Source organism: Primulina tabacum, chromosome 15 (genome assembly GCF_025594145.1).
Source record: "Primulina tabacum isolate GXHZ01 chromosome 15, ASM2559414v2, whole genome shotgun sequence".
NCBI classification, from domain to species: Eukaryota; Viridiplantae; Streptophyta; class Magnoliopsida; order Lamiales; family Gesneriaceae; genus Primulina; species Primulina tabacum.
The window spans coordinates 14029349-14095923 of NC_134564.1; the positions used below are offsets into that span (position 1 = coordinate 14029349).

Here is a 66575-nt window from a genome sequence, read left to right on the forward strand (position 1 = left end):
CCCACCTGTCTGCTTCACAACATGGAATAATAAGCTGGTAAAACGTTGTTGTCCATTGGGTTTAAGGGTTCGGTTTTGTTCATGGGTGGCTCGGCTGGGCTTTGGTTGGGACTAGGGGCTAGCCAGGGCAGTGGGGAGTCAGGGGTAGAGTCCTAGCCACGCTAGGACTCGAGTCAAGAGGGCTGGGCAGGAGTCCTAGCAAGCTAGGACTCCCACCCGAGAAGCACAAGGATTAGCGCAGGGTAGCAGCTGGTGCAGGGAGGAGATGGCTCGACCTGGGGGCTTTGGGCTGGGCTAGGTCGAGTCATTAGGGTCCTAAGTAGGTGCTTGAGGGGCTGGTTCAAGGGGTGGCTCGATGGTTGTGGCCCTAGCAGCAAAAACGTGGAGTCCTATCTAAGTGGGAGTCTCGGCCAAGGCTTGCATCTGCTGGTGTGGCTTTGGTTCGAGCTTGTGGTCGGTTCCTAGGGGTGCTAAGGGTCCAGTAGGGTCCTTAGGAGGTCTGGGTCGATCTTTCCTCAACTTTTACATTTCAGAACATGTTGAAATTTAAAGATACTTACATCCTCTTTTAGCCCTTGAAGAGAGGAGCTCAAAATCGAAATCGGATTAAAGTTTGGATGTATGAATCTTTCAAAATCACAATTTAAGAGCATAAGAAAAGTGAAGCTTTTTCTCTGGAGTCGTTCGGTTCTTGCTGATGAATTGAGGAAGAATGAAGCAAATCAATATATATATTGCATGGCTAAGAACACATGGCTCATCCTTTGGAGTACACGTCACGCGCATATGCGCGAGACCTACTGGTCTCGGCAATGCAAATCTTAACACCTCGCGCATATGCGCGCTTCATCTCGCGCATATGCGCCAAAGCTTCTGGAGGTGTCACGCATATGCGTGCCTTATCTCGCGCATGTGCGCCAATGTCTCTGGACGTGTTGCGCATATGCGCGCCTTATCTCGCGCATGTGCGCCGATGCTTCTGGAATTGTCGCGCATTTCTTCGCGCATGTGCGCCATCTGTTCTGTCCTATTTTGAATATTTCCTCATCTCATCTCACTTAATCCTTCCCGTTGCATGTCATGCATACTCATATCTTCCGAGTATCACATCAATGAAGACTAATAATCTCAAGCCTTACATTTCTCCCCCTCTAAGAAATGATTTCGTCCTCGAAATCGTAGGCAATCTATCGAATCATACATAAAAAGTAATATAATCAAAACTGAAGAATTACTTACGTCATGTAAATAGCTCGGGATGTTTCTTTCTCATATCTGCTTCTGTCTCCCAAGTCGCTTCTTCGATGCCATGACGACTCCACTGGACTTTCAATAACGGGATAGTCTTCGTTCTGAGCTGTTTTTCTTTTCGATCAAGAATCTGTATCGGTTGTTCAACATAACTCAACGTCTGATTCAGCTCAGCTTCGTCAGGCCGAATGACATGAGAATCATCAGGCATATATTTTCGCAACATTGATACATGAAAAACGTCATGTATCCCGGATAGAAAAGGAGGAAGAGTCAATCGATATGCTCGATCGCCAATTTTTTCAAGAATCTCATATGGACCGATGTATCTAGGAGACAACTTCCCGCGTTTGCCAAATCTGACAACACCTCGGAAAGGTGAAATCTTCAAGAATACTCTGTCTCCCTGTTCAAATACTAACGGTCTACGTCTGATATTGGCATACAAGGCCTATCTATCCTGTGCCGTCTTCATTCTTTTCTGGATTATCTTCACTTTCTCAGTCATATCACGGATCATATCAGGCCCAAGTTCTGGTACCTCAGATATATCATCCTAATATAGAGGAGATCTGCACTTCTTGCCATATAATGCTTCAAACGGTGCCATCTCTATGCTCGTTTGATAGCTGTTGTTGTACGAAAATTCACACAACGGTAGTGAATCTTGCCAACTAGTGCCAAAGTCTAGCACTACAGCTCTCAACATGTCCTCTAAAGTCTGGATAGTTCGCTCTGACTGTCTATCTGTCTGGGGATGATAAGCAGTACTCAGGTGCAATGTCGTACCTAAAGCCTGCTGCAAACTGTGTCAAAAGTGTGAAGTGAATCGTGGATCACGATCTGATACGATAGACTTCGGCACACCATGCAATCTGACTACCTCTTTGATATAAATCGCAGCCATCTGATCATGTCGATATGTCATTCTGTATGGAATAAAACACGCTGATTTGGTCAATCTGTCAACAATGACCCAAATCGCATCACAACCCCGGGATGATCGAGGTAACTTCGTCACGAAATCCATGGAAATGTGATCTCATTTCCATTCAGGAATAGACAAACTCTGAATTAAACCTCCGAGCTTCTTTCTTTCGGCCTTCACCTGTTGGCAATTTTAAGCATTTAGACACAAATTCGGCAATATCTGATTTCATCTGTTTCCACCAAAACTGTGTTTTCACGTCGTTGTACATTTTTCTGCCACCAGGGTGAATGCTGAACCGACTACAGTGCGCTTCTGACATAATCTGTTGTTTCAAGTCTGAAACATCTGGCACTACAAGACGGTTATTCACATACAGAACAAAATAATGTATCTGATATTCAGACTGATGTCCTGATCTGACCATCTGAATCGACTTCTGCACATTCTGGTCCATTCTCTGCGCTTCTTTGATTCTCATAATCAAGTCTGGCTCAACTTGAATCGAAGCAAGTCTCAGCGGTCTACTATCTGTGTCAAATGCTAAACCTGAAAAACAGCAATCCTCAACTAAATTCGAAACACCTATCGCCGATAAGGATAGGGCACATACCTTTCGACTCAAGGCATCTGCTGCTGCATTTGACTTCCCTGGGTAATATTTGATTTCGCAATCAAAATCTTTCAATAAATCGAGCCATCTACGCTGCCTCATATTCAATTCTGATTGAGAAAACAGATACTTCAGGCTTTTATGGTCAGAGTAAATCTCAAACTTCTCGCCATAGAGCTAATGACGCCAGATCTTCAATGCAAATACGATAGCCGCCAATTCAAGATCATGAATTGGGTATCGGGTCTCATGTGGCTTCAACTGTCTAGAGGCATATGCGATTACATGACCCCGCTGCATAAGAACACATCCTAGCCCTCTTTGGGATGCATCACAATATACAACAAAATCGCCAGTACCTGAAGGAATCATCAAAACAGGTGCACTGGTCAGCCTCTTCTTCAACTCTAGGAAGCTAGACTCGCAATCCTCAGACCACACAAATGATGCATTCTTCTGTGTCAACTGGGTAATCGGCTTCGCAATACTGGAGAAATATTTGATGAATCGTCTATAGTACCCTGCTAGACCCATGAAACTGCGTATCTCAGGCACCAAAGTCGGTCTCGGCCAACTGATCACAGCTTCAACTTTACTCGGATCCACAGAAATACCATCTCCAGATATGATATGACCCAAGAAGACAACCTGTCTCAACCAGAATTCACACTTGGACAGTTTGGCATACAATCTCTCTTTTCTCAATGTCTGGTTCGAAATGCTGTCTTTGGTATATCAATATCTCGTACTCGCAGCTGGTGATATCCAGATCTCAAATCGATCTTGGAATAAACGGAGGATCCCTGCAACTGATCAAATAAATCATCAATGCGAGGCAATGGGTACTTGTTCTTTACCGTCGCCTTGTTCAGTTGCCGGTAGTCAATACATAATCGCATAGAACCGTCTTTCTTCCATACAAATAGCACTGGTGCGCCCCAAGGAGACACACTCGGTCTAATGTATCCCTTGGTTAGAAGATCTTCTAATTGTGCTTTTAATTCTTTCAACTCTATCGGCGCCATCCTATACGGGGCTCGAGATATAGGAAAAGTGCCTGGCATAAGATCTATACTGAAATCAACCTCTTGTACTAGAGGTAACCCTGGAATCTCCTCTGGGAATACATCCGCAAATTCGCAAACCTCTGGCAAATCTGCCAACGTCAAGCTCGGCTTCAGTAAATCTACTGAATAAATATGGAACCCTTCTGCTCCTTGTTGCAACAATCTCCTCATAGTCAAAGCAGATACTAAGGGAATCCGAGATCTGGAACCCTTCCCATAGAATTTCCACTCCTCTACCATTTCAGGTCTGAATTTGACGATCTTGTGGGAACAGTCTACGGTGGCTCTGTACTTGGTTAGCATATCAATCCCAACAATACAATCAAAATCAGCCAACCCAAGAACAATGCAATCTAAGTCAATCTCATGACCCTCGAATTGTAATGTACAATTTCTAATTGTAGTCACAGATACAAGACCACTTGGAGAAGAAATAGATACTACAGTCGACAATGACTCAACAGGTAATGAATGCAATAATGCAAAACGTTCAGAGATGAATGTATGCGATGCACCTGTGTCTATCAACACATAGCCAGGATAACCGCAAAGAAAACAGTTACCTGCAATCACATCGTCTGGTGCATCTTGGGCTTGCTCCTCTGTCAGTGCGAACACTCGAGCCTGCTGTCTGGGAGGTTGGCTCACTGTCTGGCTACCTCTGGCTCGGGACTGGGACGGTGCAGGTGGCGGCTGGAAGGAATGAACAGATGATGCTTGCCGCTCCGGCTGAGATACTGAACCAGATGCCCCAATACCCCAATACTCTGAGCTTGCTGTGCACCTCTCTGTGGACAGACTCTGGCAAAGTGTCCCTGCTGTCTACAAATATTGCATCGGCCCATGACTCCCTGACACTGTTCAGTGGCATGCCTGCCCCCACAAGAACTGCAATAAACACCAATATACTCTGCACTCTGGCCAGGACCTCTATGTCTTGACCCACTGGAGCTCGACGAACTGCTCCCTGACTTTTTAAACCGTCTGCCTTTAGCTTTCAACGAATCTTTCTTGCCACTACTACTGCTTCCACTATCAAATCGAGGAGGAGGTGGTGGAAATTGTGCGGCGGGCTGTGGCTGTCTCTGACTCTGAGCACTATAGGAAGCTCCTCGCTGCCTAATCAAGCCAGCCTCTGCTCCTTTCGCTCTGTTCAGTGCATCAGAAAAGGTGTTGGGTCGTCCAGTGTTCACCAAAGTAAAAATATCAGAGTTTAAACCATTGATGAACTGGTCCGCGACCGCTTCGTCATTTCCTACCACGTGTGGCGCAAATCGAAGCAAGGAAGAAAACTTGGCAACATACTATTCTATGTTCCACTGCCCCTGTCTCAAGTTTGCAAATTCGGCCCCTTTGTCTTTCGATAGGAGACTGGAAAGAAACGTTGATAAAATTTATCCTTGAATACCTTCCAATTAATATCAATACCTCTATGCTCCAATGCTCGTTTCGTGGTAAGCCACCAACTCTTGGCCACTTCTTGTAACTGATGCCCAATCAACTTCACTCTTCGTTCATCTGTATAGGCAAGAGATTCAAACAACATCTCTATATCGTCTAGCCAGCTCTCACAATCCACTGCATTCTCCGTGCCCTTTAAGGTAGGTGGATGGAATGATTGAAATCTCTTCAACAAAGTCTCCATCGGTGTCGCAGTAACGTCCATCTGAGTACCTGACGTACTACCCTGTTCCGGCACTTGACCTGCAGCTGGTTTTGGTATTCTTCTAGGCGGCATATCTGATTATCAAACAGATTAGTACATAGTCTATACAATCTGTCTCAGTCCTCCTCTGATCATATACCTCTGATCCAGAATCGGTTCTGATTCAGTCTTGACAATTATATGCTGTAAATCAACTCAGATACAATACAACATATAATAGGGAAAGCATTAAATCATGCTAGCACATCAAAAGCAAGGAAGAAGACTCGATCTACCTCGCTCATTCTATTCTGTCTCAGTCTACAAAAACTACTGCTCTGATACCACCTGTTGTGGGGACCCGGGCTCTAACTCAGTTCTTTACGGGATTAATCGGATCGTTGTTAGAAAACATGGGTCAAATTTTTTGCTTTTTAACATTAATTCAAATGTCTATAAACAAGCACAAGATCTGTATTTACTTTATTACACAAACATAATATACATGTCTTGTTTTATCCATATTCTACAAACCAGTAATTAAATACATTACATACACATGCATAAACTACTAGTGATCTTCTGCGCCCGTAGTCACCACGCTATCTCGATCTCATCTCTGTCGTGACCCAGATCCTACCCCACCTGTTGTTGTGCACACATACAGACATAACAACAGCCGGAAACTCCGGTGAGAATATATCCCAGTATAAAACATGTATGCATGCGAATACATAATCATAAATCATGCGTGAAAGTAATAACAATGGGCTCCGTAGTCTATGAAACCAATCTATATCAACATGCAATTCAAATCAAACCATGTCTTGACTCGACTCGTGTGGGGACCCGGACGCTAATCATCTTCTTAATCATCTTTGGGATTTAATTATCAACTAAGATAAACAGGGTCTAAAAATTTTTCTTTTTAAAACATAAGTGCGGAACGTAGTGAAATAAAACATATATGTATCTCAGTATAAAAGTACAAGTCCTGTACTACATACATTTATTCAACTAAGGTTTAACAGCTAATATCAAGTGTCCAACCCTATCTCTAATCCAAGTCCGGAATCACCACTCTAATCTCTATCTCTCATCATCCTCTTGACCCTGATCCTGTCCCACCTGTTGTCATGCACACATACAAAACAAGACAACAGCCGGATAACTCCGGTGAGAATAAATCCCAGTATAAATAATGTATACATGCAGTTAACTGAATTAACATAAAAGCATGAATTATATCTTATCACATGTAGCATAATCAAACACATGTATCAATACCAGTCTGTAAATAAAACATGAATCGTAATCTACGAAACATAAATCAATACGGATCTGTAAATCAAGTTCTAGTCTCGATATCTAAGACTCGACTCATCTCTCATTCTAATCTAGGGATCCCGATCTAATTTAGACTTTGGTATGCTGTATCGAATGTCTACAATAGACGTCGATCTACATCTAAGCTCATCGATACACCGTAAGTCTAGAGTCTACGCGGTTCTGACAAAGACTCGGCGGTTCTGACAAAGACTCGGCGGTTCTGCCCTAGCTAGGCTGATCTGCCCTAGACTCAACTCTGGCTCTGCTATAATTCAATAGACTAAACATATCAATCTGATAATCTGCAAATATCAATGCAATAAAATAAAGTATGTGATTTTGGGAAACTCAAGTCAAACCTAACTCGAGTTGTGCAATCCCGAATCCACATTTATTTATACCTTTATGTTCACGATCTGATGAAGACGAAGTCTCGTATTCCAATCTGTCCATACCCAGTCTGGCAATGACAATCGCATAAATACAAGATCAGTACATAAATCAATTCAAGGCTTGTTCTGATCAATACTCAAATCAATACATACTCTGATCCATATCTGAACAAGGCACAATCTAATTCATATCAACGATATCACGATGCAATCGAAATCATTACTGAATCTCACCAATCTAAATCAACGGATGTTTCGACGACATAATGATACAGTCTCGATAACCCCGTCAATCTCAACATCACAGAGATACTACCATAATTCATAATCAGTACCAATACAATTCCTAATCTCTATATCGGTACACTTAAGATCAGTAATAACTCAACTCTGATATCAAATCTCAATCAATTCAACTCTGAAAATCATAACAATTGTATAACCAGTCTATTCTTTAATCTAACTTCAATTTTACAATGCCTACTGTAGCAGAAACATCTTATCTAATTCATATTCAATTCTGACAATATCATAATTTCAAATCATGTCTAAATGTAACAAAACTTACGTTCAGTTGTAGCCTGTGTTGATAGGAACTCAATACCAAAGTCAGATTCAAAATCAGATAGACGGATTTCTCCCAAAAGGCGTAAGGATTTTTCACTCTTTCTCTGAAGCTTTCTATACGATTCTTTCCTTCGTTTCCTTGAAGAAATCGTGCATATATATATATATATATATACAACCACGTACATGCAATAAGCCAAGTGGCTCGGTGTGCCTACTGCACGTCTCGCGCTCGGGCGGTCATGAATTTTCGCTCGGGCGCTTGCTCGGCGCTCGGGCGGTTAATCTTTACCGCTCGGGCGCGGAAGTTTCTGTCGAGATACTCGGTTGAACATCTCCTGGCGCTCGGGCGGTAATATTCTACCGCTCGGGCGCCAAACATTCTGTCCAACTCATGGTTCATTGGCGCTCGGGCGGTTCTTTTCCACCGCTCGGGCGCGAGATGTTCGGTCCAGCATCTTGGCCAACATCTTGAGATGTTCGGTTCAACATTTTGGCGCCAGATGTTCGGTCCAACATCTTGGCTTATACTGTAACGATGCCCTGCTTCTTCATTTGAGTTCGTATAACCTCAATCATGTCAATTAATCAACGTCTGATTACAGTAATTACATCTCGGGCCTTACAACTCGACTCTACTCTAGGGATCCCAGTGTGAATAAGACGTCACTGTCTGTTACCTACCCTTCCAATCAGGGTAACTGTACGTCTTATTCCTAGACTTCGGCCCTGTCTGTATCGAATGTCTACAATCGGAGTGAATCTGATCCGAAGCGTCGATACCACCGAACATCTAGTTTGGCAAGTCTGCCAATGACTCTCCTATCTCAAAGGCTTGAATATAAATCTATAAACAAGACATCATCATATCTAGAGATTTGAATATAAATCTATAAACAAATCAAATTCATATCAAAAGATAAACAACAATTCTAGTAAGTGATTTGGTTGGGAAACTCAAATTGAATCTCATTTGAGTTGTGTCTTCCCCAAACAAAACATGAATTATACCTTTCGTCACACAATTTATGTCGTAGTCGAAGTCTCGAAGACGAATCTGCCAATATCAAATCTGAAATGGAAATGTTGATACATATTCTATCAATCTCTAATCTCAATCAACACATATCCAATTCAATACTTGACCTCGGTACCATTTGACGGCATAAAGACGTAATTTCTCAATACCGGTCAATCAGACTCTCACATATATCAACAATTCATAAGTCTCAACTCATAATCATCATCATAAGCATATGCTAGTACTCAAAATCTGCATAACTTAACTCTAAACATGCTGGAAAATAGTTACAATAGCATACAACGTCCGTTCTTCGATCCGGTTGCGTTTCTACGATGTCAATAATCTCAAGAACATATAATTTCAATCGTATCGATCTTTCCTCAACTTTTACATTTCAGAACATGTTGAAATTTAAAGATACTTACATCCTCTTTTAGCCTTTGAAGAGAGGAGCTCAAAACCGAAATCAGATTAAAGTTTGGATGTATGAATCTTTCAAAATCACAATTTAATAGCATAAGAAAAGTGAAGATTTTTCTCTGGAGTCGTTCGGTTCTTGCTGATGAATTGAGGAAGAATGAAGCAAATCAATATATATATTGCATGGCTAAGAACACATGGCTCATCCTTTGGAGTACACGTCTCGCGCATATGCGCGACATCATCCGCGCATATGCGCGAGACCTACTGGTCTCGGCAATGCAAATCTTAACACCTCGCGCATATGCGCACTTCATCTCGCGCATATGCGCCAAAGCTTCTGGAGGTGTCACGCATATGCGCGCCTTATCTCGCGCATGTGCGCCAATGTCTCTGGACGTGTCGCGCATATGCGCGCCTTATCTCGCGCATGTGCGCCGATGCTTCTGGAATTGTCGCGCATTTCTTCGCGCATGTGCGCCATCTGTTCTGTCTTATTTTGAATATTTCCTCATCTCATCTCACTTAATCCTTCCCGTTGCATGTCATGCATACTCATATCTTCCGAGTATCACATCAATGAAGACTACAAATCTCAAGCCTTACACACTTCGACTCCGAGACCGCCACAACCCTGATATGAATCCTCGTACGAATGAAAGGCAATCACAAATAAGAAATCGCACCCTCAATTCAATAACAAACAAGGAACGATTATTTTGTCCTGATCTTTTAAAACAAGTAACGATTTTGTGATATTCACCTCTAAGCGATTATAACTAAGCAACAAATATCAACGATAAAATAATTGAATTTCAAACGAACCTTCAAAGAACTTTTTTTGACAATCCGTGCGCAGAACAATCGACAAACGCCACAAAGATGAAAATCTTTGATAAGTTTGATTTGGTTTTCTTCTTGTGAAGAACAAAGCTAAAAGCATTGAAAATTGAGAGAACTCAATGTATTTGATATCAATCTTCAATTCCCTCGTTTTTGGTCATTACAATGCATTATATAATTAATAAAACCCATAAAAAATAGTGTAGAAAGCATTAAAGAAGATAACTAGCAACTTTGACACGGAAGTTGACAATAGACCGCGGGTGCGCTGCATACTGGACCGCGGGTGCGGTGTGGCTTCGGCTAAGTTCGAATAAAAGGACCGCAGGTGCGGTCATTGTAGAAGCGCGGGTGCGCTTGCCGTCCGCGGCTGCGATCCTTGCTTGACCGCGGGTGCGGTATAGCTTCGGCAATATACTCTAAATTTGATTATCATGGACCACGAGTGCAGTCCCTGAACTGGCGCGGGTGCGCTTCACCTTCAGCAAATTGCACTTGAATAACATTCAAAAAACCTCCAATATTATTCCCATGATTCCCAACCTCCTCTAATTTAGACATCCAACTTGTAGGACTTCCTTGATAGCTCATCATGAGTCCTTGAAGTGCATCTTTAAACTTCTTGCTTCGTCCCCTCGTTATAGGTCCTTCGGGTAACTCCAACGACTCCCATGCTTTCTTTGGTGCTTGATCAACCACATTTGCATCATTCTCCCCTTCTTGAAAAGGATTTGTCCTCAAATCTTGATCATCTCCTACATCAAACAACGAAAGATCACTAACATTAAAAGTAGAGCTGACATTATACTCACCTGGTAGGTCTAATTTGTAGGCATTGTCGTTGATCTTTTCAAGCACTTAAAATGGTCCGTCACCCCTAGGTAAGAGTTTTGAACGTCGCTTTTCTGGAAATCTTTCCTTCCTTAAGTGCAACCACACCCAATCTCCCTTTTCAAAAACCATCTTTTTCCTTCCCTTGTTGGCTTGCTTCGTGTATTGTAAATTCTTCTTCTCGATGTTATCCTTGACCTTCTCATGCAAACTTCTAACGAATTCAGCTTTCTTCTTTCCATCCATGTTCAACCTTTCACTCACAGGTTAAAGACATCAAATCCAACGGAGTCAAAGGATTAAAACCATATACAATTTCAAATGGCGAATAATTTGTAGTAGAATGCACGCAACGATTATAAGCAAACTCAACAAAGGGTAAACAATCCTCCCAATTCTTTAAGTTCTTCTTGAGTATAGCACGCAAAAGTGTTCCTAGAGTTCTATTAAAAACTTCAGTTTGTCCATCCGTTTGAGGATGACATGTAGTAGAAAACAACAATTTTGTGCCAAGTTTAGTCCATAACGTTTTCCAAAAATAACTCAAGAATTTAACACCACGGTCCGAAACAATAGTCCTAGGCATGCCATGCAACCTAACGACTTCTCTAAAGAATAGATCCGCAATGTGAAATGGATCATCAGTTTTGTGACAAGCAATAAAATGTGCCATCTTAGAAAATCTATCCACAACAACAAATATAGAATCTCTCCCCTTCTTTGTCCTAGGCAACCCCAAAACAAAGTCCATAGAAATATCAACCTAAGGTTCACTAGGGACGGGAAGTGGTGTATACAATCCATGTGGTTGTGTTCTAGACTTAGCTTGTCTACAAGTAATGCACTTTTCACAAACACGCTCAACAACACATTTCATATGTGGCCAATAAAAATGCTCATGCAAACAACTCAAAGTTTTAGCCACACCAAAGTGCCCCATCAAACCACCACCATGTGCCTCCCTCACAAGTAACTCACGAATTGATGACTTAGAAATGCACAATCTATCTTCTCTAAATAAAAACCCATTATGCAAATAAAATTTGTCATGTGGACCATGCATACATGTTTCAAATATCTCCTTAAAATCCTCATCCAACAAATACAACTCTTTCATATGTTCAAATCCCAAGATTTTCGACTCCAAGGTAGAGATTAATACGTACCTCCGTGATAGTGCATCAGCCACTACATTATCCTTACCTTGTTTGTATTTGATTATGTAGGGAAATGTACCTATGAATGCCACCCACTTAGCATGCCGTTTGTTCAGTTTCTGTTGTCCCTTAAGGTACTTTAGAGACTCATGATCGGTATGGATCACAAACTCCTTAGGCCTCAAGTAGTGTTGCCACATCTCCAAAGTCCTCACAAGCGCGTACAACTCCTTGTCATACGTTGGATAGTTCAGCGCTGCTCCATTGAGTTTCTCACTAAAATACGCCACTGGTCGTCCTCCTTGCATCAAAACACCACCAATACCTACACCTGAAGCATCACATTCAATTTCAAAAGTATTAGAAAAATCAGGCAAAACAAGTAAAGGCGCATTAATTAACTTTTGTTTAATAATATTAAAAGACTTCTCTTGCTCTTCGCCCCAATGGAATGGAACGTTCTTCTTAATCACCGCCGTCATCGGTGCCGCCAGTGTGCTAAAATCTTTTACAAACCTCCTATAGAAGCTTGCAAGACCATGGAAAGCTTCGAACTTGACCAACAGAAGCAGGCGTTGGCCAATCTCGAATAGCACTTACCTTGTCCTCATCTACTTGTATCCCCTGCGAACTTACCACAAAACCAAGGAAGACAAGTTTGCTTGTACAAAAATCATATTTCTTTAAATTAGCATATAAATTTTCAGCCCTTAGTGTGATTAGCACAATTCTCAAGTGATTAACATGCTCATCCAAGTCTTTGCTATATACTAGGATATCATCAAAGTAAACAACAACAAATTTTCCTATGTACGCACGCAAGACATGGTTCATTAACCTCATAAAGGTGCTAGAAGCGTTAGTTAAGCCAAAAGGCATGACCATCCACTCATATAACCCGTACTTGGTTTTAAAAGCCGTTTTCCACTCATCACCTTCTCTCATCCTAATTTGGTGATAACCACTTTTCAAGTCAATCTTGCTAAAAATACAAGCACCATGCAATTCATCTAACATATCATCTAGTCTAGGTATGGGATGCCTATACTTAATGGTTATGTTATTGATTGCCCTACAATCTACACACATACGCCATGAGTCATCTTTCTTAGGAACTAATAAAACAGGTACAGCACAAGGAGACATGGACTCACGCACGAAACCCCTATCTAATAATTCACTTACCTGCCGTTGAAGCTCCTTGGTCTCCTCCGGATTGCTTCTATACGCTGGACGATTTGGTAATGCACTTCCAGGCACAAAATCAATTTGGTGCTCAATCCCCCTCAATGGTGGTATTCCTTGAGGTAGCTCCTCCGGAAATATATCATCAAACTCCTGCAAAAGGGAAACAACAATGCTCGGAAGATTTCCGGCTATATCACTTGTGTTAAAGAGAATCTCTTTGTAAAGAATCAACACAAGTGTATCATGTGTGTGCAACAATTGTTTCATGTCACTCTTTTGGACCATATATATTTTTTTTTTGTCTCTTTCCTCTCATTTTCTTTTTCCTCATTTTTCTTTTGCATGGCTATCTCAATTTTTTTATCACTTTTGTTTTTAGCCATTTCATTTTTCTTTTCAAAGGCCATCTCACTTTTTAATTCACTCTTTCTTTCGGCCTCATCTCTCTTCTTTTTTTTCAATTGGTCCTCCAACACTTGTTTTGGGGACAAAGGAAGTAAAACAATGGGTTCTTTCTTGAGTACAAAAGAATATTTATTTCTAAACCCATCATGTGTCACTTGCCTATCATATTGCCATGGTCTTCCTAACAAAATATGACAAGCATGCATTGGTACCACATCACACAATACCTCATCAACATACTTCCCAATCGAAAACGCAACCAAAAATTGTTTGTTCACCTTCACTTCAGCACAGTCGTTCAACCACTGTAGCCTATATGGTTGAGGATGTTTCAAAGTAGGCAAGCTCAATTTTTCAACCATCTCAAGACTAGCAACATTGGTACATCTTCCTCCATCTATAATAACGTTGCAAACTTTGCCACTGACAAAACATCTAGCATGGAACAATTTTTCCCGCTGATTCGTCTCCTCTTCTTTGACTTGGGCACTCATGATACACCTAGTCACTAATGCCTCACCCACAACTGCTTCATATCCCTCATCAGGATCCTCTAATGCAGGCATCTCATCTTCATCTTCTCCATCATCTCCCTCACTATGAGATTCATACTCCCCATAATTATTCAACACCATCACCCTTTTATTGGGACATTGGCTAGCAATATGTCCAACTCCTTGACACCTAAAACATTTAATATCTCTAGAACGATTAATAGGAGTTTCAGGTTTACCTTGCATTCCCTGCTTAGGCGCCTCCTGTTTAATGTCAACTTTGGGCTTGACCACTACCTTGCTTTCTTCACGTTTAACAACGTTGGAACGCCAAGGTGTTGATGTATTCCCAGTTTGTGTGGTACGACCAACTCCTCTCCTCTTGAGTTGTTGCTCCACTTTTATCGCCATTTGCACCATTTCATCTAGATCCAAGTAATGTCTAAGCTCTACTTGGTCTTGAATTTCCCTGTTCAAACCACACAGAAAACGAGCCATAGTAGCCTCACTATCTTCATCTATGTTTCCTCTAATCATGACTACTTCCAATTATTTATAGTAGTCCTCAACACTCTTCACACCTTGTCTCAAAGTTTGTAACTTCTTAAACATTTCTCTATAGTAGTGATTTGGTACAAACCTCTTCCTCATTACGCTTTTCATCTCCGCCCAAGTTTCTATAGGCCTCTCATTGCATCTTCTCTTAGTGGTCACTAATTGATCCCACCAAATAAGTGCATAATCAACAAATTCAACCACGGCCAACCTAACCTTCTTTTGTTCGGAATAATGGTGACAATCAAACACAAATTCAACTCGCTTTTCCCATTCTAAATAAGCCTCTGGATCCGACTTACCATGGAACGACGGAATTTTCATCTTAATGCTGCCTATGTTATTATCTTCCTTATTCCCATCATCGTACCTACCACGTAAGGCTTCTCTTCTTCCGCTACCAAATCCTCTACCTCTTCCTCTTCTACCCCAATTCTCGTTTTGGCTCTCCTCTTCTCCTTCCAAATCATAATCATTCTCTTCTTCATCCACTCTACCCAAACCTTTAGGCTTAGATTTATTTTCACTCGTATTAACTTCAAGCCTATCCAACCTCTCATATAAAGGATCCAACTAGGCCCTCAACATTCTACTAAAATGCCCAAATAACGCCTCCATTTGAACCTTAGATAACCCTTGGTTCGAACTCTCTCCTAATTCCCTCTCCATTTTAATTTCAAATTTTGTACCTGCAATAAAATGTTAGTAGAAATAAAAGATTTTCCTCACCCAAATTCTCACGATCACTCCAAAGAAATAACACTCGCACTCAAATGTTTTTTCACTAGAATTTGATAGTTCTCTCAAAGGTGTGCTCAATCCTTATATATATTATTTTTTTTATCAAACTAAAAAGATTCAACTTGTGAACACTTGCAACTGTTTCACATGGATTGCACAAAAACAAGAACAACAGAATAACACAGAACAAATTTTTCGGGAATTCTGGATTATCAAAAGACGATAGAAATAACGCAGATTTTAAAATAGAACAAAGGATAACACAAAACTTGAAACAGAACAAATTTTTGTTTTTGTTTTTGGTAGATATGACAATAGAAACAAAAGGATACCACAGATCTGAAAACAAAATGAAATTTGAGACAGATCTGAAAAATAACAACAACGATACTTACTTAAATTCAATGAGCCAAAGCTCTGATACCAAATGATACGAATCCTCGTACGAATGAAAGGCAAGCACGAATATAGAAATCGCACCCTCAATTCAATAACAAACAAGGAACGATTATTTTGTCCCGATCTTTTGAAACAAGTAACGATTTTGTGATATTCACCTCTAAGCGATTATAACTTAGCAACAAATATCAACGATAAAACAATTGAATTTCAAACGAACCTTAAAAGAACTTGTTTTGACAACCCGTGCGAAGAACAATCGACAAACGCCACAAAGATGAAATCTTTGATAAGTTTGATTTGGTTTTCTTCTTGTGAAGAACAAAGCTAAAAGCTTTGAAAATTGAGAGAACTCAATGTATTTGATATCAATCTTCAATTCCCTCGTTTTTGGTCATTACAATGCATTATATAATTAATAAAACCCATAAAAAATAGTGTAGAAAGCATTAAAGAAGATAACTAGCAACTTTGACACGGAAGTTGACAATAGACCGCGGGTGCGCTGCATACTGGACCGCGGGTGCGGTGTGGCTTCGGCTAAGTTCGAATAAAAGGACCGCGGGTGCGGTCATTGTAGGAGCGCGGGTGCGCTTGCCGTCCGCGGGTGCGATCCTTGCTTGACCGCGGGTGCGGTATAGCTTCGGCAATATACTCTAAATTTGATTATCATGGACCGCGAGTGCAGTCCCTGAACTGGCGCGGGTGCGCTCCACCTTCGGCAAATTGCACTTGAATAACATTCCAAAAACCTCCAATATTATTCTCATGATTCCCAACCTCCTCTAATTTAGACATCCAACTTGTAGGACTTCCTTGATAGCTCATCATGAGTCCTTGAAGTGCATCTTTAAACTTCTTGCTTCGTCCCCTCGTTATAGGTCCTTCGGGCAACTCCAACGACTCCCATGCTTTATTTGGTGCTTGATCAACCACATTTGCATCAAACCCTCATTTCAACCCCCCTCCCAGATTCGAGAGTGGTGGTAGCAGCAGCGGAAGGAAAGACCAGTTGAAAGCAAAGGGCAAACAATTTAAGAAATCATGGAGCAGTTCATCGAGCTCCAATGGGTCTTGACTGAGAGGTCCTGGCCAGAGTACAGAGTATACAGGGGCATATTGCAGTTCCTGTGGAGGCCGACATGCCACCGAGTAGTGTCAGGGTGTTATGGGTCGCTGCAACATCTGCAAACACCAGGGACACTTTGCCAGAGTTTGTCCCCAGAGAGGTGTACAGCAGGCTCAGAGTGTAGGAGCAGCTGGTTCAGTAGCTCAGCCTGAGAGGCAAGCTTCATCTGTTCATTCCTTTCAGCCCACTCCTACACAGAAACAGCCCAGAGCCAGAGGTAGCCAGCCTGTGAGCCAACCTCCCAGACAGCAGGCTCGAGTATTTGCACTGACTGAAGAACATGCCCAATGTGGGGACCCGGGCTCTAACTCAATTCTTTTCGGGATTAATCGGATCTTTGTTCAAAAATACGGGTCAAAATTTTTCTTTTAATCGTGGCAAGTCTCAATGGTCTACTATCTGTGTCAAATGCTAAACCAGACAAACAACAATCTTCAACTAAATTCGAAACACCTATCGTCGATAAGGATAGGGCACATACCTTTCGACTCAAGGCATCTGCTGCTGCATTTGACTTCCCTGGATAGTACTTGATATCACAATCAAAATCTTTCAGTAGATCAAGCCATCTACGCTGCCTCATGTTCAACTCTGACTGAGAAAACAGATACTTTAGGCTTTTATGGTCAGAGTAAATCTCAAATTTCTCACCATAAAGATAATGACGCCAAATCTTCAATGCAAACACAATAGCCGCTAATTCCAGATCATGAATGGGGTATCGAATCTCGTGTGGCTTCAGCTATCTAGAGGCATATGCGATCACATGACCACGCTGCATAAGAACACATCCCAGCCCTCTGTGAGATGCATCACAATATACAACGAAATCACCAGTACCCGAAAGAATCATTAAGACAGGTGCACTGGTCAGCCTCTTCTTCAACTCTAGGAAGCTAGACTCACAATCCGCAGACCACACAAATGGTGCATTCTTCTGTGTCAACTAGGTAATCGGCTTCGCAATACTGGAGAAATCTTTGATGAATCGTCTATAGTACCCTGCTAGACCCATTAAACTGCGTATCTCTGGCACAGAAGTCGGTCTCGGCCAACTGATCACAGCTTCAACTTTACTCGGATCTACAGAAATACCGTCTCCAGATATGATATGAAATAAGTCGTCGATACGAGGCAAAGGATATTTGTTCTTTATCGTTGCCTTGTTCAGCTGCCTGTAATCTATACACAATCTCATAGAACCGTCTTTCTTTCGCACAAATAACACTGGTGCACCCCAAGGAGATACACTGGGTCTGATATATCCCTTGGCTAGAAGATCTTCTAGTTGTGCTTTCAATTCCTTCAATTCTATAGGCGCCATCCTATACGGAGCTCGAGATATAGGAGCGGTACCTGGAAGAAGATCAATACTAAAATCTACCTCTCGGGCTGGAGGTAACCCTGGAATCTCGTCAGGAAATACATCTGCAAACTCCCGTACTACTGGCAAATCTGCCAATGTCGGGCTCGGTTTCAGTAAGTCTACTGAATAAATAAGGAACCCTTTCTGCTCCTTGCTGCAACAATCTACTCATAGTCAGAGCAGATACTAAGGGAATCCGATATCTGGAACCCTTACCATAGAATTTCCACTCCTCTGTCATTTCAGGTCTGAATCTGACAATCTTGTGAAAATAGTCTACGGTGGCTCTGTACTTAGTCAACATGTCAATCCCGACAATACAATCAAAATAAGATAAACCAAGTACAACACATTCTAAATCGATCTCATGCCCTTCAAACTGTAGTACGCAATGTCTAACTGAAGTCACAGATATCAGGCCACTTCCCAACGGAGAATAAATGGACAGTACAGTAGACAATGACTCGACAGGCAATGCATGTGTCAATGCAAAACGTTCTGATATGAATGTATGTGATGCACCTGTATCTATCAATACATATGCAGGATAACCGCAAAGAAAACAGTTACCTGCAATCACATCGTCTGGTGCATCTTGGGCTTGCTCCTCGGTCAGTGCAAACACCCGAGCTTGTTGTCTGGGAGGTTGGCTCACTGTCTGGCCACCTCTGGCTCTAGGTTGGGACTGTGTAGGCGTGGGCTGGAAGGAATGGACAGACGAAGCTTGCCTCTCAGGCTGAGTCACTGATGCTGATGACCCTGCACTCTGAAATCTCTGGGCACCTCTCTGGGGACAAACTCTGGCAAAGTGTCCCTGTTGCCTGCATATATTACATCTGCCCATCACTCCCTGACACTGCTCTGTGGCATGTCGGCCTCCACAAGTAGTACAATACACACCTGTCACATCTGTACTCTGGCCAGGACCTCTCTGTCGTGACCCACTGGAGCTCGATGAACTGCCCCCTGCTCTCTTGAACTGCTTACCCTTAGCCTTCAAAGAATCTTTCTTCCCACTACTACTAATTCCACTATCAAATCGAGGAGGAGGTGGTGGAAACTGTGTGGCGAACGGTGGCGGTCTCTGACCCTGAACACTATAGGAAGCTCCTCGCTGCCTAATCAAGCCAGCCTCTGCTCCCTTCGCTCGATTCAGCGCCTAAGAAAAAGTGTTGGGTCGCCCCGTGTTCACTAAGGTGAAAATATCCGGATTCAAACCATTTATGAACTGATCGGCAACTGCCTCATCATTCCCTGCTACGTGAGGTGCAAATCGAAGCAAGGACGAGAATTTGGCAACATATTCCTCTATGTTCCATTGCCCCTGTCTCAAGTTGGCAAATTCGGCCCCTTTGTCTTTTCGATACGACACTGGAAAGAAACGTTGATAAAATTCATCTTTAAAGACTTTCCAAGTAATATCAATACCTCGATGTTCTAAGGCTCGTTTCGCCGTTAGCCACCAACTCTTGGCCACTTCTTGCAATTGATGCCCAACCAGCTTCACTCTACGTTCATCTGTATAGGCAAGTGATTCAAATAACATCTCTATATCATCCAACCAGCTTTCGCACTCCACTGCATTTTCTGTGCCCTTCAAGGTAGGTGGATGGAATGATTGAAATCTCTTCAACAAAGTCTCCATCGGTGTCGCAGTCACGTCCATCTGAGTACCTGACGTACTACCCTGTTCCGGCACTTGACCTGCAGCTGGTTGTGGTATTCTTCTAAGCAGCATATCTGATTATCAAACAGATTAGGATACAATCTATACAATCTGTCTCAGCCCTCCTCTGATCATATACCTCTGATCCAGAATCGGTTCTGATTCAGTCTTTACAAGTATATGCTGTAAATCAACTCAGATACAATACAACATATAATAGGAAAAGCAATAAATCATGCTAGCACATCAAAAGCAAGGAAGGAGACTCGATCTACCCCGCTCATTCTATTCTATCTCAGTCTACAGAACCTACTGCTCTGATACCACCTGTTGTGGGGACCCGGGCTCTAACTCAATTCTTTTCGGGATTAATCGGATCCTTGTTCAAAAATACGGGTCAAAATTTTTCTTTTAACATTAAATCAAAAGTTTATAACTTAAGCAAAAGATAGTTCTATATTTATTTCATTACAATAAACATAATATACATGTCTTGTTTTATCCATATTCTACAAACCAGTATTTAAGTACAGTACATGTCAAAAGTACAACTACTAGTTCATCTGCTACGCCCGTGATCACCACGCTATGTCCATCTTACAACATCACTAGTGATCTTCTGCGCCCGTAGTCACCACACTATCTGAATCTCTCATCTCTGTCGTGACCCTGATCCTGCCCCACCTGTTGTTATGCACACATACAGACATAACAACAGCCGGAAACTCCGGTGAGAACAAATCCCAGTATAAAACATGTATACATGCTGATACATAATCATAAATCATGAATCAAAGCAATAATAATGGGCTCCATAGTCTATGAAACCAATCTATATAAACATGCAATTCAAATCAAATCATGTCTTGACTCGACTCGACTCTACTCTAGGGATCCCGGTGTGAATAAGACGTCACTGTCTGTCACCTACCCTCCCAATCGGGGTAACTGTACGTCTTATTCCTAGACTTCGATCATGTCTGTATGGAATGTCTACAATCGGAGGATGTCTGCTCCTATGCGTCGATACACCGAACGTCTAGAAGTTTGGCAAATCTGCCAATGACTCTCCTATCTCAAATGCATGAATATATATCTATAAATGCATAATCATATCAAAAGATTTGAATATAATCTATAAACAAATCATAATCATATCAAAAGACAAGCAACTAATCTAGTATGTGATTTTGTTGGGAAACTCAAATTGAATCTTATTTGAGTTGTGTCTTCCCCAAACAAAACATGAATTATACCTTTCGTCGCACAATGTCTGTCGATGTCGATGTCTCGATGACGACTCTGTCAATATCAAATCTGAAATGGAAATGTTGATACGTATTCTATCAATCTCTAATCTCAATTAACACATATCCAATTCAATACTTGACCTCGGTACCATTTGACGGCATAATCCTGCGATAATCCTTAGATAGCTCTTGATACCATGAACACAAATCTATGCTTGTATTGAAGTTTGGATGAGTATATTTTGCATAACTCAAGTCTAAATGAAAGAAGCCTTTCACTTCTTTTGGAATAGCTCTCGATTCTCTCCTGCAAGTCTGAAGAAAGAATGACTCAGCCCAATTGTATATATATATATGCCATGTGTCAACATAAGAATTAAGAGTGGCTTTCTCGCATGCAGCACCGCGGGAGCGCTCCATCTAGACCGCAGGTGCGCTCAAGCTTCGGCACTACTTTCATTTTTCAAAATTTAACGACCGCGGGTGCGGTGTCTTGAGTACCGCGGGTGCGGTGTTGCTTTGTACCAAATTTCCTACCCTACTGGACCTTAACCGCGGGTGCACTCCTTCTAGACCGCGGGTGCGGTGACCCTACTGTAAAATTGGCCAACTTTCTGTCCATGCACCGCGGGTGCGGTATCAAAAGGGGCGCGGGTGCGGTCTCTTTCTTCAAGCAACACTTCATCTTTTCATTTTATCCACATACAATCTAGGGCATTACACCCAAGATGCACCAGATGATGTGATTGCAGGTAACTGTTTTCTGTGCGGTTATCCTGCCTATGTATTGATAGACACGGGTGCATCTCATACTTTCATATCTGAGCGTTTTGCATTGTTGCATTCATTGCCTGTCGAGTCATTATCTACTGTAGTGTCTATTTCTTCTCCGTTGGGAAGTTGTCTTATATCTGTGACTTCAGTTAGACATTGTATACTACAGTTTGAGGGTCACGGGTTGTATTGTGCTTGGGTTAGCTGATTTTGATTGTATTGTTGGGATTGATATGTTAACCAAGTACCGAGCCACTGTAGACTATTTCCAGAAGATTGTCAGGTTCAGACCAGAGATGGCTGATGAGTGGAAATTCTACGGTAAAGGTTCCAGATCTCGGATTTCCTTAGTATCTGTTTTGACGATGACTACATTATTACAGAAAGGAGCAGAGGGGTTCCTTATATATTCAGTAGATCTACTGAAACCGAGTTCGTCATTGGCAGATCTGCCAGTGGTACGTGAGTTTGCGGATGTATTCCCAGACGAGATTCCAAGTTTACCTCCAGCCCGAGAGGTTGATTTCAGTATTGATCTTATACCAGGTACAGTCCCTATATCTCGAGCTCCCTATAGAATGGCGCCTATTGAATTGAAAGAATTGAAAGAACAGCTTGAAGATTGATTGGCCAAGGGTTACATCAGACCGAGTGTATCTCCTTGGGGTGCTCCGGTATTATTTGTTCGAAAGAAAGACGGTTTGATGAGATTGTGTATTGATTACCGACAACTGAGTAAGGCAACAGTGAAGAACAAATATCCATTGCCTCGTATCGACAACTTATTTGATCAATTGCAGGGATTCTCTGTATATTCCAAGATCGATCTGAGATTTGGATATCACTAGCTGAGAGTACGAGATGTGGATATACCGAAGACAGCGTTCCGAACCAGGTATGGACATTACGAATTTATTGTCATGCCTTTTGGTTTAAAGAATGCTCCAGCGGTGTTTATGAGTTTGATTAACCGTATCTTTCAGAAGTATCTAAATGAGTTTGTTATTGTTTTTATTGATGATATTTTGGTATATTACAAAAGTGAGATTGATCATGCCGAGCATTTAAGAATTGTATTGCAGACATTGAGAACAGAGAAATTGTATGCTAAACTATGAAAGTGTGAGTTTTGGTTGAGACATGTTGTCTTTTTGGGTCATATCATATCTGGAGACGGTATTTCTTTGGATCCAAGTAAAGTTGAAGCTGTGATCAGTTGGCCTAGACCGACTTCTGTACCAGAGATACGCAGTTTCATGGGTCTAGCAGGATACTACCGACGATTTATCAGAGATTTCTCCAGTATCGCGAAACCGATTACCTAGTTGACACAGAAGAATGCGCAATTTGTGTGGTCTGAAGCTTGTGAGTCTAGCTTCTTGGAGTTGAAGAAACGACTAACTAGTGCTCCAGTGTTGACGATACCTTCAGGTACTGGTGATTTTGTCGTATATTGTGATGCATCTCACAGGGGGCTAGGATGTGTTCTTATGCAGCGAGGACATGTGATTGCATATGCCTCGAGACAGCTGAAGCCACACGAGATTCGTTATCCAATTCATGATCTTGAATTGGCGGCCATCGTATTTGCTCTGAAGATATGGCGACACTACCTCTATGGCGAGAAATTTGAAATCTACTCTGATCACAAGTGGCCTGAAGTATCTGTTTTCTCATTCAGAGTTAAACATGAGACATCGTAGATGGCTCGATTTGTTAAAGAACTTTGATTGCGAGATCAAATACTATCCAGGGAAGTCGAATGCAGCAGCGGATGATGCCTTGAGTCGAAAGGTATGTTCTTTATCCTTATCGACCGATAGGTGAAACGACCTCGATTTTTTTTCCTAATCTTAAATCATAAATTCTAAACTACTAAATAAAATAATTTAACATAATCACGAATCCTAATAATTTATCAATTTAAATCTCAAGTGCATAAAATAAAATCCTAAATCATCGGCTAACCAAAAATTACTAAATCGACATTTGAAAAGATCGGCTAACAATAAAAATAAAGCATAAAAATATCTCTAATAAAAATCATTAGAAAAATCTTTAAATCGTTAAATCTATCTAGCTAGTGCGGAAACATAAAGGCCCTCGGGTGTGTACTGCTGCATTCGATCCACTCAATCGTCAGCACCTCCCATAAAACATCAAATCCTGCATCATACAAACCTAGTGATTCTAAAGACTCAACACGTTCTAAACATGGATAACAAATAATACATATACACCCACAAGCATTTAAAAACCATATTTTTATTTAAAATAATCTTTTAGACCTAAATAAACCATTAAAAATCATTTGAGCATAAAAAAATCATAAATAGTAAAATTCATTTTAAAATAACTTAAGCATAAATAAATCATTTTAAAAATCATTTAAAAATAGCTTTAATCATCATCATCATAAATCATATATCATAAAAATCATTTTTATCATAAGCTTTCAATCATATATCATTTTAGGTGAAGTTTGATCCTTGAAAGTGACTAGCTTTTATCCTTTGGTCGACTGCAGTCTTAGCTCCACATGGTCCATGGGGGTGTGCACTAGGCTCCACCGTGAAAATACGATCGTTGGGGTTCCCTCGGGGGCCTTTTCCCATAGACGGGTTCCCTCGGGGGCCTTTTCCCAAACATGGGTTCCCTCTGGGGCCTTTTTCCCGTAAATAAGTTCCCTCTGGGGCCTTTTCCCCTCACGTTATCCCCACAAAATCATATATCATAAATCATATCTTTTGTCACAATCAATTCGCATCCCTCAAAATATTTTTCCTTTTCTTTAAAAATTATAAAATACGACAGCTTTCCAAAAATAGCATTTTAAATAGTATAAATTGCACAGCTTTAACATAAATCATAAAAATACATATTATCATCAAAATCATCATTTTTAAATCATATAATATCATTTAACATTCGTTATGATCCTTCGGGACGCTGCCAAGCGTTAATGAATTTTCCTAAGTGTAAAAAGACTTTTGCCCCTGGACGTAAAAATTCTCAAATTTATCCTTTTCTCACTTTTAATGACATGGAATTATTCTAAATAATTATTTAAGCTTACATGAATTTTCTCATAATTTTATTTGGCTTAAATCGATGACTTTTAATTTAATCTTTAAATAAGACTTATTAACGCGTTTTAATCCCGAATTAAACCAAACCTTAATATAAAATTCTCAAATTGAAAACTTAGGCTTTTAAAATTATTTAAGCTTAAACCTAATTTTTAATAATTTTATAAAGCCTAAAACTAGGCGTTTCAATTAATTCGTTAATTAACGTTTTGTGCGTCGATTAAATCCCGGAAAATTCCGAAACTCATTATTTTGATCCCAAATTTAAAACATAACATTTGTAGTATTTATTCTACCCTTAGGAACCATGAACCGCACCCGTTGACCCATGGTTCTATTTTTTGTTCTAAAATTCAAAATATTGACACCTAATCGAAACCACCGAACCATCTCCCGATTTACTCGAGCCACGCCTGAGCCACCTTGAGCCAAACCCTAGCCAACCCACCTAGGCACCTTCCTGACCAAGCCCAGCCCCTAGAACCAGCCCCTAAGTCGCTCAAAACCTCCTGGACAGTAGACCCAATTCCTGCGCTCAAGGAGAATCATGCTCAAGAATTCGTAGCCAAACCTGGACCCTTCCAGCCGAGTCACCACCGAGCCCACACGACCCTAACCTTCCCTAGACCACGCCCAGACCAAGCCCAGACCAACCCAAGCCCTGCACCCAAGAGGCGAAGCACAAAATCAGAAGACATCAGCTGCGCGCGTTTTTTTTGCTGCCTACGCTTCCTCGCGTTTTGATCAACCAGCATCGAGCCCACCACTCCAGCCCCTAGCCCGACCCCTGCCCATCATCCTAGGACCCTGATGAACCACCTAACCCAGCCCCAAGCCGAGCAACCCTCTGTAACTCTCGGCCACACCAGATATCACCTTCGAGAAGTGTTCTATCAACCGAGGACTCTTCTCCTCCCTGATGCGCGAGTCCTAGCCCACTAGGACTCTACCAGGCCCTCGCCCCTGACCCTCCTCGAGCCCTAGCTAGCCCTGACCGAGCCCCCTTGCACCCATGCAAACTATTGAACCTTTGAACTTTGAATAACCCATGCAATCCTACGGTTTTCTTTTTTTTTTTTCTGAATTTACACTTTGGTTCCAGCCTTATTATCTGAATTATTTTTTCATGTTTTGTCCATAATTCAATCATATTTTATCATGTTTTGGCAGCGTACTCGTTGGATTCAAAAACGTTTTTAAAATAAGATTGAAATCATCGAAACTTTGAAAATACGTAACGTACTGTAAAACAATCGAAGACCAATGTTTTTCATGCATAGTCGATTAACACACACATATTATGATTTGTATGATGTTTAAAAAAAGTTTAGAAAACGTGTCTTTGCATTTATAACGCTCGAATATACGATCTTCGGCGAGGATGCGACGTTGGACGACCGGACGACGAAGAACACAAGCTTTTTCTTTCCTCCTATTTTTCGAAAATATTGTGAGTGTGTGCAAGGTGTTCTCGGCTGATGGAGGCTGAATTATGAGGTCTAGAAGACCTAAAACACTTATTTATAATTAAATTAGCATGTTAAATGGGCTTTGGTTTGGGCTTGCAAGCTAAAGGGTAATTGAGCCTTCTTAATTTATTAAATTGGGCCCAATAACACTTAATTAATTAAAATATAAAAGTTTATAAATTTGGTTTCAATAAAATAATATTTTTGATCTTTTAAAACTCCTTGTTTGCCCAAAACCGGCTTCCCGAGAAAAAATCGAGCTCGAGTCGTAAAATAATTCGAACTCCAACATTTTTTAAAAAATTAAATCATTTTTAAATCATATTAGGAAGCCTTGCCATCAATTAATTAAAAATACATATTCTTGTCTTGGTCGTCTCCGGTCTCCTTTTCCCTGCCTATTATCGAATATTCGGGTAAAATCCTTATTTTCATGAAATCATGTCATATAATCATTTAATCATGCAATTTTACATTTAATCATATAGTAAACATCATGCTAGCATTTAAAAGCAATTAAATAAAACAATTAAGCAATTAAAATTTTTTGCATGCATGTGGTTTACGTGGACTGATTTTTCGGACGTTACAATAGGTGTTTCGAATTTGATTGAAGATTGCTGTTTGTCTGGACTAGCATTTGATATAGATCGTAGACCATTGCGACTTGCTACGATTCAAGTGGAACCAGATTTGATTGTTCGCATTAAAAAAGCACAGAATGTGACACCTCTGACCCATTTTATAAAATAACAGCGGAATTTAAAATTTTCTTGAATGAGGAAGGATAAAAAGTTCTTGACATAAAATCTTTACAAACAAATGTATACACATGATCAAGGAAATGATACAACAAAAAGCAAAATATCATTCTTGTGATCATGTCCAAAATGCCATCAAAATATCTTCTTCCTTCCATATTGGGTATGCATATGACTCCGGCCCACAATCAACGTCCCGGCCCGTCGCTCTTATCTGCATCACATGAAATAACTGAAATGAGTATAAAACTCAGCAAGTGGAACTCTTACATAGCAATGTACATAGCATACTCTGTAAAACATGGCTTTAAAAACATTAAACACCATCAACTCTGAATCATGAATAACATAGCAATAATTGTTATAAGATGGTATTTCTCTTTTCTCTGTTGGATTGATATCTATATAGTATCTCTATCTCTGTACCTATATCCCATCGATATAAATCGATAACTCTGAGGGATATAAGCCTATGGTCGTTGATCAACTAATTGCATGCAATCTATGACTATGTATCTATCAATCCATAAATCATTTTAAACTCTCTTTGGGGCATTTAATCAAACACTTTGTAAACTCTTTTCTCTTGTATTCCCTTTTTCACAATTGAGACATTCAATTGTCTCAAATATACAATCAAGTAATTCAATACATAATATGGATCAAATGGAAGGGAATAACATGTTAAAACTATTGAAACACAATACATATACTATCATGTGAGCACAAGAATGAGATTCCACTTACAACCCTTGGAGCAATTGATTCTAATCTCTTGGTACAAAACCTACAACAATAAACCATGAATAACACCATCAACAACTCAATAATCCAACAACAATACCATAAAGCCATAAAACCAACACCGTCAACAACCCATATCATCTCCAACACCAAAAACTAAGAATAAACTAGACCAAAAGCTTACCTTAGCTTCCTTGAACCCAAAACTATCTTGCTCTCAACACAAATAACTAACAAGAAGCTTGGATTAAAGAAAAGAAAGGAGAGAAATTGGAACCCTAGTCTCCCAAGAGAAGAAGAAACGAAAAGTGAGAAGGAAGAATGAGAAAAATGAGACTAACTCTTGCATTTAAACACTTAAAATCCGAAATCACGTTTTTGTACTGTGCCCGGCGCTCGGGCGGTCGAAAATTACCGCTCGGGCGCCAATGATTCTGCCCGAAACCCAAATTTCCAGAATTAGTGGCGCTCGGGCGGCCAAATATTACCGCTCGGGCGCCACTCTGCGCACTGCCACGTTAAAGATTGCTTCAGAAACGCCTCTTCCCTTTCGAATTAGAAAAAGTTGTAAACTACAAAGTTGTAGCCCTATGTCTTTCCTTGAATATCTCCAAATTTCAGATCATTTGAAGGTATGAGTAAAAAATTATGATAAATCTCCTAACATGTGTCACTGGAGGAACGACGAAACGCACAACACACTTCGGGGCTCTTTTGGCTTATCTTCCACAATGATTTGAACAAAACTCAAAATAAGAAAGTTACACCTCTATGTCTTATCTAATCACTCCAATTGGCCTCATACCAATTGGCTCAACATACGAATTATCATGAATTTAATCGTAATACCGCTACAATAGCACTGCACATCATCTATAACCAACCATACTATAAATCCTAAATCGAAACTCTTAACATCGTTATGAAAACTTAAACCGTACCGTACACCAGGCTTGGCTATTACAATCTCCCCTCCTTAAAGGAATTTCGTCCCCGAAATTAACGTCACTGCGCAAACAACTCGGGATACTTCTCTTTCATCTCATCCTCTGGTTCCCACGTGGCTTCTTCAATCAAATGATTCCTCCAAAGAACTTTAACAATGCCGATCTCTTTGTTTCTCAACACTTTAACTTTGTGATCCAGAATCTGGACTGGAATCTCTTGGTACGTCAAATTCGGCGTCAAATCCAATGGCTCGTGACGAAGAACATGGGAAGGATTCGCAATATACTTCCTGAGCATCGAAACATGAAAAACATTATGAATTCTATCAAGATCTGGCGGTAGGGCTAACCTGTAAGCTCGATCACCAACTCTGTCCAAGATCTCAAATGGGCCAATAAACCTCGGACTCAACTTTCCCTTCTTGCCAAACCGCATCACACCCTTGAGAGGTGCTATCTTCAGGAACACATGGTCGCCAACCTCAAACTGCAACGGTCTACGACGCACATCAGCATAACTCTTCTGTCTCGACTGCGCTGTCTTCATTCTCTCTCGAATAACAGCGACAACATCAGCTGTCTGTTGGACCAAATCTGGACCCAACATCTTCCTCTCACCAATCTCATCCCAATACAAGGGAGATCTACACTTCCTGCCATAAAGTGCTTCATACGGTGCCATGCCAATCGTCGCTTGGTAGCTATTATTGTATGTGAACTCAACCAGAGGCAATTTGGAATCCCAGCTACCAGGATAATCAATAGTACAAGCTCTGAGCATATCCTCTAAAATCTGAATAACTCTCTCTGATTGACCGTCGCTCTGGGGGTGATATGCTGTACTAAATGCTGACCGTGAACCCATAGCTCTGTGCAAACTCTTCCAAAACTCTGAAGTAAATCTAGGGTCACGGTTAGACACGATCGACACAGGAACACCATGAAGTCTAACAATCTCTGCTATGTACTCTTCGGCATACTAGTTCAAAGAATACGTCGTCTTGACTGGAAGAAAATGCGCTGACTTGGTCAACCGATCAACAATAACCCAAATAGAGTTAAAACCTTTCTGCGTTCTGGGAAGACCAGTCACGAAGTCCATCGTAATATGCTCCCATTTCCATTGAGGAATCGGCAAAGATAGCAATGTCCCAGCAGGTCTCTGGTGCTCGATCTTCACATGCTGACAAGTTAGGCACTGAGAAATAAACATGGCAATATCTTTCTTCATACCTGGCCACCAATAGAGTCTACAAAGATCCTGATACATCTTGGTACCACCTGGATGTATCGAATATGGCGCGGTATGAGCCTCTGTCAAGACGTCTCTACGAATATCATCACCAGTAGGAACACAAATACGGCCTCTAAAAGTCACTAAACCATCTCCATTCAACCCAAACTCTGAATTACCTCTCTCCTCTGCTCTGGCTCTCAACTCTGTCAACTGTAAATCATTGACCTGCTCTCTACGGATCTTGTCCGTCAATGTAGCCCGAATAACCAACGCTGAAAAGCGAGCAATGGTTCCCGGAACCACCAAAGCTATCTCTTCTCGCTGCAAGTCCAACAACAATGGCTTCTGAATCAAAGAACTCAAAGAAGAACTCGACTTACGGCTCAATGCATCTGCTACAACATTTGCCTTTCCTGGGTGGTAACTAATAGTCACATCATAGTCTTTGACAAGCTCTAACCACCGCCTCTATCGCACAGCAACACTCTCACCGGTCAACTGGGCCCTGGCCTATCCTCATCGAATAGAAATACGATCGTCGGGGCTCCCTCTGGGGCCTTCTCTCCTCACGATATTCCCATTCTTACCTCAAACCTCATATCCTCATATCCTCATATTCGTAATATTGCAAACACGATCGTCGGGCTCCCACTGGGACCGTCACCATCACGATATCTCCAATATTAGCGAATTAGTCACAATCACTTCACTTCCTTCAACGTTTTACATTCTCATCACTTTATAAAATCGTGCATAACATATATTTTTATTTTTGAAACCAAGCATGCAGCATGTCTTTTAAATGTCAACCTTAAATCATAAAAATCCCATAGATATCTAAAAATCATAATTTAATCATGAACATTTCATAAACATTTAAAATGACATTTTAACCTCAAAACGTTTAAAATGACATTTTGACATCTTAAATGGTAAACATATAAAATTCCATAAATACTTAAAATAGCATTTTAACATATAAAATCCCATAACGTTTAAAATATCATTTTAACATAAAAAAATTCCATAAACATCCATAACTATAGAAAATAATCATATTAGCACATAAAACAGCATTCAGAGCATTGCCATGAAGTTTACTAATTTTTAAGTGTAAAAAGACTACCCTTGAACGTAAAATTTCCCGTTTTTGACATTTTCTTGAATTCATTGACCCTAACATGTCCCAAATAATTATTTAAGCCTACACGAATTTTTTGATATTTTTATTTAGCTTAAATCGAGGAATTTTAAATTAATCTTTAAATAAGACGTATTACTACGTTTTAATCTCGAATTAAACCAAACCTTAATATAAAATTACCAAATTAAAAACTTAGACTTATAAAAATTATTTAAATTTAAAAATAATTTTTCATAATTTTATAATACTTAAAACTAGGCGTTTCAATTAACACGTTAATTAGCGTTTCGTGCGCCGATTAAATCCAAAACTAGTTATTTTGATCCCAAATTTTTAACATAACAATTTTAGTATTTATTCTACCCTTAGGAGCCATGAACCACACCCGTGGACCCATGGTTCTATTTTTAGCCTTTTAATTTTCGTTTTCGATACCTTATAGAACACACCGAGCCATCTTCTAATTTACCCGAGCCACGCCCGAGCCACCTTGAGCCAAAACTTAGCCAACCCATCTAGGGACCCTACTGTGAAAGCCCAGCCCGAAAAACAAGACCTGGCCCGCTCAAAAGCCTCCTAGAAACCGACCCAAATTCTGCCCTTGTGTGTGCGTGACTCCATTCTCTTCCCCAAGACTCCTAGCCAACTAGGACACCTCCAGCCCTTAACCACCTGACCCCTCATGACCCTCACCTTCCCTGTACCACGCCTAGACCCAGCCCAGACCAACCCTTACCCTGGAACCCCAAGCCCGAAGCTCCTAGATCAGAAGCACTACCTGCGCGCCCCTTGCTATCATACGGTCCTACTGTCTTGTTCGAGCCAGCACTGAGCCAGCCGCACCAGCCCCTATGCCTACCACTTCCCCTCATCCTAGGACCCTGATGGACCACCTTGCTCGCGCCCAGACCAAGCCGTGGCCCCTGGAACTCTCGGCCCCCTTCCCAAAATCCTGCAGCGTGAAGTCTCCCCTCACGCTAGGACTCTTCCAGCCCACCTAGTGCGATCCCTAGCCACCCTAGGACCCAACCCAGCCCTAGACTGAGACCTCCCCTAACCCTGGACGAGCCCTGGTCGAGCTCCTAAGCCCCATGCATCAAACCGTACCCATGAAGACACAAACTCTCGGCCCTTCTTGGCTAATCCAATCCTATATTTCCCGCTTTCGTGTTTTTGTTCGTGCAATGTATTGGTGATGTTCTAGGACCCTATACCCGTGTAAAAAAATGCCTGAATGTGTCCTAGACATGGCAGCCCCTTTTTTCATAAAAACTTTAAGAATTTGCATCAAATTATCATGTTTTCACAAGTACATGCAATAATCCGAAATTTCTGAAAAAATAAATCATGTTATTCATGCATAAAATAATTAAAACAATAATATGATATGATGGATGAGAAAAGGAGATGTATGGCGTGCATTTGCGTAATTTACGCACGAATAAACGTTGACGACGAAGAACGGGACGCAACTTTGGCTTGTTCTAACTTGGACCCTTCGAAAATCTATTCTAAAGTGTGAGTGTGTGTTCCGTGAGGTTTAAGAGAGGGGTGGGGAGAGTTTTCAGATTTTGAAAGAGTGGGAGGCGTGAGTTGTGATGCTAGGTGTAGGGTTTTTAACCTATTATATGCTACATAATTCAACTAATTAAGGCTTAGGCCTATTAAGCCTTCTAATTAAGCCCATTAGTTTAATTAGGATTTAAATAAAATATAAACAAAGTTTTTGTTTAAAAAAATTTGTGAATTTATTAGCCGGGTTGCAAAAAAGCTCGTATTTTAGTTGAAAACCCAAAACCGATAAAATTTACGTCCCGGCGTATAAAATCATTTCAAAACCCCTTATTTTCAAAAATCCTAAAAAGCATCAACCATATTTTAAATAATTAAAAATAATTATTTAATAAAAACATTTTACGTTTTTCAGCCCTCGGTCCACGTTCCTCGATCGTCACTTGAATCTCTTTTAAAAATACATTTTAATGCAACCATCTCGAAAAATATATTTTAAACATGCAATATGCACAACATAATTAATTAATGCAATTAAAACATTTAAATAAAATACATGAGCATTTAATAATTCAAATACATGTGGTTCGTGTGGACCTTTAAATTTTCGGGGCGTTACAATCTTCCCCCCTTAAATTGAATTTCGTCCTCAAAATTCGCTTATTCTTAATAACCCAAAGTTTAGTCTTAGTTCTAATATCCCAAAAATCCACGCTTTCGCTGCGCTACTCTGATAAAACTTAAAATCTTGAAGGTCCTTACGTCTCCTTGATCCCAATTAAATTTTCCTTCTAAATCCTTATTTGCGATTTGCAACTTAAGAAAACCCATAATGACAGTGCTATACTATTATAACCTCGAATTTCAATTTTTCTTACAATTCCCAATGTAAAAAGATGGATAACCAAACTTATCGTATATTACTTTCCTTATTTTATACCCAAAATGTTCATCAACTTATCAAATTTCAACCTTAAAATCCCAAACGCATCTGCTAACGCTTAGATTTTCAAGTCTAATTGTTATTCATTCTTAAAAATCCTTGATTAACATTCCTTATAATATTATAACCCAAGATATCCCAAGGTTCCAAATATTCTTAAAAGTCTAAATCCTCAAAATTCTTATCATTTAAATCATTTAATTTCCGCTTATTGCTAAACTAGTTCCCAAATTCCTTAGCATTTGCACAAATAAATTCTTAATTTCCTCAAAAATCATCCTAATTGGTTCTTAATTTCAAAAATCCTACGATTAACCCATAAGTTCTTGGCATTCTTAATTTCCTGCTACGAGTTTCCCATAACATAATTTCGATAATTTTAAACTTATTTACCCAAAAATCAATTCTCAGAATCAATCTTTCCTTTCATCAAAACTTAAAATCCTAATTTATACATTTTCTTACTCCCAAAGTCGTTACAAATCCTCGAATCATTATTACTTATGAGTAATTCCCAAAAATTAATTCAACTAGTAACCACGAATCATAAATATATTTTTAGAAAATCTACATGTTCCAAAAGAATTCATAATATTCATGATTAACTTATAGCCCAAAAAGTAAAACGTCAATACTAAAACCCAAAAATAAACATAGTCTAATTCCACCACAAAACCAACATGCGTTAAAATCAAATAATTTTTCATTTCATATCGTATCACATATAAAAAAATTCCATAGCATATAAATCATATATTATCATGAAGCTATTAAACATGTGACGTGAACATATAATTCATGTAGTCATGCAGGTGACAACATATAAATCATATAAAGCATGTAAAAACTTACAACTTTGAGGCTTGATGACTGATCTTCCCGGCGCTGATGGTGGCACAACCCTTTACAGGACCTTTGCTTTGATACCAACTGAAACGTCTGCCCTTTTTATTGCTTTAAAAGTACTAAATTTTTTTTTTTTAAAAAAAACTCAATTTTTGGCCATGACAAATAACACATGAAAATAAAATATTTTACCCTTTAAAATAAAATCTCAACCAACTAGCATTTTAAAAATCAAGTGCAATAGTCATAAAATGAAATCGTCAACTGTTTTACAAACCCTAAAAAACAATAAGTTTGAAAAGTATAGCCCATACTAAACCTCTCAAAAATCCCTCAAAAAGCATAGTCTTAAAATATTTAACATAAATCATGAGTCATAAGTCGTAAATGCGGAAAAGTAGAAGCGCTTGGTCCTCGGGTTGTGTGCACCTTCAGTCCAATCATATCATCCGTCAAGTCCTCCCTCAAACTCACGTGCATCCATAACACCTAGTGAGTCTAAAGACTCAACACACCATCATCTTTATAGCAAGTAATACGTAATACAGTCAACATATAACAGTGAAAAATACTTGTACTTAAAATATCGTTTTCATGGAGATGCATAAACTTCAAACAAGAACATTTTCGTAAACCTTTTATGATGCATGAACTTTAAATAGAAACATTTTCATAATGATGCATCAACTTTAAGCATAAACATTTTCATGACATGCATAACATAAACTTTAACATTTTCCTTTCTTTTTCCTCAACATGACATGACATAAAATCTTTTTAACATGATCATAAACATTTTCCTTATCATTTTCCTTTGTTGAATTCAGATCGTTAATTGTGACTTTCCTCAAACCTCAAAAAGTCGATGGATCCATCTACATGTAACCACAGTACTGGACGGCGGGGGACACCAGCAACACTCTCACCGGTCAACTGGGCCCTGGCCTATCCTCATCGAATAGAAATACGATCGTCGAGGCTCCCTCTGGGGCCTTCTCCTATAAATGGGCTCCCTCTGGGGCATTCTCCCCTCACGATATTCCCATTCTTACCTCAAACCTCATATCCTCATAACCTCATATTCGCAATAATGAAAACACGTTCGTCGGGCTCCCACTAGGACCGTCACCCTCACGATATCTCCAATATTAGCGAATTAGTCACAAACACTTCACTTCCTTCAACGTTTTACATTCTCATCACTTTATAAAATTGTGCATAACATATATTTTTATTTTTGAAACCAAGCATGCAGCATGTCTTTTAAATGTCAACCTTAAATCATAAAAATCCCATAGATATCTAAAAATCATAATTTAATCATGAACATTTCATAAACATTTAAAATGACATTTTAACCTCAAAACGTTTAAAATGACATTTTGACATCTTAAATGATAAACATATAAAATTCCATAAATACTTAAAATAGCATTTTAACATATAAAATCCCATAACGTTTAAAATATCATTTTAACATAAAAAAATTTCATAAACATCCATAACTATAGAAAATAATCATATTAGCACATAAAACAGCATTCAGGGCATTGCCATGAAGTTTACTAATTTTTAGGTGTAAAAAGACCATTTTACCATTGGACGTAAAATTTCCCGTTTTTGACATTTTTTTAATTCATTGACTCTAACATGTCCCAAATAATTATTTAAGCCTACATGAATTTTTTCATATTTTTATTTAGCCTAAATCGAGGACTTTTAAATTAATCTTTAAATAAGACGAATTACTGCGTTTTAATCTTAAATTAAAACAAACCTTAATATAAAATTCCCAAATTAAAAATTTAGACTTATAATAATTATTTAAGCTTAAACCTAATTTTTCATAATTTTATAATACTTAAAACTAGGCGTTTCAATTAACTCGTTAATTAGCGTTTCGTGCGCCGATTAAATCCAAAACTAGTTATTTGATCCCAAATTTTTAACATAACAATTTTAGTATTTATTCTACCCTTAGGAGCCATGAACCACATCCGTGGACCCATGGTTCAATTTTTAGCCTTTTAATTTTTGTTTTCGATACCTTATAAAACACACCGAGCCATCTTCTAATTTACCCGAGCCACGCCCGAGCCACCTTGAGCCAAAACTTAGCCAACCTATCTAGGGACCCTACTGTGAAAGCCCAGCCCGAAAAACAAGACCTGGCCCGCTCAAAAGCCTCCTAGAAACCGACCCAAATTCTGCCCTTGTGTGTGCGTGACTCCATTCTCATCCCTAAGACTCCTAGCCAACTAGGACACCTCCAGCCCTTAACCACCTAACCCCTCATGACCCTCACCTTCCCTGTACCACGCCTAGACCAAGCCCAAACCAACCCTTACACTGGAACCCCAAGCCCGAAGCTCCTGGATCAGAAGCACTACCTGCGCGCCCCTTGCTGTCATACGGTCCTACTGTCTTGTTCCAGCCAGCATCGAGCCAGCCGCACCAGTCCCTATGCCGACCACTTCCCCTCATCCTAGGACCCTGATGGACCACCTAGCTCGCGCCCAGACCAAGCCGTGGCCCCTGGAACTCTCGGCCCCCTTCCCAAAATCCTGCAGCGTGAAGTCTCCCCTCACGCTAGGACTCTTCCAGCCCACCTAGCGTGAGTCCTAGCCACCCTAGGACCCAACCCAGCCCTAGACTGAGAACTCCCCTAACCTTGGACGAGCCCTGCTCGAGCCCCTAAGCCCCATGCATCAAACCGTACCCATGAAGACACAAACTCTCGGCCCTTCTTGGCTAATCCAATCCTATAGTTCCCGCTTTCGTGTTCTTGTTCGTGCAATGTATTGGTGATGTTCTAGGACCCTATACCCGTGTAAAAAAATGCCTGAATGTGTCCTAGACATGGCAGCCCCTTTTTTTCATAAAAACTTTAAGAATTTGCATCAAATTATCATGTTTTCAGAAGTACATGCAATAATTCGAAATTTCTGAAAAAATAAACCATGTTATTCATGCATACAATAATTAAAACAATAATATGATATGATGGATGAGAAAATGAGATGTATGGCGTGCCTTTGAGTAATTTACGCACGAATAAACGTTGACGACGAAGAACGGGACGCAACTTTGGCTTGTTCTAACTTGCACCCTTCGAAAATCTCTTCTAAAGTGTGAGTGTGTGTGCCGTGAGGTTTAAGAGAGGGGTGGGGAGAGTTTTCAGATTTTGAAAGAGTGGGAGGCGTGAGTTGTGATGCTAGGTGTAGGGTTTTTAACCTATTATATGCTACATAATTCAACTAATTAAGGCTTAGGCCTTTTAAGCCTTCTAGTTAAGCCCATTAGTTTAATTAGGATTTAAATAAAATATAAACAAAGTTTTTGTTTAAATAAATTTGTGAATTTATTAGCCGGGTTGCCAAAAAACTCGTATTTTAGTTGAAAACCCAAAACCGATAAAATATACGTCCCGGCGTATAAAATCATTTTAAAACCCCTTATTTTCAAAAATCCTAAAAAGCATCAACCATATTTTAAATAATTAAAAATAATTATTTAATAAAAACATTTTACGTTTTTCAGCCCTCGGTCCCCGTTACTCGATCGTCACTTGAATATCCCTTAAAAATACATTTTAATGCAACCATCTCGAAAAATATATTTTAAACATGCAATATGCACAACATAATTAATTAATGCAATTAAAACATTTAAATAAAATACATGAGCATTTAATAATTCAAATACATGTGGTTCGTGTGGACCTTTAAATTTTTTGGGCGTTACATATCTGTTCAGGGACGACGCTTCTTTATGGTGGGAAGGAGCCGAGCATGGTGTTAACCTTGCTACAATTACTTGGGCACAATTTAAAACGATATTCTACAAGAAATATTTTACTGCTGATGTTAGAGAGCGATTAAAGAGGGAATTTATGACTCTCCGTCAGGGAGACGCTACTGTTGCTGAATTTGTGAAGATATTTGATAGGGATTGTCACTTTGTACCCCTTATTGCCAGGAATGCTGAAGAGAAGCTGAGACACTTCATGGATGGTCTACGACCCACTATAAGCAATAATGTTATGATGATGTGTCCTATGAATTATGCTACTGCCATCACTTATGCATTTCAGTCTGAGCAATCCTTGAAGGACATTGAGTTACAGCGCAAGAGGCAACAACATCAGAATGATAATTAGCCAAACAAGAAGCCATATGCGGGTCCTCCTAGACCTCAAGGGCCTCAAAAACCCCAAGGTCAAGTCAAGAAGCAAGCACCGCAAAAGCCACAAAATCCTGCAGCACCGAAGCCTGCTGATAAACAACATTGCAAGGAGTGCAATTGCTTTCATTTTGGCAAGTGCATGTGGGGATCTTATAAATGCTTTATCTGCAAGGAAGAAGGGCATAAGGCTGCTGAATGTCCGAAGAAGAAAGCACCTACTGTTGGGAGAGCTTATGTGATGAATGCCTGAGGAGGAGGCAGACACTACGCTTATCACGGGTAACCTAGTCATTTGACATTTTTATATTGCTTATTATTGCATGAAATGTTAAATTGGTTATCATGATGGAATTGGAAACAAGATTAAATCTAGTGGAAATTAGGTTGCATGTTTTACCTTAGTTGGATTTTAAGATATGATTTTAGAACCACCGAAATTGGTATTGAAATTTTGTGCCTTAGTTTATGTGAATGATGTAATATTCCAATAAAAGTTTTAGGGCCAAATTAAAGGAAAATCTTAATTAAGAAATTTATAGGAGTTTCGAATTTTATTGAGGGGTCATTATGCAATTTTTGAAATTTTAAGGGTCTAAAGTGTAATTTTTTATAATTAAGAGACCAAAATGTAATTAATCGAAAGATAAGGGACCTAAGTGCAATTTCTGAAATCTTAAGGACCACAAAACCAATTTTAAAAACTTAAGGGATTAAAATAAAAATTTCCGAAAATATAAGGATTAAATTGCAATAATTCGAAAATTTGGGGACTAAAATGCAAATTTCAAAAAATTTAAGGGTTAAAATGCAGTTTTTCAAGAAATGCTCAAGTTCAACGCGCATTCTTCACATAACTTTGGTAAATTAATGATAAAAATTCTTTAAGCTTCAACACGAAAAGATTTAAAAGACATTTTCGCCGCAGGAATGATTAACATTCAGGGGGTAGCTACCTATGCATTACTAGATTCAGGAGCTACACATTCATTCATATCTGAAACCTTCATCAAAAGACTGAATATTACTCCTCAATATGTGGGTTTGGGTTTCAAAGTTTCTATTCCATCTGGGGATCAAATGCTCACCTCTAAAATTGTCAAGAATCTGGAGCTTCGTTTATGCAAAGATGTGGTTCGGGCAGATCTTATCGCGCTTCATATGCCTGAATTTGATATTATACTCGATATGGATTGGTTATCAGCGAATGGAGTTTCGATTGATTTTCATCAGAGATCAGTGTCTATTAGGCCACCTAGTGGTAAATCTTTTATCTTTGAGACGGCGAGAAACAAGCAAATGCCGCACATTATCTCTTGTCTATGTGCGAGGAAGCTTATTAAGCATGGATGCCAAGCTTTTCTAGCATGCGTCACTACCACACATGCTCCTATCAGTCAGAAATTGGAGGATGTTGATATTGTCAGAGATTTTCCTAGCGTCTTTCCCAAAGACGTTTATGGTATTCCACCTGATCGTGAAGTAGAATTCTGTATTGATCTAATGCCTGGCACTGTTCCTATATCTAAAGCACCTTATCGTCTAACACCTGCTGAAATGAAAGAATTAAAAGATCAAATCCAAGAATTGCTAGACCAGGGTTTTATTCGCCCTAGTTATTCTCCATGGGGCGCACTTGTATTATTTGTGAAGAAGAAAGATGGTAGTATCCGTCTTTACATTGATTATCGAGAGCTTAATAGGGTCACTATGAAGAATAAATATCCACTGCCAAGAATTGAAGATTTATTAGATCAGTTGAAAGGAGCATCAATATTTTCTAAGATTGATATTCGTTCTAGATACAATCAGTTGAAAGTTAAAGAGTCGGATGTTCACTAGACAACATTTCGTACGAGATATGGGCACTATGAGTTTATGGTCATGCTATTCGGGCTGACCAATGCGCCACCGATCTTCATGGATCTTATGAATCGCGTATTTCAACCGTATCTGGATCAGTTTATTATAGTCTTCATTGATGATATTTTGATCTATTACAAGAATAATGAGGTGCATAGTCGTCATTTGAGGACAGCACTGCAAGCACTACAAGATAGAAAGTTATATGCAAAATTCAGTAAATGCGAGTTTTGGCTTGATGGAGTGGAATTCTTAGGCCACATCATTTCCAGTGGGGGAGTGGAAGTCGATCCAAGTAAATTTGAGGCAGTGAAAGAGTGGCCAATACCAAAGAGTGTTACCGAGATTCGCAGTTTCTTGGGACTAGCTAGCTATTATCGCAAATTCATCAAGGGATTATCATCTATTGCAGTACTTTTGACATCCTTGACTAAGAAGAATGTAAAGTTTATTTGGGGATCCGAGTGTCAAGACATTTTCGATAAGTTAAAACAAGCATTGATTTCAGCGCCAGTATTATGTATTCCATCGGGGCAAGGAGAGTATGTTTTTTATACCGACGCTTCTAAACATGGTTTGGGCGCAGTTCTGATGTAAAACAACCGAGTTATAGCCTATGCGTTGAGACAGTTGAAAATTCACGAGAAAAACTACCCTACTCATGATCTTGAGCTTGTAGCAGTAGTTTTTGCATTGAAGATTTGGAGACACTACCTTTATGGGGAGAAGTGCAAAATATTCACCAATCATAAAAGCCTGAAATACTTCTTCACCCAAAAGGAATTGAATATGAGACATTGTAGATGGCTTGAGTCAGTAAAGGACTACGACTGTGAGATTATCTATTATCCGGGGAAAGCTAATGTTGTGACAGATGCATTGAGTAGAAAAGCAGCAGTTATCACTCAATTATCACTCCAAAGACCGTTGCAGTCAGAGATACAGCGGTTTGATCTTACAGTCTATACTAGGGGCGAGGCCCCTAATCTTGCCACATTATCAGTACAGCCGACCTTGAGAGATAGAATTCGTGATGGGCAGTCTACTGATGAGCAGTTACAAAAGTGGAGAGCTAGAGATGAAGCCAAGGTCCGGAAGTTATATTCTGAGGTGGATGGTATAGTTCGATACCGGGATCGTTTATGGGTTCCTAGCACGAAGATGTACAAAGATTTGCAGTTATTGTATTGGTGGCCAGGCATGAAGATGTACATTTTGAGATTTGTATCCGAGTGTTTGACTTGCCAGCAAGTTAAAGCAGAGCATCAAAGAGCAGCAGGAAAACTTAAGCCACTTCTTATTCTCGAGTGGAAATGGGAAAACATCACTATGTACTTTGTTGTGGGATTGCCAAAGACTATTAAGGGATATGATGCTATATGGGTGATAGTCGATCGTTTTATGAAATCAGCACATTTTCTACCTATCAAGATGAACTTCACCATGATTCAGTATGCAGAGTTATATATTCGAGAGATAGTTCGTCTGCATGGGATTTCTGTATCTATTGTTTCTGCAGAGATCCGAGATTCACGTCATCTTTTTGGAAGAGTCTGCATGCAGCGATGGGGACCAAGTTATTATTTAGTACGGCATTCCATCCTCAAACCGATGGTCAGTCCGAAAGAGTTATACAAATTTTGGAAGATCTACTGCGAGCATGTGTTATCGATTTTCAAGGCAGTTGGGAACCAAAATTACCTCTAGTGGAGTTCATCTACAATAATAGATACCAATCATCAATATAAATGGCTCCTTTCGAGGCACTTTATGGAAAGAAATGTAGATCTCCTATTCATTGGGACGAGGTTGGGGAAAGAAGAGAAATTGGTCCGGATGTAATTGAAGAGACCACCGAGCTTGTAACCAAGATCCGTGAAAGAATGAAAACTGCACAAAGTCGACAGAAAGGTTATGCTGACAAGAGACGAACGGACTTAGAGTTTGCAGTGGACGACCATGTATTTGTGAAAATAGCACCTATGAAAGGTGTTATGCGCTTTGGCAAGAAAGGCAAGCTTAGTCCGAGATTCATTGATCCATTTGAGATATTGGAGAGGGTTGGGACACTAGCTTATAGAGTGACGTTGTCAACGATGCTTTCTGGAGTTCACAATGTGTTCCATATTTCGATGCTGCGGAAGTACATGTCGAATCCATCACATGTACTAAATTATGAACCACTTCAATTAACTCCAAATATGACTTATGAGGAAAGACCTGTCCAAATCTTTGGAAGGCAAGAAAGAAGACTCGGAAACAAAGTCATTCCAATGGTCAAAGTCAAGTGGCTGAATCACTTGGAAGAAGAAGCTACTTGGGAAACCGAGAGGGACTTCAGGAGTCGCTATCCTGAATTGTTCGGTAAGTTCTAATTTCGAGGACGAAATTTTATTTAAGGGGGGAGGAATTGTAAGGTCCAAAATTAAGACGACGTAATCCAACTGAATGCAAATCTAGGAAATATGAAAAATAAGTAATTAGTTGAATTAATTTCTTAATTGATTATGTGACATGCATGATTATATGTTAAATAGGATTTAATTGTCATTATGCATAAAACTGTATTTTTAAAGGATTATTCAAGTTGCGATCAAGGAGCGGAGACCGAGGGCTGAAAAACGTAAACTGTTTTTATTAAATAATTGTTTTTAATTATTTAAAATATGGGTGATGGTTTTTCATATTTTTGAAAATAAGGAGTTTTGAGGCGATTTTGTAGGCCGGGACGTAAATTTTATCGGTGCTAGTTTTTCACCAAAAATGCGAACTTTTTGGCAACCCGGCTATTAAATTCACAAACTTATTTTTATCAAAATTATTTTAATTAAATCCTAATCAAGTACTGGTGGGCCTAAACTTATGCTTAATAGGACTAAAGCCTTGTTAGGAAATAATTAATATATAATATTGTAATCACACCTACATTTTTTCTACACGCCACTTTCTGAATTTTTCTCTCCCAAAACCACTCAAAGTACACGGCTCACACACACATAAATTTGAAGAGGAAAATTCGAAAAAGCTTCAAGGATTTCTACCCAAGGTCTTACCCCGTTCTTCGCAAATCATCAAAGAATAATCACGCAAAGGCACACATACTTATTTCCTTCAAAACATCATCACAACATAGTATATTTTTATGCATGAAAAAAATATGGAAAACAAGTGACACTTTTGATGATTTTCGTTTTTGCACATAACATGAGATTTCAAGCATGGTTTTTGATTCCGAATTCATGGTATATTGTTTTAAGAGGGCTTCCATGATTAGGACACAATCAAGTATTGTTTTACATGAGTTTAGAGTCCTAGAATAAGCCACAAACGCTGCACAAAATCGAAAGACACAAGCTGGTGCACAAAGTTGCAGTCATAGAGTCATGGTTTGGTTTTGGGTCTCCATGGCTTGGCTTGGTCTTGGCTTAGTTCCAGGGCTAGCCAGGGCCATGGGGGAGTCAAGGGTAGAGTTCTAGCCATGATAGGACTCGAGTCATGGGCTGGGGAAGGAGTCCTAGCTTGCTAGGACTCCCACCCGAGAGTTGGGAAGCATCGCGCACAGGGTTCAGCACTTGCGCAGGGCTAAGGGGCTCGGTCTGGGGACTTCGGGCTGCACTAGGGTGTGACCTTATGGTCCTAGGTTAGTGCACAACATGATGGTTTAGGGGTGGCTCGGTCGGCTAGGGTCCTAAGAACTAAAACATAAGGATCATGCACATGGGGTTTCTCGGCCAGCTTAGGTGTTTAGTTGGGGAGCTTTGGTTTGAGTCTAGAGGCTTGGTCCATTGATTCCAAGGGTTCAAGAGGGTGTACTAATGGGTTGGTCAGGGTCTGGACAACCATGGTTTGAGGGTGGCTCGAGAAAATCGAAAGATGGCTCAGGGTGCACTTTCAAGGGTCAAGTTAGGGTTTTTAGAATGAAAATAAATCGAAACACGGCTCACGGGGGTTGAATTGTTGTTCACGAGGGCTAAAATAATATAAAAAGACTAAGTTTTAAATTTAGGAATTTTATATTAAAGTTTGGGATTTTTTCGGAATTAAAACGCCTTCAAAACGTCTAATTACGAATTAATTAAAAAGACTAGTATTTAAGCTAAATAAAATTTTTGGAAATTTAATTTAGGCTTAAATAATTATTTGGGACATGTTAGAGTCAATGGAATCAAGAAAAAGTCAAAAACGAGAGTTTTTACGTCCAGGGGTAAAACGGTCTTTTTACACCTAGAAATTAGTAAACGTCATGGTAGTGTCTTAAATGCTGTTTCATATGATAATATGATTATTTTCAATGATTATGAATGTTTATGAATTTTTATATGTTAAATTATGATTTTTAAATGTTTATGATTTTTGTGATTTAATTATGGACATTTAAAAGACATGTTGTATGTTTGGTTTCAAAATAAAATGATATTATTATGCATGTTTTTATTAAGTGAAGAAAATACGAAATGCTGAAGGACGTGAAGGGATTGTGACTAATACGATGATATGTTGGAGATATCATCAGGGTTATGGTCCCAGTGGTAGCCCGACGATCGTAATTCCTTGGATACGGATATGAACACGAATACGATGATAAGTTAATACGTAAGGCCAAGGCTCAGTTGACTGGTGAGAGTTTCGCTAGTGTCCCTGTCGCCCAGTACTGTGTTTACATGTAGATGGATCTATCGCCCAACACATATACGAACACGAAAGTCACAATCAACGATCTGAATTCAACAAAGCACGAATATGAACTGGAATATGTATATGTTGAGGACGATATGGACATATTTGTGGTAATATGAAAATGGTTATGAAAATGTTTAAGTTAAAGTTTATGCATTATTACGAAAAATGTTATTTTAAGTACAAGTAATTTTCACTGTTGCATGTGAATTGTATTACGTATTACTTTTTATCAATAATATGATGTGTTGAGTCTTTAGAATCACTAGATGTGATTGATGCAAATGGGTATGATCATAATGTTGAGAGAGGCTTGGATGCCTGATTTAACTGGACTGGACGTGCACATAACCCGAGGACCAGCGTTTCTATGTTCCGCATTTAAGTTTATGAATTACACTAAAGATTTTACGACTATTTATTTATGTTTTGAGAGATTTTGAGAGGTTTAGTATGGGCTACAATTTTCAACACTTATTACTTTTTAGGTCTGGTAAAACGATTAACGATTTCATGTTTTGACTATTTCTTTTGGATTTTTATTTACTAGTTGGATGTTTTATTTTAAAATGGTGCAATGCATTTTCAAAGTATTTATATATGTATATGTATTGGCCAAAATCTTGAGAGCTTTTAAAAAAAAATTCTAGTACTTTTCAAGAAAACGAATAGCAGACGTTTCATCTTTCCTCATACGACAGATCTGAAGCAAGCTGCAACAGCTCATAGCTCAAAATATGCGAAGGATTCGCTAAGTATTTCATCAGCATCGAGACGTGGAACACATTGTGTACACCGGCCAGATTTGGCGGTAGGGCTACACGATAAGCTAGTGTCCCAACTCTGTCAAGAATCTCGAACGGTCCAATAAATCTCGGACTAAGCTTACCTCTCTTCCCAAACCTCATAACACCCTTCATAGGTGCTATCTTTACGAAAACGTGATCGCCTACGGCAAACTCAAGGTCCCTTCTCCTCTTGTTAGCATAACTCTTTTGACGACTCTGGGTGGTTTTCATCCTGTCTAGGATCTTGACCACCACATCTGCAGTCTGCTGAACAATCTCTGGACCAAGTTCTGATCTCTCACTGACTTCATCCCAATGAATCGACGATCTGCACTTCCTCCCATACAATGTCTTGTAGGGATCCATACCTATAGATGATTGGAAATTGTTGTTGTAGGTAAACTCCACAAGAGGTAGCTTCGATTCCCAATTCCCATGGAAGTCAATCACACAGGCTCGCAAAAAATCTTCCAAAATCCGAATCACACGCTCAGACTGGCTATCTGTCTGAGGGTGGAAAGCTGTACTGAATAGAAACTTCGTCCCCATGGCTGCGTGCAAACTCTTCCAAAAGGACGATGTGAACCTCGGGTCCCTGTCGAACACAATAGAAACTGGGATTCCATACAATCGAACTATCTCCCTGATATAGAGCTCCGCATACTGCGTCATGGAGAAAGTCTTCTTCACTGGCAAGAAGTGTGCCGAGTTAGTAAGTCGATCCACTATAACCCAAATGGCATTGGATCCTCTGACTGACCTCACCAAACCAACAACGAAGTCCATGGTGATATTCTCCCACTTCCACTCGGGGATAGGGAGTGGCTTAAACATCCATGCTGATCTCTGATGCTCTGCCTTCACCTGCTGACAGGTAAAATATTCAGACACAAATCGACGGATGTCTCTCTTCATACCTGGCCACCAATACAGAATCTGTGAATCCTTGTACATCTTGGTACCTCCTGGATGAATGGAATACGGAGATGCATGTGCCTCTGTCAGAATATCCTCTCTGATCGAATCAGCACTAGGCACCCACATCCTTCCTATGTACCTCACAATACCATCGGACACTGTGTAGAGTACACTGCCCTTGGCTTCATCCTTCAGTATCCATTTCTGCAACTGTTTATCTGAAGACTAACCTCTACGGATCTGGTCTAGCAAAGAATATTGGACTATCAGAATTTAGCATTCTTTTTAGTCAATGAAGTGAGTGGCACTGCAATCGAAGAAAATCCCTGAATTAATTTTCTGTAGTAGCCTGATAGTACCCAAATGCCGACGGTGCTCCTCAAGGCTCTTCGAGTAAATGAGAATGTCGTCAATGAACACTATGATGAACTGATCTAGGTAAGGCTAGAATACTCGATTCATAAGGTCCATAAAAATCTCTAGAGCATTCGTTTGTCCAAACGGCATCACTAAAAACTCGTAATGTCCATACCTGGTTCTGAAGGCTGTCTTATGAACATCTGTATCTTTTACCTTCAGCTGATGACACCCTGATCGAAGATCTATCTTAGAGAACACTGTAGCTCCCTGCAACCGATCAAACAAATTCTCGATCCTTGGAAGTGGGTATTTATTCTTGATAGTTACCTTGTTCAGTTCTCGGTAATCGATACACAGTCTCATGCTCCCCTCTTTCTTCTTTACGAAGAGTATTGGTGCACCTCATGGTGAGAAACTAGGACGAATGAATTCCTTGTCAAGAATCTCCTGAATCTGCTGTTTGAGTTCTAACATCTCAGCTTGAGCTAGTCGGTACGGTGCCTTAGAAATTGGCACAGTGCCTGGCACAAGATCAATAGCGAACTCCACTTCTCTCTCTGGTGGAAGGCCTGTGACGTCATCTGAAAAAACGTCAAGAAAATCTCTGACCACTGGCACATCAGATATCGACGAAGTGGGTACGTCAGGTGCAGAAATAATACTTGCCAAGAAAGCCTGACACCCTTTGTGAATAATTCTCCGTGCCTGAATGCAAGAGATCATGCAAGGAAAACTTCTCCATCTATCTGGCTCAAAGAGAAACTGCTCCATCCACAAAGGTCTTACCAACACTGATCTTTTCTGGAAATAAATAAAACTTTGTTCTTCGTCTGCTAGTCAATTCCCAAGATAATATCAAATTCTGGCATCGGTAACACGATTAGATCCGCATACAATAGGTGTCCTTGCAGCTCGAGATCGATGTCTCTGACCACGGTAGTAGCTAATAATTCTTCTCCTGATGGGACTGTCATTGAATGGATCACGTCGAGTCCAATAGAATTGACGTCTAGATGATTAGCGAATGTCTCCGAAATAAAAGAGTGAGTGGCCCCTGAATCTATCAAGGCCTTCGTGGCTACTCTCTTTATGAAAATATTTCCTGAGAGACGTTGGTACAACACAAAAACTTATATCCCAAAAATTCTAATCTTAACCTCAAGCACAGTAGAAATCTCTACACCCTGTCACCAAAATTACTAACTAGCACACTAATAATCCCATATTAAATCGAAACATGCATGGCAAAAATTATGCGGTGCTGAATTATAGAAATTACAAGTCAACAGGGTTGTATCTGGGTTCGCCTCCTCTGCTTGCATGGCAAACACTCTTCCCTAGGTCGGTTGCCTCCACTGCGGGCAGTCTCTCAGCATATGATCGCTGGCTCTGCACTTGAAGCATTTGCCCGATCCAAATAAACACTGTCTCGGATGCTGGCGGTTGCACTTTGGGCACACTGGGTACTCACTGGGTCTCTGAGGAGCCTTCTGTTGAGGAATAGGACCCTTGCCTTTCGGCGGTCCCTGAAATGGCCTCTTCCCCTACTGCCCCTTGAAAGGCCTCTTGAACTGGGTTCGCTGGTGCTGCTGCTGTTGAGGCGCCTGATAGGGCCTCTTGCCCTGCCTATCGCCCTCAATGTCCCTCTGGTCCTGCTCTGCCGCCACAGCTCTCGACACGGCAATTGCATAAGTCATAGGACCAGCAACTCGAACATCACGACGCAAGATCGACCGCAACCCATCCATAAAATGCCTCAGCTTCTCCCGGGCATAATTTGCAATCAGGGGCACAAAGTGACACCCCCTCTCAAACTTCATGACGAAGTCTGCCACGCTGCTGTCTGCCTGTCAGGCGGGAGCGTACTTCTTCAGTGACGCACTTGGAGTAGAAAACCTCCTTGAACCCATTCCACGTCAGTTTTTGTAAGTTCATTCACACTGACGTGCTTTCCCACCAAAGCCTGGCGTCTCCAGTCAACAAGAACATGGCGCATCTAACCTTGTCTGCATCCTGCAGCTCCATAAAAACAAAGATTACCTCGATGGACTTAATCCATCCTTCAGCTATCATCGGGTCAGTATTCCCCGAGAACCTCTTCGGATCCATCCTCTTAAACCTCTCATAGACTGCCTCTGGTCTGGGCCTCGCCCTTGTGTCTACTGCAGTCTGGTGATCCTCTCCCCATCCTGGGCTTCTCTATTCTCATCGCCTGCTTCACACACAATCCTATGTCTGGGAGGCATACTGTTCCAACATTTACCCAACACGTAAACCCAACATTCGTGAACATAATACTAATATCATAAGATGCATGTACTTTGAACTTAAACATGCACATGCTGAAATCATGACTGAATACATATTACATGAATGAGTTTAAAACTTACAAACTTGAGGTGTGACTTCGTGAGCTTCTCGCAACTGGCAGTAGGCATAACCCTTTACAAGAACACCGCTGTGATACCATCTGTAACGTACCGTACTTTTAAACTATTAAAAATTTGCGGAAAAATAAAAATTTTCTTAAATAAAAAATAAACTTTCAAATTTGCATTAAAATAACTTGCTCGTCTAAAAACATTTGCAATAAAACAACCAAAACAAAGTTTGCCAAAAGTAATAATCATTTAAATATTATAAACCACCTCGTCTCCTCAAAGTCATCCTCACTTGTATCGATCAAGTCTAGTGATTATAAAGACTCAACTTGTATAAACTGGATATAACAAGTACTACATAATAAAACCACATGCAAATTTAAAGTAGGGCTTACATACTTGAAACTTGAACGTAATAGCATAAATATACTTGTAACTTGATCGTAGTAGCATAAACGTAGACGTGCCATCATCATAAAACTTTTCATAAACATGCTTGCTTCATACATATTTGAACATACATAACCTTCATCATTTTGTGTAGAAATATGTTTCAAAGCAAGTGACCCATACATAAATGTGCCTGATCTGACTAAACCACAGTACTGGGCTGACAGGAAAAATCCACTGCCACATATATGAGATCTCCGGTCATGCTTTACCGGCTGAATTGGTCCCTGGTCATGCTTTACCGCTTTCCAATCCTGATCTAAACCCGGTCATGTTTTACCGCGGTGGAGAGGTCCTCGGCCACGTTCACTAACTTCCAAACTAATTCATAATTTGGTCACAAGACATTTAGCATATCTCAAAAACTTAAAATATTTTCTTTTGCACGTCGAACATACTTACGTGGCATTGAGAGATTCGTTGGATCTCGCTTGGGGCCACTGATGCACATACTAAAAAGAATTCGAATACCTATCATGCATAACTTAGACGTATAGTCACGCTCACACCCATAATGACAAATTTCCTTATGACGTTCTAAATCTCTCGGGACTTGACCTCGTTTAATTATCTTACTAAATCATAACATCAAACCCCAAAACAATCCCTAAAAAAAATATTTTTTTTTAATTTTTTTTAAAAGGACACATAAGGGTCCGTGTCGGGGTCTGTATAGGTGCTGGAAATTCACATTTTAATGGAAAAAGTGCACGGACGTCGTGCCAGGGTCCGGCTACGGGTCCGTGTACCTACTGGAAACGAGAACCAACGGAAAATCACTACACTTATGGCTTATTCCTCCTAACTCGATCATACGGACCGTTAACCAATGCCTCCAGACCCATCCTAGGATGCTATGACACTTATTCAAACTCAAACAAACGCCCCAAAACAACTACACATCATAAACAACGCAACCCAATCCGTGAACTCGACATTTGACACCAAAACGCATCATATGACTTCTATTGCTACCAAGTGCCTATCGATGCGATCCGACACACCAAAAGCCATACCAACGTCATACTCAACTTACTTAAACGCAGCAGCGATCACCCGTCGATCCCAAATGAAGCCTGCAACAATAAAACTTCAAGAACACATCAAGAATGCATTTTCAGAAAATCGCAGTTTGAGCAGTCCCACGAAAACAATCATAACTCACTCATTATCCAAATATTTCGAATGTACTGTCAAATCGAAGCTATCGAAAAGTTCTATGTTTTATTTGTAGAAAGTTTTTCAAGAAAATCGACCGAATAGTCGTAGTATTTAAAATAACAGTAAATTTCGAGTTTTCAGATCTAAAATCGTTTCAAAACCGATCCAACAAATTTTTGCTCAAACTTTTTACAACATACATGGATTTTTACGCACAATAAACATAAGAACATATAATATAACAAGATCGAGGCAGAAACAAAAGATTACACATGCCTTTTGATATTTAAAAATACCGTAACGACGATACCGAAGCGGGAAGTATGCGAGAGACGATCCGGGACGAACGTGGCACTATTTTCTTGATGAAAAGTGGACGAAAACATGCTAGAAAATATTCAGAGGAGGGGCGGCTGCTCTTGCACTAAGAACCCTAGGTTTTCGTTCAAAAATAAGAAATGAAACAATGAAAAAAAGAAGGGGTGAGTGCAGGTGTGTGTGTGTGTGTGTCCGAGTATGTGTGTGTAGGTGTGGTAACGTGTGTGTTATGAAATAAATTAGGGAAATGATTTGCTAATTACTCAATTAACAATGCTAATTAAAGTGCTTATTAAAATATTAATAAAAATGTTAATTCCCACTACCAAGCAAAGTCCCCTAATTTAAATAAAATACACATGTGCTAGACTTTAAAAGTTTAAAACCATAAAATCATCTAATAAATTAAATTAGATTTTTAAAATGCTAAAAAATAAATAAACCTTTTAAAATGTCCCAAACCCACTTAAAATAAAATACCACATTTTAAAAATTGTCAAAATCGTCGTCGGTCTCCTTTCCACGATCCTGCATCGAATAATCGGCTGAAACATGAAACTCAAGAAACATTTTAACGTGCATCACATAAACATAAATAATTAAAATAATGCAATTTAATAAATCACGCATCGCTAAAAATCATTTTAAACTTAAATAAATAATTTAACATTTAAATAAATGCATGGGTTTTATGTGTACTGAATTTGAGCTCTACAGTCACAACACTCGCACTGACCTTCTTATACACACAGGGTTCCTCAGGATTCTTAGTAAAACCAAACTCTTTGATTGTACTATTGAATCTGATGTTCCAATTCCTAGATGTCTACTTTAGACCATAAATAGATATCTGAAGTTTGCATACCATATGCTCACTTCCGATAGATGTAAACCCTTTAGGTTGAGACATGTGAATCTCTTCCTTAATATCCCCATTAAGAAAGGCTGTCTTGACATATATCTGCCATATCTCATAGTCATACCATGCAGCTATGGCTAGCAATATCCTTATAGATTTGAAAATTGCAACTGGAGAAAAGGTTTCCTCAAAGTCAACTCCTTGTCTTTGAGTATATCTTTTTGCAGCCAATCACGCATTAAAGGTCAATACCTTCCCTTCCACCCCAAGTTTTCTCTTGTAAATCCATTTACACCCTATGGGAAAAGTTCCCTCAGGTAGATCAAGAAGATTCCATACTTGGTTCGAATGCATGGAATTTATCTCAGATTCCATTGCTTTAAGCCACTTGGACGAATCAACATCAGATAACGCTTCCTTGAAGGTTAATGGATCACATCCGTGGTTAGGCTCATTCCCATTTTCTATCATCTCCCATTTTCTATCTAATAAAATTTCCTTATCCAAAAAGGTTGCATTCCTAGAAACAAACACATTTGTTTCTTGAGGATGATAGAAATAGTATCCAACTGAATTTCTTGGATATCCCACAAAGTAACATATAATAGATCGACTATCTAATTTATCTCTCACTTCCTGTTTCACATAAGCAGGGCATCCCCATATTATAATATAAGAATATTTGGGAGGCTTACCCATCCATATCTCATATGGTGTCTTATCAACTGCCTTTGAATGGACATTAAACAACAGTACCGCTGTCTCAAGGGCATATCCCATAAAGGAGGGCGGCAACTCCATGAACCCCATCATAGACCGAACAATGTCCATCAAAGTCCGGTTACGACGCTCCGAAACACCATTCAACTTTGGTGTATAGCAGGCGGAGTCCACTGCGAGAGAATCCCATTCTCCCTAAGATACTCTTGGAACTCGGCACTCAAGTACTCACCACCTCGATCCGATCGAAGTGACTTGATGCTTCATCCCAACTGTTTCTCAACTTCACTTCTGAATTCTTTGAACCTTTCAAAGGCTTCAGATTTGTATTTCATCAAATACACATGCCCATACCTCGAAAAGTCATCGATAAATGTGATAAAGTAGGCATGTCCATGTTTAGTGGTGATGCTAAGCGGACTGCACACATCGGTATTGATCAAATCCAATAATCCTTTAGTTTGCTCCACATGGCCCTTAAAGAGATTTTTGTTCATCTTTCCTTTCAGATAAGATTCACAAGTCGTGAGAGAATTAATATCAGACATATCAAACATGCCTAATACCACTAGCTTGTTCATCATTCTTAGGAAAATATGTCCTAATCGAGCATGCCATAATTGTGCCAAATTTAGATTATCTTGTTTTTGTTTGTTTGTTGTTGTTATTACTTGGACATTGCTTAGTGGAACATCTTTCAATTTTAAGTTATAGAGATCGTTTTCAATTTCTCCTGTACCAATCAAATATTCATTCTTGTAAATGTTGCAAACACCTTTGCTAAATAAACAAGAATATCTATCTTTATCAAGCATAGAAATGGACCAGTCTTCATACCAGATGAAGAACCCACATAAAGAACCGGCTTCTCTTTCTTGATGGTGGATTCAAACGTAACAAGCATGTTCACCAACTCCTCAAGGGTAGGCTCTAGCTTGTTCATGTTGAAATTCTCCATAAAATGATCAAATGAGCTACACAGTGACAAGAAAAACACGTCCAATGGTCAACTCCGAAGGCAACGTAAGATCCATGTCAACGAGCTTGTCCACAAGCCCAATCATCTTTAGGTCATGCTCATGAACGGAGGCCCCATCTCGCATGCGTAAAGTGATCAGTTCCTTGATGGTAGCATGCCTAAGAGGCTGTGTTTGCTCACGAAAGAGCTCCTTGAGATGCAAATGAATGTCAGCAGCACTCTTTGCATCCTCAAAACGCCTTTGCAGCTCATCATTCATAGAAGCCTGCATATAACACTTGGCTTTCAAGTCATGGTCAGGCCATTTCTTGTAAGTCTGCAATTCCTCAGGAGTGCAGCCAGCCGAAGCCTCAACAGGGGGCGACTAGTCAGTGTATATGCTATCCTTTCCGAATTCAAGACGATTTTTAGGTTTCTTAGCCAATTGACGTAATTAGGTCCACTTAAAACGTGTTTGTTGAGTATTGCAGATAACGGATTGCGAATCGAAGACATTGTCAAAATTTGTACTGAAAAGTAAAACAGATAAATGTTAATGACTATTTTAAAATATTTAGTAAGATATACAGTAAGGACTTTTACTTCATAAATTTTCGCTTTCAATGTTTTGAAATTTTTCACTACCCTCTAGTGAAAACGGGAAACTTCTTTATTCAGTAGGTACGTAAGGTCCAATTAGCAAATTATTATCCCGAATAATATCAGCCAATCATAATTCCTAAAATGTAGTTTCCAATTGCATCTCCATGCAACCCTTTACGTAAACTTTTGTCTCACGTTTGATTAAGACCCAATAATATGACGTCGTTCATCTTTACGTGTCAAGCCTTACCCATCATTATTGAACCTTAATGGGCGGTCGCCATGAGTTCCCTCAATAATATGAGCCGAAATCATGGGAGTTCCACGTAGTTCATATCACAATGTCAATGGATGTCACATCTTTCAGGTGTCCAGAGCTCCCCCAATAATATGAGCCGAGCCCCGAGCACAGGTAGCGTTCATCATGCACCTATTGTCGATGGAAGACATGGAAATTATAAACACTTTTACAATTCCCCTTTTCGGGCTTGATATTAATTTTGAATCTTATTCAAAATGAGGGTTTTTAATTTTGAAAGAACTCATCATTAATTTTATTTAAAAGCTCGCCATGTTTGATCATATGTTTGCCGGATTCATGCAACTTTGTTATTATCATAATAATAACTCACATACTCATTATTTATAATATATCATGCATATCATAAACAATAAACTAAACAAGGATGATCAATCGCCCCAATAAATAATGGCCCATGTGAACCAAACACAGGCATAGGTCCAATCCTAGGGAATGCATGGGATGCAAATGCACAATTACATAAACCTCCAATATTTACATATCTTCGATCTTCATAATCATCATGGCCACCATCTTGCAATCTTGATTTTCCACTATACTAATGTTTACAAATAAATATCCATGGTAAATAGGGATACATCTCATGGTGTGGGAACGGGCTATAAACCAAGCCCACTTATAAATTGATAATTATTTCAATCATTCAACACAAAATATCCTAGCATACAGCTAGCAAATTGAGCTTGGGCTTTTGATCATCCTTCATGCATAATATCACATATCATACACCATCAATTCATTATCACAATAATCAATTGATCCAATATTATATATCTTGATCCAATCACTAACCGCCACGATTATAAACTAAATCAACAAAGTAAAAAAAAACTCTTTTGTTTATTTTCTAATTAATTTATTTATAACCGAATTTCTTGTAAATCACAATTTACTATAAATAATTAAAGTCGAACTTTTTATTTTATGAGAAAATATATACAAATTTTGTGGATTTAAACTTAAAGGCCCAATAAAACATTTTTCACCAAAAATACTTTTGGCCCATTTAAATTTCACAAATTATGTTAGCCATCTAATGGCCCAACAACTCAAGGCCCATGACACTTTGATATTCAAAAACACTTTTGAAACCCTAGTCGTCATCGCGGTTGCCGGAGTTCCGTCGCCGGATTTCGGCCAACATGCACACAAAATTTTTTTTAATAAAATGAGGTGGGGTTCGGTCAGCCCATGGGGCTGCCCTTGCTCCCCGAAACGAAAGCCCCTCGGGCAGCCCAAGCTGCCTGAAATGGGCAGCAACATGGGGCCGAAAACAGCCCACCTTTTGGCCTTCGATTTTGTTGTAACGATTATCTCATGCGGTTAGAAATTGACCTCAATATAATATCATGTATTTGCTACACAAAATAGTTACCTTTGCTCTGATACCACTTGAAAGCAGATCGGTTACAGTGCCTGGACACGCAACGGAAATTTCAAAAATATTTTTCATGAGGAAAACCGAGCACCTCACAATGATGTGTAGCAAATAACATAAAACAAAAAATATCATACATAGGGTGTTTTAAAAATTTACAAATCAATCATAAAGGATTGATGAAGGCTCCAACTAAGTTGTTAAACAACTTAGTTCTTCATGGGTAGACAATCTACAAGCCTCCTTTGAGCACTCCTTGCTCAAAAACTAAGCCCACCACCAACTAGGAAGATCCCCTCTAATTTTATACTAGAAAAATTAGAGGATTTTTCTTTTGAGAAGGTTGTGATATCCTCGACAATTGAATAAGTAAAAATGGGAGAAAAATGAGAGTAAAATTTCGGCCACCTTGATGCAAGGAAGAGGAGGAGCAATTTTCTTGGTTGTGTAAAAATTTAAAGTGTAAAAGTTGCATGGGCATGCCATGCCATTAACTCAAAATTTGCCTCCAACTCTTCATCTTCCAAGCATGCAATTTGTTTGAGCTTATAACACTTACAAGGCCCATGGAATTTTATTTAAATATCTCAAACACATTTGAGACCATTTAAAATTTACTTGATTTTACTCAAACCCACTAGTTGAATAATTATTTCTAATTGGGCTCTACAAGGCCCAATGTTATTTAATTAATTCAACACTTGAATTAATTTAATTATTTGGACTCTAGTAGGTCCACTAGTGATTAATTAATTGAACACTTGAATTTAATTTAATTTAGTCCATAATAATGTTTATAAAAATCACAATTTTCAATTACATTATTTATTTGGCTAACTTTTAACTTAGGAACACTTCCACAAATTAAAAGTCACAATCTCCATAATCCTCTTATAGAATTCATACTTCTATTTTTGTTAGCGCTTATAAACTTCTTTATAAGCCGTTCAACACATTGAACTATTTTTCTTCTCAACGGGATCTAGAAAACTAGTACTTGTATGGCCCTCAATGGTTCAATGAAACAACTAGCTGTGGGTTCACATCTCAATGTGATTCGGGACTAAACATGTCCTTATATGAGCATACCTCAAATTCTCCATTCTTACCTATCAACTCTTTGATGAAGTCTGATAATACCTAACTAATCATGTTAAACGCCTAACAGCATCGCTTACATGGTTCCCTAGGTAATATATAATAGTGCCTGCAAGAACCAATCTATTATAGTTATCGTACAGTACGGTCCCTTCATCTCATTTATCCCGACCGATTCGACAACTATTGGTATATCGAGAGCTTTCGATGAATCGACACTCTGTGTCATGTCGTAGTTGCATCGATGGTGTAATCTATGAAAACCCTTTCATAATTACCACCAACACTTTGATCAGAGATTTCAAACTACATACGCATGAGATCACATAGGATATCCATACCCGAAGGTAAGTGGTGAATCCACGACTACAATGCATCGATTCCTATACGTTTCAACAAAACACCCAACCTTGTCACCTGATGACCCCATGAGAGTCGGTGAACAAGTCAAAGTTAAATGCTAGAATATAGAGTCTCAATGTTGTCCCGGGTCATAAGGACTAAAGGTGTACAACCATAAACTAGGACGTTTTCACTCGATAAGTGAGAACCACTTGGAAAGTCCTTTATGGAGGGTTGTTCAGTGCACTCTACAAGGAGCACCTATCTGCATGCTCGGACATCACAATGTCCCCTACCAATGAAACATGGTACTCACATCGTAGATACTAGTCTCAAACTCGAGCGGCCTTTATCCTTCTTAGCGACGGCTGAATCGACTAAGAACTGTTTAGAATATACAGTATTCCGAATATGAGTTTCATGATACTCATCATATGAGTATCTCATATTCTTTCTACTATTTGTATATTCAAGGAATTTATCTATGCAACAAGCATGGGTATTCATATAAAGATGTGTCAAAACAATAATTTCAAATATTATAAATAAAAATTGTTTATACATAGAGTTTCAATGTGAACCCTCGGCAAACACTTGACTCGACGGGCACCTACTCTAACACGTTCAGGGTGTCATGTATAATTATTCAAATATATTTTCATTGATTGTCCTGGTAAGACGGAGAAAATTTCTTATATTGCTCGATATTGGATCACTTAAGAAAGATAGGTAAAAGTATAATTGCAGTACCAACGTCTAGAATACTACAACATTGTTACTGATGGAGGGACAATACATTCACGACTTAAAATTCCACTTCGACCAACAATAGAAATACTTTGTAAAATTGAAAAACAAAGTGATCTCGCAGAACTAATTAGGCACGCCTCAGCTATTTTGTGTGACCAAGTTCCGATGGTTAATCGTTATGCTTTTGAATCTATCAACAAAATATTTCAAGATATAGGAAATATATCACCATTTGGTTGGAAAACTATGATATTTGAGGAGATTTTCGCCACATACAGCTAGTTTTGAAACTAGTATCAGTAAGAGAGGAAATTGCTGCAAGCATTTTGAGATCAACATTTTAAAATCGTGTGCAGATAATTCGTCTTCAGCAAAATATGAGATCAATGCAAGTTTTTGAAATTTTTATTATGTGTAGGGTACGACTTGAAGCATATTGTAAAACAAAACTTCAAAGAATGATCAGATTCAATGATTATACTATGGGAAGGTGAAGAGTCAATTCGAGAGTTGATTGAATTTGTTTTCCCAAATATGATCGAAAATGCTAATAGTACAAATTACAAGTTTGGCAGAGCCATAATTATGCCCAAAAATTTTGACATTGACAAAATTAATTATATTTTCATTTCATTATTTCTCGGAGAAGAAATAGAGTATGCTTCATAGGATAATGTTCAAGATGATAACAACAATATTTTCCAGAAGGAGTTTGAAATTCTCTTAGTCCATGTAGTTTACCACCTCATAGAATTTTATTAAAAGTAGGATGCTCCAGTATGATATTGATAAATGTCACACCAGAACTAGAGTCTGTAATGGTACGAGGCTAATATATTGTTATCTTGGTAAAAATTTTTGTATCTCGGTTTTCTAGTTTCCAAAAGCAGCGGAAGTTAAAAAAAATTTTAGATCTTGACATTCAAGATATTTTTGAGCACTCGTATGGTTTTTATGATTAAACATTCATAGAGAGTTTAACTTTTATACCTGTGGTGAAAAATTTACACGGCTCCAACTATTCAGAGGTTAGCGGAGATAGCTCTTGATAAATTTCTTACGAACCTTCTTCAAATCTCCTTTCTTTTATCCTTTTATCAAGTCATGACTAGATTGTTTGTTCCTTTTCCAAATAGCACTAGAATATTTGAAAGAAGTTTCAACGTAGGAGATCAAAATTCAAGAGGCGGCACAATCTCCTTTGGCAAAGTGAATGGCCGGAAATTTTGAGGCTTTTGGAGAGGGGATTTTTCGAAAATATGGAGGGGAGTGGAGGTTTGTTTGGTGGCTAGGGTTATGGCTTTTCCACTATTTTATAATCAAGTCATGACCTAATAATCATAATTAAAATTAATGAGCTTGATTAATTACTTGGGCTAGTTCAACTAGTTTAATTAATTAATCAAAGTTCATTAAGAACTTTAGTTATTTAGTATGTTGGACTTGTACTCCAACAAGCCCATTAAACATGCTTTCCACGTATTTAATTTAATATTTAATAAACTAAACTTTTGAATTTATTAAATTAAATCCTCAAATTTTATAAATTCAACTCCTTGAATTTATTTTCTCCAAATTTCATAAACTCAACTCCTTGAATTTACAATATCATTATATAAATTCAACTCCTTGAATTTATTTTCTCTCAACGGGAACAAATGATCTAGTTCTTGTGTGATTCTCAATGGTTCAGGGATACAGCTAGTCGTGAGTTCACAACTCATTGTGATTCAGGACATAATCCTTTATTTGGGCTTACCCTAATTATCCCCATTTTATGTATCAACAATTGATCATTAAAATTTCAGAAATCATATTTCGGATTAAACCCATCAAATCATGGGAAGATCGTCTAGTAGCATCGCCCCATGATTTCCTAGATATCACTGATAGTGCCTGTAAGAACCATTCAATTATGATTAACGTACAATACGGTCCCTTCATCTCATATATCCCAATCTAATATGCAACCATTGGTTCATCAAGGGTTGCATAAGAATTCGATAACTATGTGACACATACAAAGAGTGGCATCGCATGTACCATTGGAGAACTCCTTCTCCAACGTACATCTCATACTCTGGCCAAAGATTCCATACACTATTATTTCATCAGATCACATAGGATATCCACACCCGTAGGTGAGTGGTGAATTCCCGACTACAATACACTAGCTCCTATATGTGTCGCAACTGTACCCAATCTCGCCACCTGATGACTCTACTGGAGTCGGTAAACGAGTCAAAGAATAGCCCTAGCATATAAAGCCTCAATGTTGTCCCGGGTCGTAAAGACTAATGGTGCACAATCATAACCACAAACTTATCCTCTCGATGCATGACAACCACCTGGAAAGTTCGAGGGAGGGTTGTTCGTTATAATCATCATATGACTACCTATCTGCATGTTTGGACATCTCTATGCCCTTACCAAAAAACGCGGTACACAACATCACAGATGCTAGTCTCGAGCTCAAGCGACCTTTATCCATGTTTTAGGCGGTTGAATCGACAAGGAACAAATTTAGATCATACGGTGTTTACAAATGAGTTTCAACATCGAATTACAATTCTTTTGTATTAAAGTATAATCAAGGTCTTTATCTATGTTGTTCACATGGGTATACAGATAAAGAAATAACAAACCATGAAATAATGAATTATATTAAAATAAAATTTTTTTATTACAACTGAGTCAATAAAATCTCTAGCCAACAGTTGGCTTACAGGACATCTACTCTAACAATCTCCCACTTTCCCTAAAGCCAACTACCCATAAACTGTAATCTCATTGCTTCGCGATGCTTCTCTAACAATGGTCCTGGCAAGGGCTTTGTAAGTGGATTAGCAACATTATCTGTAGATTGGGCTTTTTTGACTGATATATCTCCTCTTCCCACAATCTCCCGGATGATGTGGAATTTCCTCAGTACATGTTTGGATTGCTAATGAGACCTTGGTTCATTTGCTTGCGCAACGGCACTAGTGTTGTCGTAGTACACCGGGACTGGATCAACTCTATTTGGAATAACGCCCAACTCTTGGACAAAATTCCTCATCCAAACTGCCTCTTTGGTTACAACAGATGCAGCAACGTATTCAGCTTCAGTTGTGGAATCCGCAACAGTGTCTTGCTTGGAAATTTTCCAAGAGACAGCCGCACCATTAAGCATGAATACAAAGCGAGAGGTCGATTTTGAATCATCTACGTCACTTTGGAAGCTAGAATCAATGTAGCCTTCCAATTTTAATTCTCCACCCCCATAGACCATGAACAAGTTCTTATTCCTTCTAAAGTACTTAAGAATATCTTTCATGACCGTCCAATGCATTGAACCAGGGTTTGCCTGATATATGCTTGTAACACTCAGAGCGTAAGCAACATCGGGACGTGTCGATATCATACCATACATGATACTACCACTGGTTGACGCATATGAAATACGTGTCATCATCTCTATCTCTTCATCAGTTTTGTGACACATAGCTTTAGATAGAGTAACACCATGACACATCGGTAAGTATCCTCTCTTGGACTCTTCCATAGAGAATCACTTCAGAATGGTATCGATATAAGTGGCTTGGGTGAGTCCCAACATCCTCTTTGATATATCTCTATAGACTTTTATTCCCAATACATAGGATGCTTCACTCATGTCTTTCATGGAGAATTTACTTGCTAACCTTACTTTATTTGATTGCAGTAATCCTATATCATTCCCAATAAGTAGGATGTCATCAACATAAAGTACTAGGAATGTCACTGCACTCCCACTAACTTTCTTGTACACAAATGGTTCCTCAGGGCTCTTAGCAAAACCAAATTCTTTGATAGTACTATCAAATCTGAGGTTTAAACTCCCTGACGCCTGCTTGAGACCATATATTTATCTCTAAAGTTTGCCTACCTTATGCTCACTTTCAACTGATTTGTATCTCTCAGGTTGAGACATATAAATTTTTTTTTTGATGTCTCCATTGAGGAATGCAGTCTTTACATCCATTTGCCATATCTCATAGTCATACCATGCTGCTATGGCTAGTAGTATATTAAAGGACTTAAACATAGAAACTGGTGAAAAAGTTTCCTCATAGTCAATTCCTTGCCTTTGAGTATAACCTTTTGCAACCAGTTTTGCTTTGAAGGTCAATACATTCTCATCCCCCCCAAGCTTTCTTTTGTAGATCCATTTGCATCATATGGGAATGATTCCCTCAGGTGGATCCACCAATATCCAGACTTGGTTTGAATACACAGAGTCTATTTTAGACTGCATGGCTTCAAGCCATTTGGTTGAATCAGTATCAGATATTGTTTCTTTGAAATTCATTGGATCAAATCCAACACAAGCGTCATCATGGCTTTGTTCATGAAGAAGTGTATGTCTTGCAGATAGTCTAATAACTCCATCAGATCTTCTAGGAGCTTGTACTTCAACTACTGGTTGTTGGGGATTGGGTTCAACTTCTATAGTTGATGGAGTATCTTGAATTTCTTCAAGTTATATCATCTTGCCTTTTCTATCTAATAGAAATTCCTTTTTCCAAAAAGGTGGCATTTCTTGAAACAAACACTTTTGCTTCATTGGGATGATAGATATAATATCCAACAAAATTTTTTCGATATCCTACAAAGTAGCACAAAGTGGATCTACTATACAATTTGTCTCCCACTGTGTGCTTCACTTAAGCAGGGCCATCCCCATATTCTCATGTAAGAATATTTGGGAGTTTTTCCCATCATATCTCGTATGATGTTTTATCCACCTGCTTTAGTATGGACATTATTCAACAACATTGCCGCAATTCAAGCGTAAAGTGAAAGAGGATCGTTTAAGGTGCTTTCTTCCGCAACGGAAAATTTCAAAAACTATTTTCATACAAGAACCGAGCACTCTAAATACTATAGTGTGTAGCAAATACAATAAAACACAAAATTTCATACATCTGGTGTTTTAAAGATATACCTATCAATCTTAAAAGATTGATGATGGCTCCAACTTAGTTGTCAAACAACTAAGCTCTTTAATGGCAAGACAAATCTTCAAACTTCCAATGAGCACACCTTGCTCAAAAATTAAGCTCACCAGCCAACAAGGAAGATCCCCTCTAATTTTGCACTAGAAAAATTAGAGGATTTCTTTTAAGAAGAGAGTGCAATCTTCAACAATTGAAGAAGCAAAAATGGAGGAGAATAAAAGCTATAAATGTTCGGCCCATCTTAGGGGAGGAGAGAAGGTAGGAGTGTTTTTCTTGGTGTATGAAAAAAATTAAAGTGAGCATGTGCATGTCATGCCTTGGATATTGAAAAGTAGCCTCCACCCTTCACCTCCCTTGCATGCTTGCTACGTGGGATTGTAAACAATTACAGGGTCCATATGTCTCCAAACACATTTGAGAACATTTAACTTTACTTGAATTTTACTCAAGCCCACTAATTTAATAATATCCCTAATTGGGCTCTACAAGGCCCAATATTATTTAATTAATTTAAACACTTGAATTAATTTAATTATTTGGACCCTACTAGGCCCACTCGTGTTTAATAATTCAACACTTGAATTAAGTTAATTTATGTCCATATAAATGGTTTATGAAATGACAATTTTCAATACATTATTTGTTTGGTCAACTTTAATTAGGTACACTTCCTCAAATTAAAAGTTACATTCTCCTTATAGAAGTCATACTTCTATTTTTATTTACGCTTATAAACTCCTTTATAATCAGTTCAACACATTGAACTATTTTAACTTCTCAACGGGATCTAGAAAGTTAGCACTTGTGTGGCCCTCAATGGTCATTGACTACAACTAGCCGTGGGTTCACATCTCCATGTGATTCGGGACTAAACATGTCCTCATATGGCATAACCTAATTGCTCCATTCTTATTTATCAACTCCTTGATAATAAGAACATCAGAACTCAAGTCTGATAGTACCCAACCAATCATGTTAAACGCCTAGCAGCATCGCTTACATGATTCCCTAGGTATCAAATGATAGTGCCATGCAAGAACCATTCAATTATGGTTAGCCTACAGTATGGTCCCTTCAACTCATATATCTTGACCGATTCGACAACTATTGGTATATCGAGAGCTGTCAAAAAATCGATACTCTGTGTCATGTCGTATTTGTATCGATGGTGTAATCTGTGAAACCCCTTTCATAATTACCATCATACTCTGATCAGAGATTTAATAATACATATACATGATATCACATAGGATATCCATACCCGAGGGTAAGCGGCGAATCCCCGACTTCAATGCATCGACTCCTATATGTTTCGACCAAAACACCAACCTGCCACCTGATCACTCTATGAGAGTCGAATAAACAAGTCAAAGTGCATGCTAGCACATAGATTCTCAATGTGTCCCAGATCATAAGGACTAATGTTGTACCACCATAAACTAGGACGTTTTCAATCGATAAGTGAGAACCACTTGGAAAGTCTTCTTTAGAGGGTTGTTCAGCTGCACTCTACCAGGACACCTATCTGCATGCCGGACATCACAATGTCCCCTACCAATGAACCATGGTACTCACATCGCAGATACTAGTCTCAAACTCGAGCGGCCTATATTCTTTTTTTGCGGCTGCTGAGTCGACTCAGGAACTGTTTTAGAATATACAGTATTGCAAATATGAGTTTCATGATTACTCATCATTGAGCATCTCATATTCTTTCTACTGTTTGTATATTCAAGGACTTTATCAATGCAACTAGCCTGGGTATAAAGATAAAGATGTGCCAAAACAATAATTTCAAATATTATTAAAATAAAGATTCTTTATACATAGAGTTTCAACATGAACCCTCGGCCAACACTTGGCTCGACGAGCACCTACTCTAACAATCTCCCACTTGCACTAGAGCCAACTACCCATATTGATGCGACTTTGAATGTTGCATTCCCAAGACCAGGTTGTCCACAAGTAGTATAATTCGATGAGCCCGAATATCTTATCCACAGGGAAGCTAAGGTAATTACAAGTCCACTACAATGTCTTTTTGTTTTTGTTTTTTCTTTTAATTGTTTGAATCTTTAATTGGTAATTTTTAATTGTTCAAATTTTAATTTAAGTAGTTGAGATTAAAGGATCCACTCTTGATATTTTAATAAAGTTAAAATTAATGAAAATTATTGAAATCCACTTAATAAAATGGTTCCAATATATTAAATAATCATATTTATATTATGTTATATTATTATTTTATAAGTATATATACCAAAACTTATAAATGTTGTCAAGTATTTATTGTGCTATATATATATATATATATATGTAAACACTAAATCAAGGTTCCCATTTTAAATGTTTGGTAAAACAAACTAACATTTAAATGGTACCAAGAAATTAATTTAGTTATATTATTATATATAATCAGACATCCACTTTAAATGGTTGGTAAAACCAAACAAACATTTAAATGGTACCAAGAAATTAATATTATGATATATCATATATAAAATCAAGCATCCACTTTAAATGGTTGGAAATACCAATTAACTTTTAAATGGTTCCAAAAATTTAGTGTACATATATCAACAATAAATCAAAACTCTCATTTATAAGTAAGGTATAATAATGCTTAAAGAAATAAATAACAAAACAATAAATAATGATTAAATAATATAGATATAGATTTTATCTTTTAATAACCTTATTATCATGCCAAGAGTTTCATTCATCTCAACTTTGGGAAGTTAG

At 39.0% G+C, this 66575-nt stretch overlaps 1 pseudogene; it reads right to left on the minus strand.

The window, feature by feature from the left end:
- Positions 1–10554: 10554 nt before the first annotated feature.
- LOC142525893 (uncharacterized) lies at positions 10555–53154 on the minus strand (annotated as a pseudogene).
- Between the last annotated feature and the right edge of the window lie 13421 nt (positions 53155–66575).